We start from the raw sequence: 68,950 nt of genomic DNA on the forward strand, positions 1-68,950 counted from the left end.
TCATGATGATTTTCATTGCTAAAGTCAAACTAATGCCCTGGTGTTTACTTAACTACATAAAAATTGCCTCAAAGCCATTGAACGAACTCCCTTAATAGTTAGTGTCTCCTTTTGATATGTGACGGGATTGTTAATTGCCAATGCAAAATTTAAAGGTTCCTCCTAGTGTATGCTTAATAATTAAATGGGGTGCTATTATTTGACCAAATAGAATCAAAGTAGATTCATTATTGCTTCAACATCATTTCTGTAGTCATTTGAGCAATGGCATATATAGGCAACTACTCTATGCTGTTGCTCTCTGTAGTCCAGCACAGTTGCTCAGGGGCTAAGGAAGAGCTGAAAACTTTCCTCAAAATCCACAACAATAAGCAATAAATACAACAAATCAACAATCTGCCAACTCCAATCCTTGATCCATGGCTGATTCAAAATTTTTTTAGTAAAAACTCAAAGCGATCTGGAAAGAGATGAACATAAACAGCCAAGATCTTAAGTACACTGGGTATGTATAAAAGGCTCCCAAAAAAATTACTAGTGAATTTCATCTGATCTATAAAATCTAAGGAGGATCACAAAGGATGCAGCCAAGCATCCACTCATACAAAGATCAGGCTTCCTCCAAACTAGTTTTGCCTCATCTTATTTCCTATGTTTTCAAATGGTAGCCTTTGCAAATTGCAATATACCATTTGTTTTTGGGAACAAAAACAAAAGACTGCCAAAGTTCAAGGTTACCACCACACTATTCATCTCATTTTTTTAAAAAAATCAACATCCAAACATTCACACTTTTTATATCACATCATTCACTTTTTACTATTATTTAAATAAAAAAATCACTACAAAACAAAATTTTCTACTTTTCAATACCACTTTTTTACTTTTCTATTCCAATCATTATTTTATTTTTTAATTTTTTAAATGTGAACAGTGTATCGGGAAAGGCCTTGTTGTTTAACAAACAAGGCCCTTGTTATAATTCATAGTAGTTTTCAAGCAAAATAAGCAGTTTAAAAAAAAAAATTTCTTGAATTATGGCCAAGCAAAACTGATTTTCAAGCAAGTTTTGCATAAAAGTACCAGCTTAATTTCAAAGGAAAAGTCTGTATTAGATTCATCTTACAAATACACTATTCCCCCTTCCCTGATTAAAAAGTTCCTGACAAGAAAAGAAATACATAATAGTGATTGAATATCAAAATAAACACACAAAAGCAAAAGCAAAAAGAAAAAGGAGAAGGAATTTGGAAGGCAATTAATATTCAAGAAGCATGAGTTGTAATACCATTTGAGTTGCACCAATTTGATGCCAAACTATCCAGACGCTACAGGAATGTAAAGGATTTTTACATGAACATAACTTTTTAAACCTTGGATTCAACTGAACTTGTTTCTCAGAATAAGCTTCTGACATACCTGCAACTCTTTTTAGAATCAACAAAATGTGACCAGCAAGGAACTTTTCTGTCAGTCTGCCATTGTTGTTCCGACACTGTTTTGGTGTAAGCTGAAAAATTGAGATGTGCAAGTTTCCACAAGTTGTCAAAGTAGACCTCTACCTTCTTTGTAATTCTTGGACAACCACCAAGATAAATACCAAAACTTCCTTCACCTATAACCATTCAATAAAAAGGACACCTTGTAACATGTGGCAATGACAAACCAACATGCAGAAACAATTTGAAGCAAATTAACAGATATATATATATATATATATATATGATTTAATGATTGTTCTTAATCTGCTGCTTTGCCCATTCTTCTCTTTCCAGGTTCTCACTCTCACCTCTTTATCCAAATTACATGCTACTAATTGAATACCTCGTAATATGGGGAATGAGGGAAGATTTCTAGTCTCTATCATTTCTAGTTACAGAAACAACAATGGTTTTTCTGTTCTTTTTACAAAGTAATTGATATGGAACAGGAGAGAGATGAAGGCAGACTAAAGAAAGCACCAAGGATTTCTCATACTTTTCCATCACCATTGCCATATTAGGGAGGATCGTGCCTTCGGTACTGATGGATCACTTCAATCATTAGTCCTTTTCTTCAGAGACCTTCTCTCCATGGCCTGCATCATCTTTAGCAGTATCAGAATCGAAATAGTGAACCATGCTTCCATATTCTTCCATTACATTTGGCTCATCAACTAGTAGATGAATTCCACACTTCTTCACTTTAGCCGCTTTCCGAAGTTTGATAGACAATTCAATTTCATCTCCACTTTCCATCTCAATTTCATTGCTTATGAGTGGCGTCTGGTATAGAAAGACATGATCTTCACAAGTGACAGGACCGGGAAAGAGTGTTGGCCAAAGAGTGTGGTCGTAGCCTCTAGTTTTGTTATTGATTATCACATGAGGATCAAGACCACCCATCTTATTGTATTCTGAGTTGGCTGAATAAACAGCACAAACAAGCAACCGGAGGATTTGACCATTTGAAATTGAAGGTACATGGAAGGATATCGAAGACCCAATTCTCTGATGGCTGAACCAATTTGGAACCTCACTACCGGGGAGGCAAATGACACGATACTGATCATCACGCATGGATGATGAACACTATTCAAAAAAAAAATGCTCACATCATAAAATGAGAGAAGGGGGGGGAGGGGGAGAGGGAGAGAGAGAAAGAGAGAGCGAGAGAGAGAGAGAGAAAGGAACCTGGAGATGACTCCTAAAATCATATGCTAGCTTGTTACACCCCTCCGTGTGAATGATTGAAGTAAATTCCAAATTCTCCAAGCCTTGAATCTCAATCAATTTATGGCAATTACGAAGGTTAAAAAATTGTGAACTTTTATGGTTCGGCAAAATTGAGAGTCTTTCCACTGATGTGCAGCCACTTGCATCCAAGACACCTACACTTGGAGGGAGTCCTGAAATTGATTGAAGAGTTGTACACTCACCCAACCACAAAAAGTACAATTTAGGAAGGTTACTGATGCAATCAGGTAGGTTATGAAAATTGTTTCTTGATAAATCCAAATTCCGTAGTGAAGATAAACTCCCAAGATCAGCAGGAATTCCATCTTCAGACAAATTGCGATCAGGGAGATCTAGTGTTGTCAAAGAACGTAATCCAGAAATGGACGCTGGCAGCAAACTTATTGGGTTCAAGCTTTGTGGTGACATCCATGATGAGAGAAGTGAAAACCAAGATTTTGAGGACTGTTCTTTACATCCAGATAATAATAGAGTTTTAAGATTCTTCAAAAAAACAAAGGAGGATGGTAGTTGCTTAATAGCAGTTCCGTCTGCAAGCAGTTGCGTTAAAGCCATCATATTTCCTAATTCCTCTGGTAACTTGTCAAGTTTTAAACAACCAGACAAGTTAAGAGTTTCAAGGGATTTTAAATTCGAAATGCTTTTTGGAAGATTCCTGAGGTTCTTACATCCTTCTAAATTTAGCAAAACAAGTCTTTTCAAATTTCCAATAGACTCATGAACCTGAACCAAGCTTATGCAACCTTCAAATATTAATATCTCCAATTGTGGCACTTGAGAGAAGTCTGGTGATTTGGTGAGATATTTTGAATTGCTGAGATTAAGGACCTTCAACTTGTTGAGTATCTATGAAAAAAATAAAAACAAAAAGAAAGGAAAAGTTCTTGTTAATTTTAGCATTAAGAGAGAGAGAGAGTAAGGGAGGGGGGGACTTCACATACACCCTCAAAGTATAAGCAGTTTTGCAATCATAACCTTGAAATTTAAAAAATTTCAATGTCAGTATCTCATGTTTCTACCCCTTTTAATTTCACCCATTTTTTTGTTAAATGCCTAAAATGCCCCTTATTTGAAGAAAAAAAAACAAATAAAGTGAAAATTCTAGTGACCTACGATTGGTCGTGGGTCAATACAAGGTATTTTTGAATTTCACTTCTTATATATATATATATATATATGGGGCATTTTGGGCATTTTTAACAAAAAAATGGATGAAGTTAAAAGAGGATGAAACATGGGATACCAACATTGCAAATTTTTACACTTCAAGGGTAGGATTGCGAAACTACTTAAACTTCCGGGGACGTAAGTAAAGTTTCCCCCTAAAAAAAAAAATTGTAAGATTTGTTATACCTTCTTCTTCTCCCAAACTTGTTTGACATTACTATGTTGCATGTCAAGAATAACAAGGTTCTCTAGATGAAAATTTTGTGGTAGAAATTCCAAAGGACAGTTATGCCAACAAAGCCATCTTAACTCTTTAGAGAGATGCTCATAGGATCCTGTGAGATGTACAGCATTGATTTGGAGCAATCTCAAATTCTTCATATTTGTAAATGCTTCTGTTTTCAAATTTACATATTCAAGTACAGAGAGACTTAAGATGAGAGCCTCCACAGTTTCCGATCCCTAGCAAAATAGACAGTTGGATTAGCAATGCATAGCCTCATCTTGTGTACAGCTAGAACAACTTTGAACTAGAGTAGGCCTATATATCCTCATCATTATTTTATTTTATTTATAAAAAAATAATAATAATATTAAAAAAAAAAAAAACACTAAATTGATTCAAACATTATTATAATTGCTTAAAACATGATGCATACCTTTTAAATATTATTAAGCATCAGTTATTGGCTTGATTTAGAGAAGATTTGGATTTCAATTTATTCGATTACGAGTTATATTGATATATTATTCAACTATGATGCACAATTGGCAAAAAGGCAGAATGCTCATATATACCTATATAAGACATGTATCATGTGTTTGTGTATATGAATTTGTTTATATATAAAAAATGAACAAGCCTCTTACCGTATGTTTGAGTAATACATTTAAGACATCCTCGCGAAGCCACAACCTACTACGCTTTCCTGGCAAATTAGGTGACTTTTCACGAATAATCTCCCTTCTCATATCTCGAATAAGATCATGCATTCTCAACTTATTCTTGCAATCAATTGCCACAAGGGATCTCTGAGCGAGAATATTAATACCAATAACTGGAAAAGAACCACATCCATCAAGTATTTTGATGACATATTCTTTATCCATACCAACAAAGAAACATGCAATATCAAGAAATATGTCCTTTATACTATCATCTAGTGATTTCAAACTTATTCGAAGTATTTCTTGAATTTGGTGGTGAGGAATTTTTTGTAGTTTTTCCAATTCGCTTTTCCATTCATCAACGTTTCTTCCTAATAAAAAAGAACCCAAAACTTCAAGAGCTAATGGAAGTCCTCCGCAATATTTCACTGCACCAATTGAAAGCTCCAAGTAATCTTCTTTTGGATGGCTCATGTTGAAGGCATTCAAATTGAAAAGTTGAAGAGACTCCTCCTCTCCCAATTCTTCAACCTTATATTTTCCATGTACTCCAAGTTTAGTTAGTATATGTTCATCTCTAGTTGTTGCAATGACTCTACTTCCCGGACCAAACCATTCTGAGTTTCCAACTAATGCGTGTAATTGTTCCATGTCATCCACGTCATCAAGAACAACAAGAACTCTTTTTCCATGAATTCTTTTCTTAATCAAATTGATGCCTCGATCAACATTGTCAATCTTCAAATTTCTCATTTTTAATATATCATAAAGAAGTTGTTCTTGTAACCGAACTAAACCATTAGGCTGTTCTGAAATTTCTTTAATGTTTAAAAGACAACTACTTCCTTCAAATCCATAACATATTTGATTATAGACAGCTTTTGCTATGGTTGTTTTCCCTATTCCACCCATCCCGTAAAGGCCTACAATGCGAATGTCACTTATTCCAAGATTTAACAAATCTTTAACCCGATTAACACGATAATTTATTCCTGTTGGGTGTCTGGCAACATTCAAGCCAATGGGTTCCAATTCATAGGAAACATGTTCAACAATCTTCTCAATGAAGCTTGATTCATACCTGATCATTATATCAAAGGAAAATAAAACACTAAAATAAGCACAAAGAAAGAAAAAGAAGAAAGAAATTATGAGTCATTAGCATCAAAAGGATGTTGTCATCTCAATCATTTGAGACTAATATGTCATGGCAAGCAATTAAGTGCTATCAAATTTACTACGAATTTTTTCTTTTTAATATGTCAGGGCAACAATCTTCTCCATGAGACATTCTTTTTTTCCTTTTCGTGAACATAGCCATTAACTATTTCATGCAAAGTATGGTTAAAGTATCATCCTCTCATGTGTGCAACAATTTATTGAAAGGAAAAAAAATCATATTTAGTCCCTAGGTTTTCGTCTTATTTTGATCTTTCCAATTTTAACAATTAAGTTCTTAGGTTTTGTTCAAATTTTAAATAGGTATGTATGTCACTTAAGTGTTAAAGTTAACGGTTTGCCATATGCCATGTGTATCTCATTTGACATGTTAGTGTCCACGTCAAGATGCCAATATCAACGCCACATTAGTAGGTGCCACATCATCAATACAAAAACAAAACAAAACACCACGTGAAAGCTTAACCCTCTAAAACCATAGTCCTTTAGCATTTCCACCACTATTACGGCCGGTAGAGGGTTTGTTTCCCAGGTTTCTAGTTTACTTTCGTCTTCCTATTTAGGGTTCATCTTTGTATATTACCTGTGCACTAGGTTACGCCCCCTGCGCTTTATTAATGAAATGAAATTACTTATAAAAAAAAATAATAATAAATAAATAAAAAGGTTTCCAGTTAACTCCAATTCCACTCACAGAACCCATTGAAAGTACAACAAATAGCAACAAGAGAAGCCCAGCAAAACCCACACCTTTCAACAACCCAAATTCCCTTGATTCACCAATATACAACATAGATTTTTAATCAATTTTACACATCTAATTGCATATCCCTCGCTAGCAAGCCAACAAAAAAAAATGGTACTTAGATAGGTCCGAAGCAATGGCACATAAACTGAACCAAAGCCAATTTCTTTTTAAACTTCATAGCTGTCCAAACTAACATGTTTCCTCTCCCTACTCAATTACTTTCTGTATAACCCTGTCCTCTCTTACCCCCGGCCAGGGCCGTCACCGTCCTATGCTTTCCCTTTCATAATTTTCCAAGTTAACGAAATTATTGGCAACCAAAATTTGGTAGAGCAAGCTACAGAACAACAATCCTAAATAGGCTATATTGCTCTCTACCTCTCTCTCTGACAGTTGCTGAATAAAACCAACTCTGGTTTCCAACCCCGTGTTAAAGCCAACCCTTAGCTTCAAATTCACTATCTTATCATAAAACCCACATAGCTTTTTAGTTGTTTTTCAGCCTCCAAAAATCTACATTGTATATTGGTGAAGGGATTATGGGGTTGTTGAAAGTTGTGAATTTTGCTGGGATTTCTTGTTGCCATGTTGTTGCTATTTGTTGTACTTAGAAGGCCATCCTATACTTCATAATTCTAGAATCAAGATATCTCTATACTAGTAGAGTGGGCACGAAACAGAAAACGATACTAATTTTTTTTTTTTTTTATTCACTTTTCACATAAATTTAAAAGAAAAGAACAGGACAAAAACATATTAAAAAAATAAGCATGAAAAAGCAAAAGGGACCATAGCATAATACCCATTTTCAAGACTCTCAAGATTCCAGCCGGAACAATTTGCAGCTTCAGTAAGAGCTACTCTCCACCTCTGCACTCTCCCAATATCGGTCTGAAACCGCTCTTCATGCCCAGCAAATGCTTCGGCAAAAGTTCCTGCCTGTTTTCGGACATCGGAGGGGTCCACGTGATAAAATATGGGAAGAAGAGTGTGGCCTATGGTATTTCTACACTGCACGATCTCCACAAGTTCATCAAGGCACCACCGGGAAGAAGCATAGCCTTTGGAGAAAACCACAATGGAAATCCTCGATCCACGAATCGCATTGAGTAGTTCGGTAGAGATGGTCTTTCCTCTTCGAAGCTCCTCATCGTCTCGGAAGGTATGAATTCCGACTCGCAACAAGGCGGAGTAGAGGTGATCCGTAAAGTTCTTGCGGGTGTCTTCACCTCTGAAACTCAGGAAGACGTCGTAATTCCAATGGGGTCTGGAAAAGGAGGAGGTACTTGTGGAGGTCGAGTTTGATTGTACTGAGAAAAAAAAAAAGAGAGACAAATCCTGTGAGCTAACGGGCCAAAAGCTGAAAAATGAGAAAGTGAAAATGAAAATTTTCCATCTGTCTCTCAAATGGGTCTCTCTGTTTCTCTTTCTTCCTGAATCCAGAGAATTTGAAGATGAAGAAGACTCCAGTATATTATGGCTCACAATCGGAAAAAAACATTAAAAAAATCTCAATCCAAAAAATAATAATAATAAACGTATTAGAAAATATTTGAGAACAAATCTGCAGTAAAACAGAGTACCGTCTTTGTTTGGATCTTCGACGACGAGAATCTTGCGAGCCTGGTTTCGGTCTTGGGATTCTGGCTCCAGCTTCCGCTTCAAGCTTGGTCTCGCAATGGCGGTTTGGCTCTCGCGGCGATCCATGGGTGTTAGAGTGAGAAATGTGCGGAGAGAGAGATAGAGAGAATTTTCTTGCTTTCACAGCTTTTTTCCACTTTCTGTCCATCAATAGAAGATTATTAAGCAAGAAATCACAGAGAAAACTAAAGTTGAAAACAGGGTTGACCACCAATTTTAAAATAATTCAGAAAAAACGGTTGCAAATTGCAATTAACAAAAGACTGACTCCGCGTGGATTAGGATCTCTTCAGTGGAACTCATTTTCTCTAATCTCAGTTCTCAGATGAATCTAAGGTTCAAAATATTTCAATCTCAAAACTCAAACATAAATACAATTGTACAGGATTCTATACCAAATTTAAACTAAAAAATTAATTAATTAATTATTTATTTTAAAAATAAAATAAAAACAAAAACCAAGGGGCGGCTCTGCCCAAAGCTACCCATCTGAGGTGGCCGCACAACCAATCCCTCGGCGCGGCCACCCCCATGGCCTTCTGGGGGTGGGCGCGCCACCCCTAAATCTGCTGGGGGTGGTCGTGCATGGCCTTCGAGGGGTGGCACAAGGCCACTCCTTGGCCACCATGGGGTGGCCAGATAGCCACCCCCATAGCCTAGGGGTGGCCTCACGCCACACCAGCCACCCATGGGATGGCCGGCGACCGCGGCGAGCCGCCCCATGGGACAACTTGTAATAATAATCAGGTGTGTTAAGTTTGTTTTTGAGTTTTGTATTCCTAAATATTTTTAGACCTTTGGATAACTAGGATAGGATCTAAAAAAATGAGATTCTCCAATTTTCCATTATTTTATTGTGTTGCATGCATGTTAATTTGCTCGGCTACGCGTGCCTTTAAGAGCAATTAAAATAGATTATTATAAAGAAGAAAAAAAAGATTATTATTTTGATTTATGGGTAAGACGAGACAGAATCTAATATTTTAATTTTTATGGTCAACATTATATTTCATGTGTTTTTTTTTTCATTTAAATAATGGAAATGGGTTACATGGATGAATAACAATAAAAGGGTGAACACTCTAATCAACATAGCCCAAATAAGAAAGACAGTACAAACAAACACAAAGACAGTAAGCAATGGCTTCATACATGATTCCAAAATAACCCTAAATGAGCTGGGCTTCCTCTAAAGGCCCTACAATGTGATAATATTACAACAAAATGACTCAATAAAGAGCCACAAGTGATAAAAGCAACAATCACCATGAAATGGTTGTTGCAAGAGAGGTATTGTCGAAAACCATAATAGAGTCGTTAATGAAGAACAAACACCAACTACAAAAATATTCTCCATCGGATCAGACCAAATAAGAACAAGGAGATAGCAACCCACAAAAAACAAAGAGTGCAAAAAAAAAAAAAAAAAATACAACCACTCCTCAAAACAACAGCTCTAGTAGCAAGTAGGCGATTGGAGGAAAATAAGTGGCAAGTGAGATCTACTCGCCGACAAGTGGAGACCACGTGCTGGCGCATGGGGGGTAGATTTGAGAGCAGTTGGCGGCATCACGAAACTAGGGAGCTGGGAAGGCGGTGGGTGGGCATGTTGGTCGGCAAGGATCACTAAGGAAAGTAGATCTAGTTTTGAAAAAATAAATAAATAAATAACCGATCTAGAACCCAAGCGAAACCCCTAAGGGACGGAAGCTGAGAGACGAAGACTAGACAACACATCAGATTTGGAGAAGCGGTGAGCATGGACGGCAGAATGCGAGGAGGCTATTAAAAGAATATATATTGACCCGTATTGAATATATTGTCATATTAACTAAAACATGACATCATGTAACACTATTACATATTAAAAAAAAAACAAAAAACAAAAAACAAAATGTTAACCATGAAATGATTACCCTTTATGTCTCTCTATAAAAATAAGAAAAGATGCAAAATGAGTTACTGTGGTTACACCGAATTTACAATATGCTTTTTGTGGCATAAAAATGTTTGAGAGATCTTTGTAGTATGCAAAAATAATAATAGGTTGTTGATTTAAATATCCACCTTAGAGCACATGCATAATATGTATTACCCTTTGATATATGATCACGAAAATTAAAATATTTTGTTTTCATCCACCTTCGTGTTTATGGTTTTCTTTTTTAAATTGTAATGGGAGCTTGCGGTTATGGAAAACTATTCGAACAGAACATGGTCTTGAGACAACATCATTAAGCACGACTCTTTTCAACTATAAAACGAGGGTTATTCGATATACCTCACTTCCAGGTCCGATTTGTTGCTTGTCTTACAGCTTACATTCTGTGCATGATCTCACAAATTAGAGCTCTTCTTCATCACTTTAAAGAGTCTCTTTAAAATTTCCACACTTCAATTTCTGAGATTTTTTAATGGTAATCCTAGAGATTATAGATGTAGAGAGACATAAATTTTTTTTTTTTGTATTTCTGAGTGTGTTCATGAGACATACCTTTGTTCCTTTTCTACTAGAGCCGTAAAAAAGGGTGAAATCATAGTAGAAAGATAATTACCAATTCATGATAGTAGAGTGTATTACAGTCCTAGTAGATGCTCCAATATATAATTGTGATGGCAATTAATTGAATGCTTTCAAAGAGAAAGAAAAGTCACATTTTTGTTTTTAGAACCATTAATAAGGCTTGGTAGAAGGACTCCATGCTATTTGGAGTGTTACAATAGTAATTTGTGTACCCAAGAATAACCTTCAGGAAGTGGGCCTCCTCGGCTTACAGTTAGCCCAAGAAGGCCTATTTCAAACACGCCCTAAAGATCGACTAATTCTAGCCAAGCCCATATGGCCAGGCGCACCTGCTCCAAAAAATCAGCTTTAAGCTCTTCTTTAATCAATAGTGACTTGAACATCAAAGTAAACCACCCTCGGAACCCGAAAGGATCCTTCATGCTTGTTTTACTTCTTTCCTTGCAAGTACTCTCGATTTGGGATTCACTATGGCTCAAAAATTATAGATTTGTAGGAAGTTATTCATGCATTCACTTATTGTGGGGAAGAAAATTGCATGATTCTGAATTCCATCAGGCAGAGCATTCCATATGATTGCTGTTAATGCATCAGAGAGAGAGAGAGAGAGAGAAATAAGGTTATAGAGCACATCTTACCGCCATCACCGGCATCAACAGCACGTGGATACACCGATATGTAACCTTACCCAACTCTACCTTACTGGGATCAGGTTGACAAAAATTAATCATAATTTTGTTCATCAACAGGAGCAGAACATCTTGGATGAATTGAACTAACAATACACCAACAGAGCAGGGGAAAAATATAAAAATGGTTCAATCACTTTGAAATAGAGGAATCTGTCCCAACCACCACCAGCTGTGGTGGGGTTGAACTTCCAGATTTGTTTCCAGATGACGGCTGCTTCTCGGTATCAAGCCGCCGGACATTTTCAATCAATTTCACTACTTCTGGCATTTTTGGTCTCTGATCTGGCATCCTCACAACACATGACATTGCTATCTGTAACATCTCCACCATCTCTTCCTCAATATTTGGGTACCTCATCAGCTCTAGGTCAAACACTTCTGCAGTCCACTCTTCTCGGACGACTGAATGAACCCATCTGACCAAGTGGACAATCTCATCACCTGCAGTAGTATGGATGGGGGATTTTCCAGTGAGGAGCTCCAGTAAAACCACCCCAAAGCTGTAGACATCGGAAGGCTGCGCTGCTTTCCGGGTGTCTGTCACTTCTGGGGCTCGGTATCCGGCAGCTCGGGAGATAGGTGGGGCCAGTGAGCTCATTACAGTTGCCAGGCCAACATCAGAGACACATCCGTACTGTTTAGAGTTGAGAAAGATGTTTGAGGATTTGAGGTTGCCATGGACTAGCTTCCCAGCATTCTCTAAATGGATACGAGCAATGCCTCTTGCTGCACCTATAGCTATTCTTAGACGGGAATCCCAATCCAAAGGGGTCCTATCCTCTCCTCTTTTACCTGAAAAGTAATAAGCATTAGAAGATATATCAAGTTCCACACACCCACTGACCACTTTGGCACTCCAGGCAGACAGTAGAGATATACTACTTGTTTAAATTGATACAATTTTACCAGGGAAAAGCTTTGGGTAATGGTTCAATGATGATTATCATATCACATTAGCAAACAGTTCTTTAATGCTTGCAAGATGTATATGACCACAAGATTCTCAAATCCTAGCATGGAAGAAAACATCAGATGATATTCCAAAGTGTAGGCAACATTGTGCAGCCAGAATTGGCTTATTGGTCAGATCAAGCCAAGTCTAGCCACAACTTTCAAAAACTTGAACCTGTTGACCATTATTTTCTAAATAATTCTTGTTGCACTTAAAGCCCTCACAAATTACTAAATAATAACATTGAAGAAAGAATAAGTAGAGTTAGATTGATTTTGAAATCTAATTCTTATTATGGGGATTGTCAGAGTTGAACTTTTACTAGATTATGCTCCCATAGAGAACTTGAGCATGGATTCTCAAGGTATTCATTATGCATAGTCCTCTAACATTCAAAATACTAGGAACTAAACTCACGAAGTTACGTATTCATTATGCATAGTTCTTTTCCAAACCCAGACCCTCTTTCGAGTTCTTAATACTCTAACCAAAGCCGCTCCTTGGCACTGGCTACACAAGTCTGATTTTGACATTATGCTCCACCTGGGACGGCATGAGCTGTCAAATCATACGCTCGCTATATCCTTCCTCACTCACTCAATTCTTCGTACAATAAAAGACACTAAATATCTATCCCCTACCGAGATTGTAGGAAAACCTTTTTACAAGATGACCACAAAGGAATGCAGAACTACAGGAATGAAATTCATACAACAACGTTTCAAGTTTTATGCCTCAAATGAAAGGCATTCCTTTCTTTTTTTTTTTTTTTTTTGAGAGAGAGAAAGGTATTCCTTTTAACTGTTAGACATGGGAAGAATGATTCATGTAGTTGACTTCAAGTAGAGATGGATATCCATACCAAGTCAGTGTCCAACAACTGTCTAAGGGATATTTTAATTCTAAAGCCCTATTTCTGATGTCCAAATCTGTAAAAGCAAGCCATATTCAAAAGAAAAACTTAAGGAGTCGTACATAATTGTTTGCAAGACCACTTTGTTCAGATTATGTAAGTCATCCCTACTACAACATCTCACCTTCTCGGACAATGTAATTGTCTAAGCTTGGAAAATCCGTTACAAATGAAATTTATTTGCTTATATACGTGATACTTTCACATCTATGTGTGATTGTATGCATTTGCACTCTCACAGAGCCTCCTTTCATCCTATGGTGAAGCAGCAGAGAAGATGCAACACAAAACTCTATTTACTCTTGGTGCCTACCAGCATGGTTATGTCTATGTAGACGTAAACAACTAATAAGGAAGTTTCGACAGTAAAAATTTCCATGCTCCATTACTTCTGGCCTTAAAAGCAGCCACTACAGTTAGATTGCTCAGTAGCAAGGGTAGTTCCTCAGGTCAAATTCAAGGCATTGAAGTATAAACAATTCTAAACTGCACACATGTTAGCTCAACTACATGGGGAAAAGTTGAACAGATTATCCCAACATTAAGGTTAATAAATTTGAAAATACATAAACTTAACACCTTGTAATACTCCAACGGGTGATGGTGTTGTTGGCTAGTTGGAAAGGTCAGCTTTGCCACCGTATATAGAAGCCTGGAGGATGGTTCCCTTGTGATTAATGTAGTGTATCTAGCCAGAACGCAATGCAGAGAACTTTGAAGATTGTGAGAGCTTGTTCATGGTAGAGTTAAAAGCTTTCATGTTCAAATCCCTCTATGTTTGGATGGCTACTCACAACAATCTTCTATTTTCTAATTTCATAGAGTTTATGAATTTTGTGTTCTTCTTCTTCTCACTAGTTGGGTGTCTCTCACGTATTCGCCTGTGTAGTTGGGTTGCACTCCTTGGCGCTTTCTAATAAGGTTGAATTACTTATATAAAAGAAATAAATAGCACCTCATAATACATCCAACAAGTCAAGAGATACAATCAAGCTTAGTTGAACCCAAGACCAGGTCAAACAGAGACAGAAGGATGGTGACATTCCCTTTCACTAAAGCTTTAGAAATTATCAAACTAAAATATTTTGCTTGAACACTCTTAACAGCTAAGCCTTTTGTAGTATGCATCAGAAGGACTAGAGCTACACTGGGCATTAATTGGAAAGTACTAGCTTCCAATATGAAAATTGCAACTATCAACAGTTTATCTTCAGGACGTATAAAGACGATAAAACTACATAAATTTAAGCAACTGATCAAAACAGAAACATAGAGGATTAAGAAAGCTACATACCATGTAACAAAGCCGAGACACTCCCTTGGCTGTAATAATCATACACCATCAGCTTCTCATCTTTGGAATAGTAATATGCCTTCAGCTCCACCACATTCTCATGTCTAATACCTCCCACAAGCTCCATCTGCTGCTCAAAATCCCGCTTCCCAGCGCTCACCTCCTTCAACCTCTTCACCACCACAGTGGTTGCATCCTCTAGAATCGCCTTATAAGCCATACCAAAGGTCCCCTTTCCAAGTATCTCAGCAGAGGCCCTCAGTAAATCCTCCAAATCAAATGCATAGTTACAACCCTCAAAGAAAACCAATCTATTATTTGCATCTTGATTCCTCGAAATCACTTTCTCAGGTGACATCTCTCCCTTCTGCAACTTACCCGATAACAACTCATCTTCCCTTTTTCTTCTCAAGCAGCAAACAAGTATTAGAAAAACAAATGCCACAACTCCTAGAACACCCCCAGCAATTATAATTCCCAACAATGCCGTTTCACCAAGCCCTGCAGAATTCCTAGGCTTTGGGTAAGCTTCTGGAGAGGGTGGAAACACTGGAGGAAGATTAGGAGGCAAATTTTCGAAAGAAACGTTGTTACCACTAAACATCAACATCGGAAACCTCCGAAGTGACTTAGGTACAGTACCATTCAGATCATTGTTGGACAAATTTAGAAGTTGCAATTTGGGCAAATTGAGATCAGGGATTTCACCAGAAAGTAAATTGTTTGCAAGATTCAAACCCGCCAGCTGAGTCAGATTCGAGAGCGAGTAAGGAATGCTCCCATTGAAACGATTGTTAGACAAATTGATAATAGTCAAGTTCTTCCAAACTGAGAAATCCGATGGCAATGGACCGGAGAAGTTGTTGAATTGAAGGTACAGAAAGGATAAGTTTTTGAGCTCGGCAAGATCAGAAGGAAAATTCCCAGTAATGACATTGGATCTGAGGCTCAAAACTTGCAAATCTGAGAGGCGGCTTATAGTGTTGGGCGGAATCGGACCGTCAAACCCGACTCCGGGCAATCGGAGGGCTATTACGCGAGAGTTGTCCTCACTACAAGTCACTCCGGTCCAGTGGTTACATACAGGGGAGCTCTCGTTCCAGTTGAGAGAGCGAGAATGAGGGATATTGCTCACGAAATCGAGCAGAGCTCGCTTATCCTCAACTGGCTCCGCATTTCCCTGAAAAAAAACTAAACCCACCAAGAAAATAGAAGAGAAAATAACACCCAGAACTTCCATTTGCCTCACTCTTCTTCAAAAACTTTAACCCTTCAAGCAGATAACGAGCTGTTTCTGCAACAACAACAAAAATCCTTTCTTTTACATTTATGGCTTTAGCGGAATATAAACCCAAAAACACTACAAACGAAAATTCAAATAAAAGCAAAAGAGAAAGAGAAAAGCCCAAAAAAAAAAAAAAAAAAAGAAGGATTCAGATTCCGAGATCATTGTCGGTAAAAGTAGAAGCGAGTTCTGAGAAAATTCACGTAAAGAAATGAGCTTGCAGGCTTTGAATAATGCATTTTAGTCAAAAAGGGGCTTATTTTAATCTGAAAAAAAAGCAGTGTGTTTCACCAGAAGCGGTGTGCTTCTTTTCTTTTTGTTCTTTCTTCCCCAACTCTTTTCGTTGAATTTGCAAAATCGAGAATATATTGGATTTTGAAACAAATAAAGAAAACAAGAATCAAGTTCCTCGAGAGCCGCGCAGTAGAAACAAGAAACAGAAGCTACCAATCAGAGAGAGGCCACTGAGCGTTAGCTACATTTACATACCATTTCTTTTCAGATCTGAACCAAGGAGCCTCTCTTCTCGTGAATGCTCGCTAAACACCGTACAACTCTGCCTCTCAGAAAGAACATAAAACATAAAATTGCTATTAGGAACACAGTCTGAGGGTAGCACGTGCAACGCGTGTGTGTATGTAAAACACGTACGAGTTATGATAATGGATGCTCGCGAAAGTAATCATCCAGTGCAAAAAAGCATAGAAAGTTATAATTTTTCTCACACACACACACACACAGACACAGGTGAGTGCTGTAAAAAACGTACGAGCTATGATTTCTCTGTGATAATGGGTGCTCGCCAAAGTAGCATCCAATGCGAAAAGGCAGAGAAAAAAGCTATAATTTTTCACTTACAGAGAGAGTCAAAGAAGGCGGTTGAGATTAACAAACACTAAGACCGCCATTGACGCTTTTGAAAGAGCTCCCAACGGCTCTATTGCTTGGTCTCACACTGTAACTGAAAGAGAGCGAAGCGAGCCAAGTGACTGAGGGTTCTCTAAAAGATTTGGGTTCTATTAAGGTAACCGGCGGGTGCCGAGAGATAACGGTGAATGTGTGGACGGAAAACCGCCCTGTTTTACTCACGGGAGGGTGGGTTTTTGGGGATCTGTGACGTGGCGTGGGCCAGGGCCTCCCACGTGGGTCCGCTATTAATTGCGTGGGGCCAGGTAGGAAATTATAGCAATCATAGCCGTTTGACTTAGATGAAGTGTTTTTGTGTAGATGAAATCCAACCGTTGGATTGGATAAGGATTGAACTCTTGTCTTTACGTTGTCTCATATGGACGAAGATGGGGATCTCCTGGAATTCTTTTACCGTTCTTTAAACTGAATGGTCAAGATCTCCTGGGTTCATTTTTGGTAAAATTTAGAGGCTGACTTTGACTTTTTGGTTTTGATCGTGATATAAAAGTGAAAAATAATTTTGGGTTTTGCAAAAGTATTTTGTGTTTTAAATTTGTGAATCCTTTCACTTTTGAAATTATGATTTGAAAAAAAATAAAATATGTAATAAAATATCATTTAAAAATATATGTAATTATGAGTTTTGAAAAAAAAAAAAAAAAAAAAACTCACAAACGATACATTTTGTACAATTTAGTGTAAAAAATAATAATAATAATAATAAAAGTACTCTAAAAAGGCATTACCAAATGAGCCCTTTATTATCCCAACTATTTTGATGAAGAAAAAAAAAAAAAATTGACCTTATTCAATTAATCACCCGAAGAAGATGACCGAACCACACATAAAAAAATTTTGGATCGGCCACTCTCGTAAATTTTGAGAATGGTAGTATTAACGCATATGCTTGTTACTAACAAATACTTCAATTGGTTATGGATAACGTCTCATGAAGCGAAGGTCACTAGTTTGAATCTCTCTTCATCCGCTTGTGTGGACATGTCAAAAAATGAAATAAAATAATTCAAATGAAAGATATAATTGGCTAAAGGCTCTCTTGTATTCAATAACCATTACAATAATACATTAGACTTTATATCAGCCTTTTACATTGTGACTAGAATGGGAAGAATTGAAAGATGGATGGACATGCAAATTGCATAGTAGATTAGAGAGAGTGAGTGTAGTTTTTCCTAAATATTTTTTTTTCGGATTAAACAAATAATGTCATATTATCCGTTAGTTAATTTTTACAAATTTTAAATACATTTCCCTTTTAGTTAAGTAATTATAAAGTAAATAAAATGAAAATCCAAGTTGTATAAGTTTTCATGTTTCATGTGGTATTTTAAAATTGGTGATTTAAAACTATACATTTCACATTTTATTCAAACATTTCAAGTTTTCAATAGTTTAGAGAGTAGACACGCATTTTGTCTTTATACGTGAGCTTATCGTCATGTTATATATGTTTATATGATTTCTAGAGGTAGTTTGCCATCACATAAATCTCATGAAAATAATACGGATATTTACGATTATAGACCAAATGTCAATTTTAATTATTTTATTTATGACCAAACATTCGAGGACTTCATGTGTAACATTCCGGTCCTATATTGGAAAGATGAGAAGAAGGCCACATAGAATGGATGGTTTATAAAGATAATCATGGGTGCTAATAACGCAGATGTGACTAGAGGGAAATTACAAATGGTATCAGAGCCACCTAGTAAAGTGGCACACCAGCTCATGTGGTATTGGAGCACTGCATGACGTGACCCTAACGAGGACGTCAGGAATTTAAGAGGGGAAGTTTGTAACCCCTCGGTCCCATACAAATTGACTAGTCTTTTTGGGATAATAGCGAGCGCTTTTCCGTGAATTCGCTAGTACAACAATATACAACAATATACGGAATGTTCAAAAATAGTACACGAACATTCAATGAACTTGAAAAGCAAACTTAACTTATTAGTCACCCACTTCAGCCTTATCTATCTACCCGCTCCTATATAAATCCCCTTTCACGATCCTTCCGATCACACTCAACTCGCATGCAGTACTCCACCCATCCTAAATTTAGAGAGATAATGAGATTTTAGAGAAAGACGGTGGTGATGGTCATCAATTCTGTCTTACGACCACCGTGTGTGGCCACCAACTGCAACTGTCTAACGGCCACCACCACGGGCCAATATACCGTCAACGTGGTGGCCAACGTTGCCACATCAACTATGACACTAATTTGTGTATATATATATATAGTCAGTAGCCAATGCAGCCCTATCCAGGTCTCTTTCTACCAGAAACCTACTTTTAAACGACCTCCGACGACTCTCATGAAAAAGCATGGCCCAGCTTGTCGCTTTAGGTTGGTCGGAATTACCCACCCAAACCCAAACCCAAGAATGTGGACGGCGTTAGTCCAATGCCCACTGCCCGATGCACCAATCACAAACTTTGACAACTGTTTGAGTGAAGGAAAGACCAACTACTTCTCTTGGGAGCATCCAATCCTTCCATGGAATGTAGCCAATGGATTTTTCCCATAATCCTCCAATTTTCCAAACCCTGCATGTGTGCCTTGAAGAAAACTTTCCCTTTTAATGGTCACTTTAATTTGTTCGGCTGAACAAGGATGAATTTGGGTCATTGAAGGGGTGGACATGAAGATAGGATTCATATGCTTCTGTCTTGGATTTTTTCAGCATTTTGGTTTCTCATGTTTTGCATCTGTCCGAGGTTTTTTCATCATGTTGATTTGACAATTTTCGCCACGATTTGACTTAAAAGTCAAATTCTTGCTTGTCTCTTAGAATTACGGCCTTCCGGCCGTTTAATTTTTTTATTTTTTAAAAAGTTTACGCATCTTTTTAAACTATCATTTAATTGATAATATTTTTCTTGAACTTTCAATTATAACAATGTCATTGAAAGGATGACTTTATGATTGCATGAACCAAAATCAAAACAGATTAATTTGCAATGAATGGTAAGATGTTACAAAGAAATAGTAAATATGTCTCTTATGACTTTCTTTACGTTGTTTTTTTTTTTTTTTTCCATCGAAAAAATACAATCACCTCAATCTGTTTGGTAACTGAGACAGATAGAACACAGAGTCGGTGTTTTGAATAATTTTCGCTTTCGGTCTTGGAGCATACTTTTAAAGACGCATAAGAAGAGTCTAGAACCTTTTTTTCCCTCTCTCTTTTGGTCCAATGAGGTGACCAGAACCAAGTAATTAGACACTAGCTATTGATTCCCAAGCAAAAGATTCCAATCAAATAGCCAACATGTAACACCCGGACGAGGAGTAGACACATAAAATAAGTAGATTATAAAAATAGTTATAAATGTTAAGTCTTATATTGTTTAGTTGTTAGGTGAATATAGGTTTTATAAATAATTATTGGGAAGCTCCAAATTGACTAATCATTTCGGTGTAATAGTGTAGATGTGAGTGATGTGACTACAAAATATTGTCAATATCCTCCAATAAAGAAACTACTCTTAGTTTTTTTTTTTTTTTTTTAAAACAAAAAAAAACTTATAGAAATTTTTTTTTTTTTTAAAAAAAATAATAATAATAAATCCAAGGGGTGGCTAAATTTAAAAATAAAAATAAAATAAAAATTTTCGATTTTTTTTTTATATAAAAATTGAAAATTTTTGTTTTTTTTGTTTTTGTTTTATAATTTTTTAAAATATAAAATTTCGTTTTAAAAATTTTTTTAAAAAAATTAAACATTTTCCTTTTTTTTTTTTTTTTTCTCCAAATTTATGGTGCATTTTTGTCTTATTGAGAAATTTATAAGGGCATTTTATCTTTTTGCTACCTTTAGGAGTACGTTGACAATGTTTTGGTAGTTTATAGGGGACATTGTCACAATTAAAAATTTGGGGGAACATTGTCAATTGGATGGTAGTTTGAAGGGGTATATGGATTTTTTTTTTTTTTTTTTTTGATAACTTTACTTAGAATCTCTGAACTATTACCCGCTTTGAGAAGAACCTTTTAAATTTCAAAAACTCTCAATTTCACAAACTAAACTTTCAATTTGATGTAAATGACCCCCTCTGTCAATATTTGTTGTTAAACCCTAACAAAAACTACTAAAAAAATCAAATTACCCTTTAATTTTTTCTTTAAAAAAAAAAAAAATCAATTTGAAATTAATGGTAAATTTAAAATTTTATAAAAGTTTTAGGGATATAAAGGTCATTTTATCACTTTTAAGGTCCAAAAACTGATAGAGTGGGTAGATTGCATCAAATTAAAAGTTTGCGAGTGAAATTTAGAGGATTTGAAATTTTGAGGGTCTTTTCAAATCGCGTGGTAGTTCATAGGTTTTTTTTTTTGACATGTCCACACAAGAGAAGGGGGAGAGGTGATTTGAACTAGTGACCTTCACTTTATGAAACATGGTCTACAGCTGATTGAACTACCCCTGAAAACTGTTAGCCCTTTTTCTAAAAATGAACATTGTTACGTGAACTCATTGAATTTTCCTAAAGACTTATCTTACCAAATTTAAAAGTGGGAAGATGCACAAATGTTATTTATTGAAAAATAAAGGGTTTGCATTAAAGAAACAATAATAAAAGTAGCCTATTTTTAAATCATCGTGGACTTGTGTGTCTCATGACTATTGCTTTGGTGGTGGCACTTTTGGCGACGAGGGTCATGCTTTAGTGCGTTCACGTCATGGTCCACAATCGACATTAATATTTACTTTAAATATAAAATTACAGGTCTAATGAGTATCAAATCAGAGTGGCGCAGCGGAAGCGTGGTGGGCCCATAACCCACAGGTCCCAGGATCGAAACCTGGCTCTGATAAGGAGTTGCTTCCCTTCCCACTATCTTTTCTTTTTTCGTTTTTCCCTTCCATCCATTTTCCTGAGATCGATGCTTGCAAGATGCTTTCTGCCGTTGGTATCTTCTTTTTCTTTTTGTCTGCTACTTAAAATTCAAATCCCCAGAGAGAGAATTTCTTGCAAGATAATCAGGAATTATTCATACAACCTTTGTAGGTAAACATAATACATTCATTATATGCAATGAGTGGAGAACAACATTAAAACAAATCTCCACCTTCATTGCAGCAGATTATACAACCAAGCTCACCCAAGTTAGCAGGCGATGCTTTTATTCAGTTTCACACTGCAAATATAATATAAAGTTTCACAAAATCAGAGTCTTTTTTGGTTATCACTATTACTGTTTGTCCTTCCTTCCTTCCTTCCCGCTTGAAAATAATCTTATGGGGAATCAAGATGGCCACTGTTAAGTTGAAGGGACAACACAGATTTCCAGCCGGCCTCTCCATTCTTCACCTGGTTTTATGGTGATTGCTTTCTCCACTGCTGCTCCATCAATACAAAGCATCTTTTTGTACTCTTCATCTCCAAAATCTGTTATGGATTTGGACTTCTTCTCCCATGGATTCCAGACCCCTATATATGTATGGATGGCATATAGTTAGCCAGATTATATAGTACAAGAAATGCTATTTAGTAGACGTCTACCATACAACTATAATAACGTGACAAAGAAAATACAGTCTCTTGTGAAGGAAACTCTTGGTTCAATCTGATTTAAGAAAGAATTGTCTGGGGTTTAAGTGTTTCATACCATGATCTTAAAAATTACCATGGTTTTATTTTTACTTGTTGATTCTATGAGAGAAGACTCACCAACATCTGGAAGTCCTTCCTTTCGAATGGTAAATGTGCGCTTTTTTTCATGATCAAAAACAGCAATTGCGCCTGAAGAACTAAGATAAACTCGATCCACCTGCCAAGAAATGGCAAACAACTGTTTAACAGCTGATCTCTATTGATATCGAAAATATCATCTGATGCTCTTCATAATCTATTAGCACCCAAAAGGATTTTGTCAACAAAATGTTCAGAAAAAGAAAGTTCTGTCTTGAAGCTTTGGCTGGAGGGTAAGATTTCCACAACTCAACCACTTAAATGAACATTAAAAGTATTATTAATTACCTCAGATTCAAATGTTAAGGCATCTCCTTGTTCTGTGAAGCGCTCTTTCTCACATAGGTTGTCAAGGTAGTCGAGAGTCTCCAACCCCTCTATCCTCACTTCACTGTGAATACAGTTTATGTTTGGCAGAGTCCAGAAGTTAGGAACAAATAATGAAACTTTTAGAACCCCCTATAAAACTATGTGGCATGAGAAGTGTGAATTAGTAATCTTATTTGTCAAAATTAGAGGAAAAATGGAAGCAAAGAGAGAGAAAAGACAAAAAAATTTGGGAGGGTTCGGTATTAGACAGACACGTACATCCACATATATGCTAACATTATTCAAGGTTCATCCAAAATTATTGCACTAGTTCCTCCCAACTAGAGTGATCATGGTGTGACCTGCGAACATGTTGCTGATGTTCTTGACACGGGCATCAGGGTATTATAAAGCTAAGGCACATAGGTCACTCATAGACACAGTGACAACATATAAAAATGTCAATGAAAAGTTTCTAATATGAATATTCTTTACCTGATATCAGCGATGGAGAAATATGAACGATAGGCAAATGAGAAACTGAAAGGCTTGCAATTGATGTTTCTGACGCGTGATATCATTGTTAGATACCCATCCTCTGCCAAAGAGACTCTAAGACGAAACTCGAAACTGAAAAATAAGCCAAAATCATTATCTTACAAAGATAATAGGTATATTTTCAAGTCCATAAAGAATGTTGTGCTGTGGTAGAAATATTTAATTGAAATGAGAGGTGAATGACGGACGCTAAAATACACTTATTCCAAAAACTTAAACTAATAGGAAGGAGTGAATTGGATCGTTTAATTTATATTCTAAGAGAAACTTGGACATTGCATGCATCTGTTTCTTGGAAAGTTGTTGGTCTACAAATCTACTAAGCTGTCCTAATTTGATAAGATTCAGGTGGGTATACCACATTGGTTCATATGATGATCCTTTTTTCTTTCTTTCAAACTCAAAGAACTGGAATTTGATGCTACCATCATGGTTTCACTTTAAACTTGAAGGGATGATAAGCTACTTCAGCTCATACCTATGTGGCCAGTTCTTCAAATCTTCATCAGATGGTTTGAGTAGCAAGTCAACAAAGGCTTTGCCATTGGAATCATTGGGATGTAGTGGTGGAGGATTTTCATCAATGGCCCAAATCTTGTTCCTAGCAAACCCATGTTTTTCCAGCAATCCACGGGTTCCAAACTAAACATTCAAGCAAACTTTTCAGTCAGATTTAACCAAGATTATTGATACATGATCCAATATACTAAAGCAAGAATGTACCTGCGGGAAACAAATTGAAATTCCTCCTCTCACTGCACTTGGTGGCTTAAAGATTGCCTACAACAGATAAACAGACCAAAAGAAAGAAAAAGAGAGCAGGGGATCATGAGTTTCTGAGCACCAATATATATATTAAGACCAGATTTTCTCAGAAAAATATCATCAAAAAATTCATAATGAAGTTAAGAAGTTGTAGAGCAATATGAGAAGGAGATGGTCTAATTCAAAGTTTCTTCAACCATCCAGCAGAATTTCTCCATTATTGACCAGTTATTCATCATTATAATATGAATACTGGAAAAATTTGCCAATTACTGGGGAGTAATTCATGATATTTGGATAAGACATGAAATACAACATGGGGAAAAGAAATCATATATTGACAAGTTTTACCTTACTGCTTGTGAATAATAATTCTTCATCATGGTCGGTCTTCCATGAAAGAACTTGCCCTCCATGCAAGCTAACCTGGATGGATGTCACACAATAACATCAATGCATAGACAACAAGTTGTGGTTTCAAGCAAATATTGCAGTTCTGCACTTTATGCAGTAGAATCAAAGTCATCAATTGCCTATTGACTTGAAGAAAATAATATACATGGGAAAGGCTTAAAAGTTTCAAAGGGAGCCAATAAACAATGGAGAAAGGGAAAAAGGGATCAAACCAGTGCTGAAGCTCCTCGAGGGTTCCGAAGCAAGACCTGGTCAATTCCATTCTTGTCCTTTGAGACATGGACTGCTGCTCTCTGATCACTTTCTGCTCCAGAATGGTTCATTTTACAAACAGAACAAGGGCATCAATGGAAGAAATAACAGGACAGAAACTCTCCCCAAAACAAAACCTTAAAACTAGAGCCCCAAAAACTCTGAAAAAGCTACTTATTTGGAGTAGAAAAAGGCTCAAAGAAGCAGTTGAGAATCTGGAGCTTTCCCTCTACTACACCTTTCTTGTGACACATCTATATTCCCGTGAATTGAAACCAAAAATCCAACTACCAATTTAACTACCTTAATCTTTCCTCACCACTCAAACCCACCGACGAAATTATACAGAACAACAAAATCTGAAATACCCAACAAAACTCACTTTCACCAAACCAAATCTTGTGAAGAAACGACAGAACACGAACACGGCAGACAGAAACTCAATTACCCAGATGACCAAAACGTCTAGAATTCAAAACAGGACCAAAAAATAACGACCTTTCTCAATGCCAGTTTCAAAAATAAAAACACTGTAGCATGGAAACAAAACAGTTGTGTCTAATAAAGGGAAAGAAAAACTGAAACCCAATACAAAACATTTAATGGAAAGCACTATATAGTCAATAAAGTTCATCTATATCTTGGTTTGACCTTGTTTTATTCATAAAGAAATATTGAAGGGGTCAGAGACTGAAAATATCAGGAACTTCTCCATAGCCCCTCAGTCCACAGACATATCTAGGATGATTGCTGACTGGGTATAAAATCGTTCTAAATTGTGCATAGAAAATTCCAAAATATATATGTTATGTAGAAGTCTCCACAACCGTGAGTTTTTGCTGTGGTGGGATTCCACATCTGGTGTAGGATAAAATCTGACGTGTGACTAGGATTACCAGAATTAACGACCCAATTGAAAAATCATGTAATTGTTTTGAAATTCTAGTTTCGTGTTTGGAAAAGTGTTTTGATATTTCAAAAAATATTGTGTCTGAATTATTTATTAATATTTTAGAGAAAAAAAGAAAAAGGGAAGTGTTTTTGATGTAATATAAAGGCAATGAGTGATATTTGATGGATGTTGATGCACTGACCATCATCCAAAGTGACTTTATATCACCTTTCAAGGAGGAACTTTACCTGCAAAATAAGAAAAAGATCGTTACAAACCATGTCGCTCTAAAGATCAGAGCACTCCAACAAGTCAATAAAACTTTTGCGCAGAGGGAGTAAAGCTAGTTAAGCCAAGTATACTAGGGAAAAAGAGAGTATGTATGAATGTGGTAATGCGTTAGGTATATTAGAGAGTACCTTTAGTGTGAATGTGTGTTTCTCCTAAGCCTCCTGTTTTTCTTAGCAGTCAGGACCTTAAGGATCCGATGGTATGTACTATGTAGCATGGTCCTCCATTAACCTTCAATTTTTTTAAAGAGAAAACCTTGTTAGGATGAACCTTAAAAGGCTACTTTTAGCCCCCAATCACAAACTGCCATAGAAGTAAAAACAAAAAAAACTCCACAAAAATATCATACACTCCACACGCTATATTTGAGCTCATTTTAAGCTCAAAAGAGAAAGGTTGGTGGCTGGGTGGCGGGTCATGCCAGACCCGTGGGTCTGGTCGTGAGTCACCTTCTCCAGCGCTAGAGTTACCTTTTTGGGCTTTTAGGGTGATGAAATTTTTAAAGGCTTAACTTTCTACCTCTAAGTTTTAGTTTTAAATCAAAAAATGAGTTTTGAGGCATTGAAAACAAATTTTGAAGCATTAAAATTGGATTGTAAGGCATTAGAATCGGGTTGTAAGACGGGTCACGATAATTTCAGGCGGGTCACACCAGACCTATGTTGTTGTGGGTCCAGCGAGACCCACAGCGTGGGTCTGGCCAGACCCTATTTTTGTTCTTACTTTAATTTTTTACAATTTACTTAAAATGGTGATGTGTCAAATGAACATTGGAGACTACAAAATAACCCTTTTACAGATAGTCCGGACATAAGGGGCTCTCTTTTTTGAATAACTTCGATGAGTAGTTATCCATAAGAATTTGTCTTGTGGGTCTGTCAATGTCTTGGCCCTCGATCCTTTTTGTTGATGAGTGTGTTGATCAAACTACGAGAATCAGAATGTATCTCAAGCATGTCAATATCTAAGCCATTCAGTGGAATTTATATTTAAAAAGTGTATTGTGTTTTGAAAAACATTGTGTTCGAATTATTTATTAATATTTTTTCTTAAAAAAGAAAAGTGTGTATTTTTTATTATGCCCCAAAACGTCATGTCAATTTCTTTGGATATTGCAATTGCCTACATACCACCAATCAAAGAAATCTGTCTTATTCCCCGGTATGGCGTCTCAATTTTCAAAACTTGTTTTATTTTTTTTTTCTGTTGGCAGGTATTGAAAGACAAATCTTTGAGAGAATATTCAATTAGATTGAAAACTGAATAGGATATGATTAGGTATCCTCACACGCAATGGTGCTTTTCAACCTCTCGTTTTTTCATATTTATAGTTATAGGCCCACAACTTCATATACCAATTTTGATTGGATGAGATTCATTCTTGACATAGTCGTACCACTTCACCTTGTCAAATGGAAAATTTGAATGAAAAAAAAAAGACCAAGTTTTCTTTAAATTAGGTTTGAGGTTTTGATGTTTGATTTATTTTTTTTACATGGATGCATAAGGGAAGAGGAAAGAGTGATTCAAACTAGTAACCTCTACTTCATAAGACGTGATCCTAACTGATTGAGTTACCTCTTATCTCTTGAGGACTTAGGGTTTTGAATTTGATTTATTAAACTTACATGTATTTTGACCTCATCAATCTAATAAAGGCCCGGTTTGTTTTTGCGTAAAATATTTTTAAATAAACATTTTTCTTATTTTTAAGTGCTTGGTGCGGCGTAAAATATTGATTAACTAGACAATATTTTTAGTTCACCTTCAAAAATAACCTTGCATAGGCAATTGTGAGAGGGCCTCTTATGGAGCCTATCTGCTTAAGCAGTTCTCAGGTTTCCCAAACACCTGTTCGGGTAAGTGGGTTCCACAAAGGCCATCTGGCAATTGTTTGCCGAAATTGCAAACAATTGCACTAAATCTCAATCCCACCACCCGAAGGCATCACACACTCTCTTCTTTCGTAGATCATCTTCATCGTCTCTCTTCCTTACAGCTCTTTATATTATATAAAAATATAAAAAATATTTGTAAGTTTTTTTTTATAAATCAAGCATAACAAAATATTTTTCAAACTATTTTTAAGGTTGTAAACAAATAGCGAAAAATAACTACTTATTTTGTCCATAAAATATTTTACAATGAAACTAACAAACCTAAATTAGAGGAATTTTCTAGTCAAGTCCAATTTAAAAGAAGTAAAAAAAAAAGTTAAAGAGTAATGATTTTTCCCTCTAGAGAACATGGAGTTCAACCTTTTGATGTAAAATGTTAATGTAACCTAAGGACATAGAATTCAATTTAGCAACTCAACTTGGATAAAGCCAAGGAAAAGACTATGACCCAAATGGTCGTACCTAAAATTCAGCGAGATATTTTCAAAAGTGGACATTGTCCAAAAAAATACTAAGCCATGTATTTTTCTTCCACACTTTTTGACCTAATCTTTCATAAAAGAAAAAGATTGCTTTGAGATGGAATTTCATGTGAAAGACACTAAAAAAGAAAAGAAAAAGCTTTGAGAAGGAAGTTGCGTGAGCAATGTAACATGCCCCCGCCACTAAATAGTTAGGTGCACCGCCACTTCCTCCATGCCTTTTGCCATCAACTTGGCAGGGTTTGCTTAAATGTGCTTTTTTTTGACCAGAATTTGATTTTTTTTTTTTCTTACTCGGAGAAAAAACGCTAGTTTTATATGCATTATTACTTTAAACGAACTAATCAAATTACAAATAGAGTTTCTTAAAATTGTTTATAAAGTTCGGTCCCACCTAGTAAAAAACAAAATTAATGTGAGATTTATCACTCGTGAATATTTTTATAATCAACTCACTAAATGTTGGCAATTCATATTTCTAATGTATGGTTAATTTTTTAGGATGTCGCTGTTATGATATTTAATTATAAGGGGATATAATATGCAGTAGTTATCTAATCACATATGCTATGTGTTCTCCCATGGTCTTCTCCTATCCTACTTTTCAAAATCGTCATTGGATCTTTGGGGCATACGTGAAACTCAAATGGACTCACATATCCAGTGGTGATTTTGAAAAGTAGAATTATTAGAGAAGAACCATGGGAGGAAATGAATCATTCCTCTTATCTAATTGGAAAATGCTTTATTTCCTCCCATGGTCTTTCTCTCCTCCTCCCCTTATTAAAATTACCATTAAAGCTATCATATACGAGATCCATATAGGTCTCACACATGGTCTCACATATCCAATAGTGATTTTGAAAAGTGGGAGGATGAGAGAAGGATGAGGGGAGGATGTATAGAGTAAATATTGTAGTAGTTATCTTTGTTTAATTTCCAAGTCGTAGAGTTAGGCCCTGTTGAGTTTGGTAGGGACCTATTATTAGGAATTTTTATTCCCGTGGGAATAACAATTCCCTTAGAGCATTCCTAGCAGCCTCACCAAATTTTATTCACTAAAATAACCAAATTTTTGGTTATTTTGACAACTCACATTTTTAGAGCATTTATAGCAGCCTTATTATTTTAACAATCCACTTTTACTATTTCATGTATCATTTTTCAAAGATTTGTTTATTCTTAGGAAAAAAAAAAAAAAGAAAGAAGAGAAACTAAAAGCAAAAAAGAAGAGTGAGAAATGAATTGTTTAATCAATATGTGAGTGAACAGTACTTTTTATAGTTGTTTAATCAATGAGTTGTTTCAATTATCTTCATTTTAGCGAGAGTTTATCTCGAATGACATGGACTTCATGATTTTAGACAATTCATTTGTACAAATGACATGGACTTCAGTTTTAAGATAAGGCTAAGCCTTACTGATTAAAAGTTAGTTTGGCCATGCGATTGCCTAAGCTTAAAGTTTGATTTATTTTAAACAAAGTGTATTATTTTGACTCTTTAAAGTGTATTTTTAAAAACTTAAGATTTGAAAGAGTAAAAAATCTGTTTCAAATCATAAGCAAGGAGTGGGTGTATTTTTAAAAATGCCTAATTTTAAAGACTAAATTAAAATTTTAAAGGTTAAATCACGATTTAACCAAACACTTCAATTATTATTATTATTATTATTTTCAAATTTCACGTTTTGAAATTTTATTTTTTAATTCTCAGGTTCTAAAATCACAGATCTAAATACCATTCTCAGCTACTACCAAGGTACCATGGATAAGTCTTTGAGTTAAGATGGATAATCTACCATACGTCTCTATTAGGATAGAGTTTTTATCCAAATTGAATTGGGGAAATTTTTCAAACCTATTTTATAAAATTGACATGTGTCATCTACATGTGAGAAGCACATGCTTTTTTTTTAATTGGATTTACAAAGTTAAAAGAAATTTTACTCAAAAAACATGCACTTCTCATATGCTATTTAAAATAAATTGTTTCGAAGTAGCAAAGGGCATTACTAGGCCGGGACAGGTATTTTGTTGAATTAATATTTTTGAGGTTAATTATTAATAAATAAATAAATAAAAACAATAATTTTGAGGTTGAGAAAAACGGAAGAAATTATGTAGATTGTCCAGAAATTTAAGGGATAATTGAATATATTATTTTTATTTATGTAGATTGTTGCGGGGCAATTGCAATTTGCAATCTACAATTAAAAAAACAAAAAATATCGAGCCCATGATCAAGGCCCATCATAAATCGATTTCGCATAGCCCATTACACCTCGGATCCAATTCCAATTCCAATTCGGAGACCCATTACACCACGTTACCGCGGAAATTGAAAAGCACCCTATATATACACCCTCCAACCTTTCTTCTCTGTACTTCTATTTAATCTTCCTTTGAAATTCTTTTAAGACCCTGTTTGGATTGCGTTGCAAAAAGCGTTTTTGGAATAATTCTTTTCATGACGCAAAAGAAGTTGCAGCACCGTGTAGAAGAAGAAGAAGAAGATAACAGCGCGTATGGGTTCTATAAGCGGTTGGAGAGGCAGAGCCGAGTGATGAAGAGCAATCTGACTGACAACGTAAGAGCCATTCTGGTCGACTGGTTGACGGAAGTGCATGCCTCCCTCGGTTACGGGCCGGAAACTCTTTTTCTCGCCGTCAACGTCGTCGACCGCTTTGTCTCCCTCTCCCTGGAGGTGTTGTCCATGGCTGAGTTAAAGCTTCTGAGTATGGCGGCGCTCGTCATTGCGTGCAAGTATGGAGAGGAATGGTTCCCTGCTGCTATAGAGTTCAACAAAATCCCAGAAACTTACTTCACCAGATCTTTTCATGGCATCAGTTACAGTCAAGACGAAATCAATTCGATGGAAATCAAGATCCTGAAGAAGTTGGATTGGAAGCTGATGGTTCCCACAATCCACACTTTCTTGCTTGAATTGTTTAGCTCTTGTGGGGTCGGGGAAACCGATGGGGAGTTCAAGAATCTGGCCTTCTGTTTCGGGGAGATTGCGATGAATGATTATGATATGATTGTGAGGTACTCTGCATCTTCCATCGCCGCCTCTGCTGTTTGTGCAGCGCAGTGCTGCATGTGCAAACGACATGGCTGGAACAGAGCTCTTGAAACCGGTTACTCCAAACGACAAGTCGTCTCACGTGCCGGACGTCTTCTACGGTTGCTTAAGATGAAACCCGACAGAAAAGTTTTCAAGAAATACTCTAATTTGTAGTCGGAAGGGAGATGAAAAAATTACTATTTCTCTTTGTAATTAGTTGACCGAAGTATCATGGAAAAGTGATTTATTTATTTATTATTATTATTATTAGTTTTTATGTTCTGCTCGTTTGTTTATGGGTAGCTTTAATAGCCCCCAACATATTTTTTAGGATATAAATTTCCACCAAATCAGATCAATGAAATATTTTAAATGCGTTGAAGGATATTTCCTTCTTATTGATTTGGAGAAAATTTCTATCATATATTGTAGGACAGAAAATGTTGCTATGTGTTCTATTGTCATCAGCGACAGATAGACCGCTTCTAAGCTCGTGCTTCTCACTTATCAAGAATGAAAAAAAATTTCCACTTGTAACATTTTTTTTTATTGGCTTAAAAAAAAAAAATTGATTAAAATAGTCTTGAATTAGAATATTGACTTTGATTTTGAACTCAGGACTATACATTCTAAATCGTTGGTTGTTAAAACAAAACTTCCAAAAAAATTTGAACCAAAATCAGAATAGAAAGAAAACTTGTTTCGAAAGTCCAAACCGGCTTTATAAAAATGTTAAGAAGAAGACAATTCAAATTGCATTTTGCAAGAGACACTGAGCAAACAGAAATTAATCTCAAAATAGATATCAAAGATTGCCAACAACTAAAGGATTTCGTATAATAAACCCAACAAAATTTAATCGAATAACTTAGCAAAACCACAAAATCGGCAATAACCAATAAAGAATACCCACCCTTTATCCTATCCATGGAAAACTTTAATTTCCACTTAAGACACCTATAATCTAATAACTTAAAAGTACTTGTCAAATTCCTTGTAAACCAATCACACTTTAGAGTTAATTGGGGTTTCAATCTTTCGAAAAAAAACTACAAAATTAAGCATAATGTCTTGATCATCCGGCGGCAACAGCATCAGCCCTAAAGCTTGTTTTCAATTGATGATGCTTAGTTCTAGAGTCAGATTTCTCATGGTTTTCACTTTCCCAATGCACATTCCCGCTCGCAGAATCAGAGTTAAGACCATTCACATAAGTGTTTGATAGGGACAAAGCAGCTTGAATCTCAGCACCAACCATCCCTTCTTGCTTCCCTACCTGTGTACTTTTCAGCCTCTCCTGCAAAATTAAACTAATGTATGTAAGCTCCAGCTGGAAATGAGTGCAAATACAGCTTTGCTCAAGAGAGAATCTGAAACACACATCGTCAGCATAACAAGTTAACAACAGGCATAAATTCCCAAATTATCATTCTTAGACTGGCTTTGGGAGCTTCCCGGTCACCCAATTCAGCCCAACCCAACAGCTCTTGGAAACAAACCAATTTGAACAGATTAATTTCCAAAGAAACATTCATATCATAATTTGTAAAATTCCAAAAGCCATTAAATTTGATTATCCTCAATGTAAAATGACTAAAAAGCCACTTCACTCTTGACATGCTCGGTTAAACTCAGCTAATATGCCATTCCAGTTATACTATATTATCTCTGTCAGCAACAGAAAACCCTGACAGTGTACTATAAATCAAGGCCTTAAGTCCATATATGAAGAAAATGCTCAGTTTTGGGGAATATAACTACAGAGAATGCAAGTATCAAACAAAAATTAAACAATAAATACCGATTACCAAAACTTTAGCAAGTCAGTGCACAAAATATAAGATAAAACAAGTTTACTTTTGTTAAAAAAACAAATGCAAGTGCTGGAGAAACAAATTAACTGACTTTATAAGAAAGTACCGTTAATGCAGCATTTTCAAGCCTCAATTTGTCTGAATACGCTTTCAGATTAACTAATTCAGTTCTAAGGGCTTTATTCTCCACATCCAAGGATCCATATTTCCTCCTCAGTTCCTCCACTTCAGCCTGCTTCTTCAACCTAGATTTCCTAGCGGATTCTCTGTTAGCCTGTTTCCTTCTCTCTCGTATCAGCTGCTTTTCATTCTGAGGAAGTAAATATCCAAAATGAACAGTGAGAATGTACCAGAGCGATTCTATGCATTTTCTTTAAGTTGTCTTACTTTCCAATTCAGAAAAAAAGAAAAACTCAAAAGTCAGCTATAGAATAACGTTTCAAGCACAAACTGCCCCTCAGGGTCTTAAATTGACTGCCTCAACCTTGCTCACAAAATTTGGAAAAATCTGTCATCTTCCTATGAGTTCACAATTCAGACTAGTAACTGTGTCTAATCAAAATAGCATTTGTTTTATGCTCATCTTAAGGCACATATTGATAGACGTGTATTTTTTGAGCCCAAAGGTAAAGATACTTCCGTACCTGAACCAAACCTCTAAAAGTTGGCCCTGTCCCAGCAGAGGAACCAATAGACACAGCACCCGTTTCTATTTTCTCATTTGGGAATTCGATGGACATTCCTACAAGATTGGCAGGGGCAGGAGCACTCTCAGAAACTCCTGTAGTTCTTCCATTTGCTTTCCCTTCAATTAAGGGACTGACCCGAGTATGGACTTTCATGTTGTCATCTGTCGCCCAGATAATTAAGCAAACAAATAAAGTTAGCATTAAGTGATTCCAACCGTTTAACAATTATCTTGGATCAGCAACAAGGACCAATATTCAAGTTAACCCCAAAGGATGAAATATAATATCCCCCCTTTTTCAATCAAAATCGGTGGACAGGGGGCAAGAGAAAAAAGTTACAAATGCATTTCAAAACCTCGCCAAAGAGGCATTCATCCCTTTTAAATAAAGCTCACCTCCCCAGTAAAGGATACACATAAACTTTGAACAAAAGATATAACCATCACTTAAAAACTTTTTCGTACCAGTAGATAGCATTCTCTTAGACCCCTTTTTCCTCTGAGTATGGCCCATTATTCCTCAATTGTTTCGCATGCCTATTCCTCTGAGTTCATGCTTCGAAGTTATCTAGTAATCAACAGAAAGAATATAAAGGAGCAAGAGAGAGGTTAACAAAGAACCAGATCAAATAAAATGGAATTCTTACTCCAAATTTTCCAGCATTTTCATCTATCAAAACATTCTATTCAATAAAATGTGCTTTAATAATGTAAAACTTTTTTAAATCATCAGTTGTCCCAAAAGCTTAAGCTAATAGGAAGAGGTAAATTTAATCACTTAAATCGTTACTTTAACACTCCCCCTAATGTGTGGGCTCAACCTCCCTTTTAATAGGTGAGACCCAACACGTGAAATATTTAATTTAAATAGAGTAAATTGATGGAGTCAAGGTTCGATCCCAATACCTTTGGCTCTAATACTATTTTAAATCACTAGTTGTCTCAAAAGCTTAAGCTGATAGGAAGAGGTAAATTTAATCACTTAAATCATTACTTTAACAAACTTGATAACAGTCTCCACTATTACTGCACATGAACACACAATTGTCCGAAAACCATAAAACCACATATGCGACACGATCACATGAAAACACCCATTTTAGGCTATTGCTTGGTATTCATATGATTGAAATTTATTTGATCAAACACACGACATAATCTATAATTAATTATCATTATAAGCAAACTTGTCGATTAAGCACAACAAAGAGGCGTACTTTCAATAAATTAAGCAAAATTAAACCCCTTTCATTGCATCAATTTGTAAATCTCAATGATTCAAATATCCCCCAACATATTTCCACGCGAGATGATGAGATTTCCCTTAAAACAAGCTTCCATAGCATACATTTAGATACACTACATACTATCTACTACAACTTGATCGAAGAACACCAATTGATTAATTAATAAACTGACGAATTAAGAACATTTTCATTTGAAATTACACATATACACAGAAAATTTCCCTCTAATATCATATTGATGAATTAGAGGATAAAATATGAAATCTAAAGAGAAAAAGGGATATACATACTGATGAATTTATAAACCAAACCTACCTCGAAACTTTGAATCCCTGATAGCGCCTAATATTCAAAGAGATCTGAAAGGGACTATTTCGAAGAGGCAAGGAAAACCTAACCCTAGCTCTTCGGTTTCTCGTTGTTTTGTAATCGAACTCTCTGGAATTGGAGGGAAAGAAAAAGGATTTTGTTGGGGGAGAGAGAGAGAGAGAGAGAGAGAAAGAACTGCCACGTCAAGCGGCGCGTTGTGATTGACGGTTTAGAAAAGCAAGAGGTAGGTGGTGTCACGCTGTTATTGGCCAACGTGTTGTCGGTGTAGGACCGGGGTGCCGTAGATGTGTCAAAAAGTATTAGCATGACGTGGCGCCTTTTCGCTTTTGTTTTCTTTTTCTTTCTTTTGTTTTTTTTCTTTTTATTTTGGGTGGAGTCACTAGAGTGATGAGTCCTTTTAGAATCATTACTCAAAAAGTTATTCAATCAAACGTGTTATCTCAAAATCTCAATTATTATTTTGAAATTAAATAATTTTAAAAAACAGTATTTTACTTCGATATTTATCATAATTTAGTTAAGAAAATACTAGGTATTCTTCTAATATTTTCCTGCTATCCTCTCAATTATGATGTGGCTTTTAAAATTACCAATAAATTAAAAGTCAATAATGATAATCGTAAATTTAACGATCATTTTAAAAGTCACGTCACAGTTGGAAGAATACCAAGAGAACATTAGAAGAACACCTAGCATTTTTCTTTTAGTTTAGTGTTCAAAATAAGTATGTTTAAAAATATTGATAAGACAGAATCTGAATTATTTAATTTCAAAAAATTTTTGAGATTTGAAGAAATTTAATATACTATAAATTCTAGGAGATGTTGATCCTATAATATAGATTTTTTTTAATCTAACCATTGTTTTTAAACCAACTTCGTATTTATTATTTGAGTATTGAAAAATGATAAATGTTGAATTTTAAAAAATTTATATGGTAGAATACTCTAAAATTTTTAAAGGATTTTAATCCAACCCAACAACATTTGCCCAATGATTTTAAAAAAAAAAAAAAAAAAAAGTTCAACAAAACAAAATGAACACTCCTAAGCCATGAATAACTAGAAATAGAACCTCTTTGATCATCTAAATTCCTTAAAATGTTTCTATGGTAAATTTTCTAAATTTTAATTATTATTTATATTAAATAATTCAAATTTTACTGCTTTAATATTTATCACCTCTAAAGGTCTCAATTTGTTGTAGTTCATTGCATTTCAATCAGTTGTATTCTTAAATAACAAAGATATGAATTATTTAATTATAGAAATCAATTTAAATTTTAAAATCTAACCGTATTCGCATTAGTGTAGTTAGGGCGAGAGAGGGCAAATGACCTCTCTGACATGCTTTGTTTTATTAGAAAATAAGCTAAATTGAAGTACAATGTCAGTGAGGGGATCTACAATCATTAAGAAGATTGGCTTAGAAGCCTGTCAGGATGAGTCGACGAAAATGCTTTTCATGCCTAAGTCAATAAATGACTTGATAAAAAAACCCTTGTTTCCTGAGAGGAAGAAGTTCTAGAGTTAGTGTATGCTTCGAATGAATGGATGAAGTGCTTACCTTCCATTTTGAACCTTGTTTTTTTTATTTTTTTTATTTTTTTATGGATCGAAGGTCATTCTTTCATTAAACGACCTTGCCACAAGTCACCTTTCGACTGGATTGCGTGTAGTTGTCAAAGAGTTTGGGTCACCGACTCTGACAACAAGTGTCCTTGATAACTTTTCCTATGTCACGAGCCAAGTAACATTAAATGCCAACTGCCACTGTAATGGTGGAAAGTCAGAGTGGTGCTCCCATACCTTTTCTGCTATAGTTTGGGTCACCGACTCTAACGAGTTGTCCCGATAACCTTTCCTATGTCATGAGCCAAGTAACATCAAATGCCAACTGCTACTGTAATGGAGGACAGTGAAAGTGGTCCTCCCATACCTTTTCCGTTGTAGATTATCCAAAAACCTGCTAGCACATCGAGACTTAAACCTTTTTAGGTGGAGAGAGTGATGAGTATTTCGTAGTATGGTATGAGTATGATCATTTGTGGCTGCCCGAAATGACATTGCCAAACCAATGCGAGTCTAGGTTGGTCAGCGCCCGAAATGGGATGCCTGGCTGGAGCCCGGGAGGATAAAATCTAGATGCATCAATTTTCAATATTACATGCCACGGCAATTCTACAACATTGCATTTGTCACAGGTGGGGGAGATTCACGGTTTTCTTCTTCCAGAATAACTTTGTTTGCTTTGATGCCATTCTCCTGCCTTTCCATGGAGCTCGGTGCTCTCTTTTAGGGTTGGAGGTAGACCCTTTTCCTCTTGAAAGACGTCTATTTTCTATTATGGTTTGGTCTGTTCAAGCTTTTTAAGTCTAAGCTTTTTGGCCTAAATATTATTTTCCTACTTATTGGATTTTCTCTGTAACCAAACATGGTGTATGTAATCATTATCGAAAATTGAGTATTTATATAAAGAGTGCATGATCCCAGTGGAAACATGCGATCATATATACTCATGCATGTACCTTTTTTAGTTTTTCACCCTCAAGTTCCAATTGTCCTAATATATGAAATCCTCAGCTTGAGTGTACAATTTATTTCTAGACTTTTGACAAAAATATACAGAAAAACTCTTCAAAAAAAAAAAAAAAATCGAAAGAATGAGGGGGAAAATAGAGCTGATTACAATACATCATGCATAGGATTGCACTAGATCTTTCAAAGTCTTTTGAGGATGAGAACTACGTTCGATTCCTATATCCATTGCAGCCTCTTGAAAATTACTGATTAGCAGGTTAGGATCTGTACTCAAAATCTCTCAAAGCAAGAAATTCATGCTTCGAGACAGCCAGAAATCAACTTTTGGCAGAAAAAAAAAAAAAAAAAATCCTGTATCACTTCGCGAATTCGGTAAAAAACACACACCTGGTGTGATGGGAATAATGGTCTTCCCTTGCTATATATGTACCAATGTGGTTTCTTTAACTCATTATGGAGACAACTCAAGTCACACAGCTGCACAAATAGCCCCTGAGACATGCAGGAAAAATTATATAAACAAAGATGTCAGTATAAATAACCCTGTCCCTTTTGAGAGTAACAATATTTGGAAGTCAGAACCATAATTTAATAGAAAGTAAAAGCACCCAATCCAGAACGAAATCGAGCGAAAGCTCAACTATATTTATAATTTCTTCAATCTTCATTATGTAAATGTGCATGTGCATGTGCATTTCCACCTTCAAGTTTCAACGAAAGGTTGCAATGGAGTAAAACAAGACACCATGTATCTTATTGTAAATAGAAACTATCTAAACATTGCATCTAAAAAGCTTCCCTTCAGCAGGACACAAGAAAAAAATATCTTGTAAGACGCTATTCTGCGGCATGCAAGAACATATCAGGTATTCAAGTCTAAATAGAGACTAACTAGACATGGCATCTAAAACGCTTCCCTTCAGCAAAACTGTTGTATCACACCGGATCACCGGAACATGTGTAGCATCCAAGGGCGATGGGTGGGATTAGTGTTCAATTTTCCCCACAAACCCAAAATTTTTCCTTCATGCCAAAACTTTGGAGAAAGCCATATTCCCATGTGCTGGTATAAACTGAACAAATTCTTATTACCAGAAATGTGTATGAAAAATGAAACTTTTCTGATTTTGCAATAAAAAGGTTGAGTCCTTTAAGCAAGAACCAACAGATGAGAAACAAATCATAGCATAAAACTAAACCCCTTTCACCATGCGCACTTGGCACACATACAAATCACTTTGAGTACAATGCCACACCCTTTGTTGCTCAGTTGCTCTCAATTGTTTCTTTCTTTAGTGCAAAAATCATACTCTGTGGTAGGCTGGTAGCCCTGGTGGGTCACTCTGTGCATGCATACACAAGTTTGTGTGTGCGTGAGAGAGAGAGAGAGAGAGAGAGACCTGACGACCAGGAGCAGCAAAACTTCCCTTCATTAATGTGCTTCACATCAAGCCCAATAAACCATGATCCAGTGCTAACATCATCATGAGCATACATACGAAGACTAGATCTGGAGAACCAAAGAAAGACGTCAGTTCAATTCTGCGAAGTGTGTCTATATATATATTTTTTTGATAAGTAATATTGTATATCAAAAAAAGTGCAATGTGCCTCTAAGTATACAGATAGTATACATAGGAAAACCCGCAAAATCCCACAAAAAGAAGACCCTATACCAACCCTAAAAACCAAAGAGTCCTAAAGAATCTGATACCCCAAAACCCTCAAAAACCCTAACCTCAATAGGCAAACCTACATCACCTTGCCAATGACCCTATTCGAGCCGTGGCCTCTAGCCTCAAAATTAATGGAGCATTCCAAATTTTTGAGCTCTCTCTTCTCACGAAGTGTGTATATATTAATTAATCTTACTATAAAAGATAAAGAAAATACCTGTTTATTGAGATGAACTGAGCCAGTGTTTTTGAAATGACATATAACTCCCCAGAAGCATGTTGAAAGTATCTGCCCCATACAAGAAACAATTCTTTTGAGTAAATTGAAAAGGCAGGCATCAAAACATGGGAAATTAAGAGCGACCAGTTGCACTGCCTGAGTGAATGCATGCATATTAGGTTCTTGGGCATTACTTAGTTTTTTAAAACAAAGCATCCAGCATCTACAGGTTACTTTTTTTACACAAATTGATTTGTGGGAATCACAGTAGTACTTTGCAACAGAATGCAACAATCAATTCATTACATCATTAATAAATTATTCTCAAGGGGAGGACAAATTTTCTCCTTTTTTTTGTTCTTTTTAAATCTTTTGTGCACTTATACACCTTATAGAACAGTAAGAAAAGTTCTAGATACCAACCATTGCCTACTTCCACTCATCTTATCTCCACACAAATTTTAAGAGGGAATTGCAGGAAGGGGCTTGTTTCATAATAAAGAAGAAAAGTATTTTGAATATGCAGCCACAAAACAGATATCATAAAAGAGTTAAATATGTCTAGTTAAATCAAGTATACAATTGAGCTAGCCACTTTCTGGAAATTATAATATCAAACTTTACAGGCAAAAGGTAAAAACCAAACAATGCAATACTCACCCTTTTTTATCACCGAATTTCCACCAGTCTGGTTCATACCATATGTGGGTCCTACATTATTCAGGCAATATACGGAAGAAAAGATAAACTTAAAACCATAATAATACACCATTCTGCCATCAAATAAACATTTTAATTGAACTCACGGCTCAGAAAAAACTTCGCCTGATTTCATACACCCAATATAAAGACGAGGCTCATCCAGATGTGTAGTTAGCATTGCTCCCAGGGCATCTGTATAACAAAGGATAAGCCAAAAGGATCAGCATAGACTACTCCAACAATCTGTTTAGGCATAGAGACTTCAAGTTCTCTTAAATGAAGAAGGGCTAGCTCTTGCTTTTTTCTTATTGCTTATTACTTCTTTTTCTAACTCATCTTAATTTTTCATGCAACTATTCTCCCACAGCCTACAAGGTTTTCTCTCTTGCAAACCAGAAAAATTTTGTGCAGGTCTGACACAGTGCTAGAGGGAGACACTACTTTGTCGATTGCCAGAAAGATTAAGGACATACCAATGTTAACATACACATCATCATTGACCTTAGCATAAAACTCAGCATCCCAATTCTCTACTGCATGAATAAAAAATGATTTCGTATTTCTTGGAAGCTCCTCAGGTGGCTCCCCTTGACCTTCCTGTAGGGCAGATAGACAAAAGAAGTAACATACTAATATTGACTTCTAGTTTGAATTCCTACAAACAAACGGCTACCTACCAACTTCACCATTAACAAGTGATAATGAACTAACAACATAGCATGTGTTCAAATTTTGATCTGGGATCATGGTAGAAGAATAGGAAATACGAACAAACAAAGAGCACAGATATACACTTATAAGATAACAGGTCCCAATAACTGGTGTAGGATGTTAGCTGCAGATAAATATAAAACCAACTCTCTTAGAAAAGCTTAAAAATTTTAAAACTACTTTTCAGACCTGTTGAACTTTTAAAATTTTAGACCTCTGCATGGGAAAAACATATAAACTCTAAACCCAACTAAATATTGTTAAGATAAATTCAGCAAACACTTTAAACATACAAGAATGATGAAATCGTTGGTCTGCCTATTTTCGTCGTCAATTTGTTTGTCCAGACTGTCTCCACGATTTGCACTGCAAGATATATAAACTTGACTAAACTAAGAACCTTAGACAATTCTTTTAAAAATTGTTGAATTGTCAAAACAAAGACCTTCTTCCTATTACAAATCGCACAATGATGCCCTTTTCATCTGCCAATTTTTCTAGAGCTGCACCTGCATATATTGTACTTCCCAGTTAAGTACCATCCAGGTATAAAATTCTGAAATTAGCAGTACAAGATACTCATAGAAGTGATGGATTTTGAAAAGAGAGTCACAGAAACAGAATATATCTATATACCATTATAAAATCCTCATATATCCTAGTGAACCAGAAGAAGTCATTTATCTAAAAAGAACCAGCATAAATTTATTTTTAGGCCTCAATATGATTTGTGGCTGGCCACTTATGTATCGTGCGACTAAGGTAATCCATAACACCCTTGAAACAGGAAAAACATCGCAATAGGGGTAGTCAAATCCAAGTCAAACCAATCACAGTAAAATATCTTGTAACAGAGCCCCAACAACCTCATCAGCCAAAATAAAAAATAGGGGATTACAACAAGCCCAAAAGGCACCATCTTGACAGCCAATATAGTTTTTTGACATTTCATGGTTAGACATGCCAAAATAGCTAGGTGTATAACTGAGTATGGTCCCTTTGTGCAAAAGATTCATTCTGTGCATAGATTTGTAAGAAAATTGCTGTTCACGCTCAATCTTCAGGAACTAATTATAATTCATCTTGTAACTGTTGCTCCACCAGTCATGCAGATTTAATTCAAACATAAGAAATTAATGTTATTTCATCACCTACTTTTCCACCAACTTCATCCACCCCCCAAGTTGGTTTATCTCATCATATTCGAACCCATTTAGTTCACTAGGCTATTAGTGAAATGTTTTGAATTTACGGCATTGAATATGTTATTATTTATACTTCACTCATACTAAACGAGGGAAAGAATATACTAAAGAACAGTTACCAGTTGGCATCCATGCCTTGCGAATAGCATCTCTCTTTTTCTTTCCGCCAAATGTTGTAATAATTCCTATGACAGCCAAAATCTTTTTCTTAGATCGAGTCCCATCAATTTTTGACAACTGCTTTGGAACAAAACCCCCCTGTCTAGCTGCAGCCAGGTCCATCTCAAGGTTTGACAGCTTCTTCTGCTGTTCCCTAGAAAGTAAAAAGAATGGTACCATAAGCTTGAGATCATAGTTTGTCGAATTTGCTGGATAGCTAGAATCAAATTACCTGCAGCCTATACGTTTTAGTGTATCGTCAACAGATATGGCAGATTGACCCTGAAAATGCATGACAATTTGGTTCCTTAATATTTCTCATGGATACAACAACCAAACAAAACCTTGCAAATAGAGGAAACACAGTGCAGCATTATGAGAAACAACATTTTGGGCCAAGAATTAGTGACTTGGCAAACCAAAACAACCCTTTATACTCCTACCTACGGTCCATCAACTAAATATTGCATCATCAAAAACAACACCAGGCAATGCTGGCTGTGCATAAGGCCGCATGGGATCCGATCATTTGGTACTGTCAATTACTCGACTATTGCATCCTATTAGAACCGAATTACTCCATTGTGCTTTTTACAAATCATTTTTTCTCTATTTATTTTTTGAAAACATTAAACCCGTTTGAATGATGTGAAGAATAGATTACCAGAACACAATGGTGTATTAAATAATGCCCATAAACTCACCAATTAAGCAATTGAGAAACCATTCCTACCAAACAAATTTTACTTTCTTTAACCATAAATTCATCTATAATACATAACAATTAACAAAACTAAATTGGACACAAAGAATGAAAATAAAATTAATTACCTGCCCATTTCGTTTATCAAGCTCTTGAATCAAATACGCTCTGGTCTGCGCATCCTGCCATAGCCTATTCAAAAACACGTTCTCATCAAACACTCGTTGAACAAAAATTTCCCACAACAAAAATTAGAATAAGCAAAATTTACACAAAAAGAAAAAGAACCAAACCGGCCAGCGACGTAAACCGTGGCCATGGTGGCAAACATAGCGAGCAAGAGAACCGAAACCCGAGACTCGAAACTCGAAACGGACGACCGCTTCGGCGGTGCTCGGGGATGCATTTAGAGTATTTTCGTCAAGAGAGAATCCGAGAGAGAGAGAGTGACTGAGGGATCATCGACTTTGATTGTGATTGGATTGTTTTTGACCGTTCGATCTGGAGGGATTGGGAGCTCGATGAGATGACTGTTGAGTTTGAATCTGAAAGCAAAGAATTGACATGCAATTTTTGAAGAAGAATGCTGTGGATTGTTTTTTTTTAGTTCCCACCTCTTCTTTTTGGTCGTCATATGCATTGCTCGTAAATGATTCGTGGAGACGTCCTAACAGTTTTTAGTCTAGGGATGTGCAAACGGCTAATCAAGTAACCGTAAATCCCTAACCGTATAACCATTTTGGCGACTAATTTTAGGTGTGTTACTTGTATTCTATTAAAAATGATGTGGCTATTAAAATTATCATTGAGTTTGTAATTGATTATTATTGAATTTTGATCTAATGATATTTTAATAGCCACATCGTTCTTAGTAGGACATAAGTAAAATATAAGTAGGTCACCTAGAATTACTCTCATTTTGACAACTACCCTTATATATAATAATATAAATATATATTTTACATTTTATATTATAAATATAACATTAAAACAAAGTCGTTTTGGTGTTGAACACCAAAATAGTGTCATTTAAATACAAGATACGAACTAGTACGCCAAATTAAGTAGGTGCACGTCCCTCTTATGCGGGGCGGAGTATACGTAGCTCCTGTGATTTACTAAAAGTTGGATTGTTGTCGAGAGTGTGAAACGGGGCTCGGGTGTGGATTTGGAAGGACAAATGGATCCCCCGACATTCGACGTACATGATACAATCTCGACCGGTTTTACTACATCCCGACGCAACAGTTAGAGAGTTAATCGACGAAGATACAAAGTGGTGGAATTTACCATTACTGGACATTCTCTTTACAAGAGAGGAGGGCCAGCTAATTCAATCTTTGCCGATTAGTAGCTTTAACAGGGAGGATAAATGCATATGGAGAGGAACTAAAATAGGAAATTTTTCCGTTAAAAGTGCGTACTACTTGCAGTGGAGCTTGAAACTCAGAATGGGGCAACAAGCTCTTCCCAGTTGGAAATCAGCCGGGTGTGGAATGACTTGTGGAAGCTGAAAATCCCGAATGTAGAAAAAAAATTTATGTGGCGAGCTTGCCATGAAAGTTTGCCAACTCGGAGTAATTTGTTGGAGTGAAAAATTCCCTATGCCCATTATGTGATAACGAAACAGAGATAGCCTTACATATCGTATGGAAATGTCCGTCGGCTATGGATGTTTGGAGTATGGGTTGCAGAAAATTGCAGAAGATGAGCTCTACAGGCGCTACACCCTTTCTCCGGTTGGTTGAGGAGGTGTTTGCTTATTGTGATCTGGAGGAAATAAAGCAATTTGCTGGCATTGCTCGAAGACTTTGGTTAAGGAGAAACGACGTGGTGCATGGGAAGACGCTGGACCATCCTACCCTGATTGTTCAACGGACCATCACTGCAGTGGCAGATTTCTCTAAGGCCAATGATATGGGGGCCGGGACTCAGGATATGCACGCACTGGGAAATCCAGCAAAATGGGAAGCTTCGTGTGTTGGGTGGAAGAAAGTCAACTGGGACGCGTCAATAGACAAGGATACGGGCAGGATGGGTTTTGGGATTCTAGTTCGTGATGACCAAGGGTTGATCCTTGCGGCGTGTAGCAAAACTATCTTGGGACGTCTAGATCCTACGAATGCAGAGGCGAAGGCAGCTCTTTTGGCCGTTCTTTTGTGCAAACAATTGGGACTCAGTCATGTTCATTTGGAAGGCGATGCCCAGTTGGTGATTAATGCAATCTTGTCACCGAAGCAGAACTGGAGTAGTATGGGTATGCTGGTGGAGGACATTCGGCAGGAGGTACAAGCTCTACAACATTGGAACATTTCTTTTGTTCGTAGGAAGGGCAACAAGGCGGCTCATAACCTGTCTAGACTAGCTACAAGGAATGTTATGGATAGATTATGGATTCATAAGATACCAGAATGTATTACTGATATTGTGCAGGAGGAGCATTTTGCTCCCTCTGCTTTGATTATGAATTAATGAGAAATGACGAATCCTTTTATCAAAAAAACAAAAAAAAAAGTTTCATCATATTCATTATTTTTTTAGAAGACTTTGACCCAAAACTATTTAAAGTAAGCCTAAAAAATAGGCACAATAAAAGCAAAAAATACCTCAAAAAACCTATATAAAATAAGGGTTATAAAACCATTAGTTATTGGTTTGAATAACCACTAACGGTCAGTTATAAAATAACCGCATAAGCGGAGCATTTGCGGTTATTAATATGGTTAGCGGTTTTAACCAATAACTACTAACTGCAACCGCTTGTACACTCCTACTAACATATTTGAGATTACGATTAAGGCCATTTAAGATTTGAAAAAATAATGTCATTTTTAAAAAGTGTTGTTTCTTTCTTTCTTTTTTATATGTCCGCACCAAGGAGAAAAAGATGAAGAGAGAAATTCGAAATGTGAGACGTGATCTCCAGCTGATTGAACTATCATTGATGACTAAATGTATTATTTCTATTAATTGAGTGTTTAGTTCATTAGTATAAAAATGCAATTTCCTGCATAAATTACGATCAATGACAAAATAATACTGTTATATTTAAATTGTTATTTATCATTTTTATGTCTTCTCCCATTCAATTTTCTTTTTTAAAAAAAAATCAACTATTAAATATGGATCCTAAAATTTCAATACTTGATTTTTAGAAAAGTTAGACGGGAGAAGGACAAGATAATGACGTTTAGACTTTCTCATTGATTATTGATGAGAAATGTTTGAATGTTGCAAGAGAAAGTATGATATAGGGAGAAAATTGACCATAATGCAGTTCACCAAATTGACTTTTTACACTTTCACCTAGTTTACAAATATTTAAAACTATGAATAATTATCTTTTGGGTTAAATACTAAATACTTTTTTGGGGTCTCATAACTTTATTTTTTTCTCCTTAGGGTTTCATTTTTATCACAAGAGGTCCATGTGATTTTAATAATAGACCAAATTAATTATTTTGTCAGTTGACTTAACGGAATTTCACGTGAAGCAATCAAATGTTGACACGTGGCACCCATTTAATAAGCTCGGCTCGTATATTTTTTAATAAGTAACAAATAACAATATATAGCCAACATTACTCAATAATAACAAATATATTCCCCTCCCCTCTCTTGTGTGGACATGTCAAAAAAAAAAACAAATATATTATATACCTTTTTTTTTAATTTTTTTTTTTTTGTTATGTTATTTATGCATGTGTGTGTGTGTGTGTATATACATATAGTAAATAATAAGAAATATTTGATATTATCATTAATCATTTTATCATATATTCATATGGTACAAGTTATTGTGTCATTTAATAAAAATATTATTATTAGATACTTTATACTTTGGAAATTGGAATCATATATCACAAAATCATTAATCATTATATAATCATATAATATATATATGTATAAGTTATTGTGTTATTTAATCAATGTATTATAATTAGATACTTTATTCTTATAAAATTTATATCACATGATCTTAGATCGAAGATAATATTAATATGAATTGTGAGATAATATGATCAGATAATTTAAGTATGAGTGTATGTCCATTAGATCATGAGGAATTTAGGACTTAGTGTTTGAGCATGACCATTTGATTAAATGATTAATAATTAAATAACTAATATGTTTCTTATAATTTATATATTATAATCACAATTTGCTATAAGTAAAAAACTTAACAATTTGAATTTAAATCATATGTCGTGAATCGTGATCATGAGATCATATAATATAAGTATATAACATTGACCCATATAATGATATCATATAAGTATATAAATGTTTATATATAAGATACAATATATATTAATATTGACATTATATACTTGACCCGTGTTAAGCATTAACATTTGAACAATTGAACCTATTAACTAAATAATACTATATGTAATATGATAATAGTGATTAGTGTGTGTGACATAAAGTGTTTGACATTGTGATTTAAAAAACATTTAATCTTAAATAAGAAAAACATTGTGAGATAATATGATCATATAATTTAAGTATGAGTCACTCATAAGGAATTTAGGACTTAGAGTTTGAGCATTACCTTTAGATTAAATGATTAATAATGAAGTAACTAATGTGTTTCTTATAATTTATACATTATAAATTTATAATCACAATTTTGCGGTAAGTAAAAACTTAACAATTTGAATTTAAATCATATATCATGAATTATGATCATGAGATCATATAATATAAGTATATAACAATTAACAATGACCCGATACAATCATATAACAATTAAATTAACATTAAATTGAAATAACAATTTTGATTGAATTTAATTGTAGCCATCCAATTTTTGATTGAATTTAATATCGGTTGTTGGATTTGATTAATTCCAGGTAAGACTATAAATACATCTTTAACCAAAAAAAAATAATCCCTAACCCTAACCTAATTTGCCGCCCCTCTCTCTTAGACACTCTCCCCTTTCTGTGCCCCTCTCTCAGACGCTCTCCTCACCGCGCCTCTCAGGCTCTCACAGTATGTCTCGCCTCTCACTCTCAATGAAGCTCCCTTTGGTTTTCTTTTGTTTAGATTCAGAGGCTCTTTCTAAAAAAAAAATCCCTAACCCTAACCTAAACTACCTCCCCTCTCTTTGGATTTCTTTTGTTCTACACCTCTGCCTCTGTGGATCTATGCTCGGATTTAATCAATGGGCAGTGGTAATCTCATTCTCTATCAAGGCAAGCAAAGCAAGGTAAGTTACATTTGATTTTAGTTTTAAACTTAATTGGGTTGCAAGGCTGGTGATTTTGATTTTGGTGTATTATTGATGATTTTGGTATTCTGATTTTATAAATGGGTTCTTAGATTGATTTGTTTGGAGCTGCATTGATTGGGCTGCAATTTATACTGCTTATTAGTTTTAGTTAGCTACCTATTAGTATAGTTATGGACTGAAGTCTGATACCAATTTTCTGTTTGAAGTTTAACTTGCATACATGGTGGATGCTGACTCTGATGACTTGCAACTTGTTGATGAAAATACAGTTGAGGAGGAGTATGAGAATGAGGATGAGTTTAAAATTAGCCTAGGTGCTAATATAGATGACGAAACTGGTAATGGTGGGGTTTCTGATATTGCTACATTTACATTGGCTACGGTTTCAAATGCAGAAGGCAATTCAATCGATTCACATAAGAGAAAGGAGATGCAGAACACTTCTTTTGTTTGGAATCATTTTGTTGAAGTAGATGAGGGTGGTGGTGTGAAAAGAAAACCAATGCAAATGGTGTAAGACTAAATTCAAAAAAACAAAATCTAGTACTACAACTATATTGGTTAGGCATTTGAAGAGTTGTTTTAAGTTCATAGGATCCAAAAAGCAAAAAACTTTGTCAGTTGATGCTAGTGATAACGTTGCAAATTTCCATTTTGATGAGACTAAGGTGAGAGAACTTATTTTTCACATGATCCTTTATCATGAGTACCCTTCTATGCATATGGAGCATGTGTTATTTAACAATGTTATGAAAGCTTGCACACCACATTGGAGAAAAATCTTTCGGATTATTGCTAAGGCTTTGTGTTTTGCCACTTATGAAAAGGAGAAAAAAAAAATTGAAGTCTTTTTTGAGTAAGGTTAACAAAGTCAACATCACAACTGACATGTGGACTGCATGCCAAAAGGCCTCTTACATGGTTGTAACATGTCATTTTATAGATGCAACATGGTGTTTAAATAGGCGTGTGTTGAACTTTTGTAATCTTCCCCCTCCACACACCGGAGATACGATTGCTGAGACACTAATTAAATGTTTTAGAAATTGGGGTATTGAAAACAAAATTTGTTCAATCACTGTAGACAATGCAAAGGCTAATGATTTAGCAATGAAGCAATTACAAGATTTTTTTAACAAAAGGAAATTGTTGGTTGTTGGAGGGAAGTTGTTTCATGTTAGATGTTGTGAACATATAACTAATTTGATGGTTCAATATGGGCTGGCTGAAATTAAGGAAATTATTGATTGTGTTAAGGATGGTATTAAATACCTAGTTGCATCCGAATCGAGGTTACTGAAATTTGCTGAGCATGCAAAGAATTTGCAATTGTCTAAGAAAAAATTGTTCTTGGATGTGCCTACCCATTGGAATACTACCTATATGATAGCAACTGCACTTAAGTTTAGGGAGGTTTTCCCTATGTATAGTTATAATGATATTACATTTACTTGGGTGCTCTCATATGAGGATTGGGTTAAAGTTGAATATGTGTTTGAACTCTTGGACGTATTCAACCGGGTAACCAAGATTGTATCTGGGAGTGACTATCTGACATTTAACTTATTCCTTCCTGAAGTTTGGGAGATGAAGGAAGTCTTAACCAAGAAATCTGATGATGAGAATGAATACATTAGATCCATGGCACAAAGAATGAAAGATAAGTTTGATAAATATTGGGGTGAGTGCAATTTGTTGATGTCAATTGTTGCATTTTTGGATTCAAGGTGTAAGATGATGTTGATCAGATTTTGTTTTCCAAAAATCTACAAAGAGAGTGAAGCTAATGCAAATATTGAGCTTGTTGAAAAAAGTATGAAAGAAATTTATAAAGTATATGCCAATGAGTACAATTCAAACCTTCTGGAACAAATTCTTCAAAAAAAACTCTTGCTCTTCACATGGTGCTTCAAGTAGTGCTGGCTGTGCTGTAATTTGTGAAAAGGGTGAAGGTGGTAGGGATTTGCTTGAGTCATTCCTTAGAACTACTAATTCGGTGCAACAACCTATTAAATTAGACTTGGACATATACTTAGAAGAGAGTGTATTCATACCTAAGAAGGGTTTTGTATTTAATGCATTGGAATTGTGGAAAGCCAATACCTTGAAGTATTGTATTTGCCTAAAGTGGAGAAGATATCTTGTCAATCCCTATTTCTTTTTTTTGAAAGGGAATCCATATCAGTCTCATTCATAGAAATCATGAGCATAAAACTCTTACAAGCAACCATAGCCAAAGTTACGAGGTTACAAGTGTCACAAATGAGGTATTACATTTTAGACTCAAAACCAATCCACTAACTCATGACTAATTTACATATTAAAAAACAGATCTATGCCAAACAGACTCAAACTAATACATAGGTAGTGCTTATTCCTCGGAACTAAGGGTAGACAAACCCCTAACCGAAACTCTTCCTCCTCGATCTGAAAGTCAAGATAACGTTCACATCCATAACCCAAAGGTCTAGACCATAGCAAATAATCCAGAGGGCATCACGCATGCAAGTCGAGAGGGGATAGAGCCTTATTATGAGCAAAAAACAGGAAATAGATGCGTACAGGGAAATAAAGGGACTAAAACAGGAATACAAATAGAATAGAAAAAATTGGACAAACAACAATGGAAACCAACAGAATAGGGAAAAAACAGAAAAATCACACTAAGCGGTAAATAGCAACCGGAAGGAAGCCGATTGCGTGCTGGCCGAAAACCGACGCGGAAGATGGTGTTGGAGCTCATCACGGGGGGACACGAAGAAAGAGCCGACAGCAGACGATGGGCAGCAGAGTGGGTGCAGAGGAGATCGGCGTTGAACACAAAACAAACTGTGGGGGAGTTTGAGTGAATCCCCCAAGAGCATCACCCACAAAGTGTGACAAATAGGCAAGGCAACAAAAACAACATACCAAAATACACGGCAAAAGACAAACATAAAGGAAAGGAAATAAAACAACCAAAAACGGAATCAACAAAACAACCAGAGAGAACCGAAATCAAACCACTCCCGAAGAGACGGATCCGGTGCAAAAGGTGTGATGGGCACTGGCTGATCCGGGTAGCAAGGTGGTGGAGCACACGTCAAGGTGGACCAGGCGACAGGCAGTCAATCTGGTAAGACACGAACCGAAGCCAAACCCGACCCAGCAACAGGCGCAACAGATGGAGAAGGGTGGAAGATTGGCCTCTAAAAAACCTTAAAATCAGAAAAGAGGCGGAGAGGGAGGGAGAGGAAGAAAATGTCAAAAGAGCAAGGGACATCAAGTAAATAGGCTAGCTCTAGGGTGGGGGGAGAAGAGGATGAGGGGAGGAGGGGGGAGGGGGAGAATAAGGGTTCTCCCCCTCCAACGGCGTTCTCTGCTGTCAATCCCTTCTACTGTGACTTTAGAGTCTATTTTTAGTGCTGGGGGAAGGGTTATTGATTCCCATAAAGCTTTACTATCAACTGAGATAGTGGAAAAGTTATTATGTGGAGGCTGATTGGGTGAAATCAATGTATGGGCTAAAAATGGGTGGTGCTGTGAGTTTCAATTTTTCCTAAATTATTTTTATTATTTTAAGTTTCTTAATATCTTGTACTTGAACTAATTACTTTGCATTTGTTGTGTTAGGTGGAGGATACAGAGGATTGTGATGTGGAGATTAATCTGCTAGAGGGAAAATAATTGTTATTGTTCAATGTTGCATTTTAGTTGATTATGTTAGTTGATTCTCTATGGAATAGTGAGGTTGGGATTAATCTGTTATGTTTGTTCAATGTTCTTTATCATTTTAGTTGATTATATATGGATGATTGTAAGGTGGAGATTAATCTGCAAAAGGCCTAGAGTGACCATAATTATGTTTGTTAAATGTTCTTTAGCATTTTAGTTGATTCTATACTTCTGTCAGTTGATTACGTATGCTGTGAAAGAAGAAAAACCCACAATTGTAATATTTGGGGGATCAAAATTTTGGTCCAAGATCTTTGCATGTGTAACTGAACATAATGTGAGAGAAATGAGAAAAAGAGATTAATATTAGTTAGAAAATCTCTCTAATTTGTACTATTGGTATGAATAGTGATTGGTTAGGAAAAAAAAAGTCAAGCTTGAGCTCGAGCTTGAGGGCTCGAAAAAAATTGACGAGCTCGAACAGGGTTACACCCCTATCAAGCCGAGCTCCAACAACACTTCCAGGCTTGAGCCTGAGTCCGAAATAAACAAGCTGAGCTCGAGCAGCCCAAACTCGCTCAAGCTTGGCTCGTTTACACCTCTAGGTGTAGTACAATTTGTCTTATTTAGGCATGGCCTATCTAACTATCTTGATCATATGTCAGTTAAAACCATTGTATAATAATCATTCACATAATCACAGAAAAATATGAAAAATTGAGTTCAGTCAATATAAAAGACTTTCTGAGACAAGAGAAAATTTTCATAATGATTGAATATAAACATTAAAGATCAATTCTCACAGTTATACAACCATCATGCATATAGAAAATCCAAAATTAAAATACAATTAAACCATTGTTACTTGAAAATGGCTACATTAACACCTATTACAAATTTAGCCGCTCATGGTGGTGTTAAAATAGCCTCCTGCCATATTCTTCTTCTCTTCAACTCTTCAAACCTCAAAGATAATATAGAGGAACCTCTATTTTAGATAAAAGTTCAATAAAGTCTTTTAACAATTAATTCATAAAACAAAATCTTCACTTGGGTGATTTAGCAAGAGTATCTACGGTACGAATTGAAATTGAGGTGGGTAAAAATAAAGTCATTAAACTACACGAACAACGAGTATTTCACCTTAAAAAAAAAAATTGTAATTTAAGGAGTTAAAAGTCATAGATGGGAGTTTGAAGGATTATATGCAAATGTGCTGTCAATTCATGGGGCCAAATGCATTTTCCATATTTTTTTTTGACTTGTGAATATATTTATTAAAAAATATTTTTAGATTGATTTTTGAGATGCCTATGGCAATAACGCTATACTGATATTATTATAGGGAATGTTATGTGTTTTTTTAATGTTCTTTTCTGATGTTCTTATGATTTTAAGTAAATATTATTTTTTTAAAAATGGGGTGAGAGAAATAAGGGACATGTGGAGTCAATTTTTTTTTATAGAAAATAATATCTTTTTGAGACGAGAACACCCAAAAATATCTAGCATTTTTCCTATGATATTAATTACATCATATCATATTAACTGACGAAGAGAAATTTTGTTATTTCAAAAAAGGAAAAATCTTCGAGATGTGAATGTTTTACGCCAGACAAACTGTCGACGAACCCATATAAGCCTTTGCTCTCTCGTCGTCTAGTCCTTAAATCAAGATCAAGGAAGCTCCCCAGAAAACCGCTGCTCGGAACACTCTCGGATCCGAATCGAAGCGAAAATGAACGACGCCGATGTCTCCAAGCAGATCCAGCAGATGGTCAGGTTCATCCGCCAGGAAGCCGAAGAGAAGGCCAACGAGATCTCCGTCTCCGCTGAAGAAGTACGCCCAATTCCTCATCGCCGACGTATATGAACCGTATGTTTATGCTTCTACGTGATCTTGTTTCTTTCTCTTTGCAGGAATTCAATATAGAGAAGTTGCAACTGGTCGAGGCTGAGAAGAAGAAGATCAGGCAAGAGTATGAGCGGAAACAGAAGCAAGTTGAAGTTCGAAAGAAGATGTAAGTTGTTTTCCTGGAATTTCAATTCGATTTCTCGTTTTAGTTCGCGCGGTTGCTTGATTTCCTCGCCTTTTGTTTTTTGGATAGGTTAGAAGTTGAATTTCAAGTTCACAAGAGCTTGGATTTCGTTCGATTAGTGATATTATTGTGGTTATGTTTGGCTGCGTGTGGTGAATGAAACGAATATTTTTGTAGGTTGTTAACAACGTCACTTAGATTTTTGAATATCGGTGAGATTGAATGGGGCAAGTCGAAGTTCGGAAGATGTAAATTGTTTTCCTGGAGTTTGAATTCGATTTCCCGTTTCAATTCGTGCGGCTGATAATTTCCTCACTTTTTGTTGTTAGGATAGGTTAGAAGTTGAATTTGAACTTCCATGAGCTTGGATTTGGTTAATTTCATCCGGTTTTGTTGCTAGGATAGGTTAAAAGTTGAATTTCAACTTCACAAGAACTTGGATTTGGTTCAGTTAGTGATATTATTATGGTTCTGTTTGGCTGTGTGATGAATGATACAAATCGTTTAGCAGGGTATTGTAGATGTTAATTAGATGTTAGAATATCAGTGAGATTGAATGGAGCTAAATGTCCTAATAAATATAGGAATTCAATTAGTTTGGCTGAAATGTTTCTTTGGAATTGGAATAATATGGACATATAATGGATTGTTGTAATTGTGTGTTGCAGTGAGTACTCGATGCAGCTTAATGCTTCTCGGATAAAAGTTCTTCAAGCACAAGATGATGTGGTTAATTCCATGAAAGAGGCGGCATTGAAGGAGCTTTTGAATGTGAGCCGCGATCACCATGTGTACAAAAGGCTTCTAAAAGATCTGATTGTTCAGGTCAGCAAAACCCGACTTCCTGTTCCGTAGTTTAACACTTGTATTGATCAATCTGAAATCATATTTTGATACCTGTGACTAACTTGCTTCGGCTTTTAAGGAGGTGATGGAATTGTTTACATGTATAGATCTTGTAGTCTTGTTTATGTTCTTTGGTAGTTTAATTCAGATCACTTTCAAAGTAGAGAAATAGTTTATTAGAGTATAAGCAAGCATGTTTAGTATACACATATAATTATATTTGAAGAAAGACACTGAGTTCTGAAGAAGTACAATAAATACTTCCCTTATAAGCTCTAACTGCAGTTGAAAGTGTAAACCGACCTTGCCATCATCTGTGATGGTCACTTGAGTTTTCAGAGTCATTTTTGGTGATGGTTTTGTATTTCTTAATCAATCCATTGACAGATAGATTGTTGCTGTTAAATGATATAAGAGAAATGGATCCATGTGATCTTTAATGGATGCCAAAAAGATTTTTAATTACTTCGAGTTTGAGCACAATGTATGGGAAAAAGTTAGTAAATATCAGTAGCTTGGCTTTCTGATAGTACTAAGATTACAATCTGTGTTGCAGAGTTTGCTCAGACTGAAAGAGCCTGCTGTCTTATTACGTTGTCGGGAAGATGATCTAAAGTTGGTGCAGTCTGTGCTGGATTCAGCAGCACAGGAATATTCTGAGAAAGCAAATGTTCATTCACCTGAGATCATAGTCGACCAGAAAGTCTATCTTCCACCTGCTTCTACCCATCATAATGCCCATGGTCCTTTCTGGTAAGTTTTTTGTTTAAATTGATACACTAAGATACTGCCAGATTCCATTTACTTTGCAAATTGCCCATCATATGTGCTGTTTGGGGCTTCGCGAAGTGGTTTGGCTGAGTTGTATCAAGTTATTGCTGAACTAGTTATCAGGCTGCAAAAGCAGCTTTTAGACAGATCTTTCTGAAATTTCAGAATCATCCTCCCTTTTCCATTGTTAATTGTGTAGCAGCCAGCTAGTTAGGGAAGATTGAAATTGGCTTGCTAACATCTTATGTTCTTAACTGCCCTTTGTTATTGAAAATATATTGATGGAAATGCTTTCTGATAATCTTTATTGTTGTTCAGCTCTGGAGGTGTAGTGTTGGCTTCTCGAGATGGAAAGATTGTTTGCGAGAACACACTTGATGCACGGTTGGATGTCGTGTTCCGTAAAAAACTTCCAGAGGTACTTCACCTTGTATTACATAAGTTTATAGAGACAGCATACATAAACTGCCTTAGTTGTTTTATTAGTAGTCACTTGCCTCATGGATTGGGATATTATTTCCAGTCATTCTGCTTAGGTAATTATTATATTAGAAAAAAAGTATCAATTATTGGTGCTCCCCTATACACTATCATTTGCCAATGTTGATTATTTTCTTCAATGACCTAGTTTTTTTTAATAAGTAATTGGCCCCAAGTGAAAAAGGAAGATGAGATTCGAACTAGGGACTTATCTGCTTTATGAAGCATGTTTTCCAGCCAATTGAGTTAATCCTTCGGGCTTTTTAGTGACCAAGTTATTAGATATGATGTCATTAAAGTGGAAGATATCTCATGTGAGAAATTCTGTAGTACTTGTTATCTTATGGAGTTAGAATAATAGTCATATGGACTGAGACCGTCATTTGAACCAAGTTTATGTTTTTCTTATTGCAGATCCGCAAGTTGCTATGTGGTCAGATTGCTGCATGATGGGTTGGATTATATTGTTTAATTGCCCCTAAATTATTTGAGACCTGAGATCAGTCTTTGATGATAAGATTTGTTGTCCAATTGCTTTGTTTGTATGATCATTTTCTTGTTTGCTGGATAACTTTATATAGTGTAGATGTTCTTCAGTTTGGTTCTCTTATGGATTGGGGCATGAAAAAGTACTTATTCTTAGTTATAATAAATGTTTTCAGCTCGAGTGTTTCTGTTATTTGTTCGCTATCTTCTCAAGCAGAGTTTGAGCTGAATGGTTTATATCATAGGATTTGGCTTAGGTGTTGTAAGAAACTACAACATACGCTGTAGTTTTTTTAATGGTCTAGATTTATTTCACTCTCGCATAAAAAACTTAAAATTAAATTTGGACCATTGAAAAAACTACAGCACATCATATAACCGTTCAACAGACCCTTCTTTGCAAATTTGGCATGGTCCTTATATGGCATGAGGTGTGCTCGTATGAATCTGAGTTGTCTAATTCCCCCACTCCTTTCTTTCCTTCTAAAATTTAGGACAATTATGCCTATTAGATTTGTGAACTGGATTTTTAGCTGGAGAATGACTTTCCAAGATAGTGTGCATAACCATGCTTCACATATTTTACAGTGATGTTGAAGTAGGATTTAATCGGCCCTTTTTACCCTGTTTCTAACTTCATTGCACAATTTTAGCAGCTATCTTTATGAACTCTGTTTTTGCTCTACCTCCCACTCTGACTAAAAAAAAAAGGGAAGAAAAAATGCTCGAACTGCAAAATGATTTGGCTATGTTAGAAATTTTGTTTTTTTTGTCATTAGTTTTCTTTTCTCAAAACAAAAACATTAACAAACTCAAACATTAAACACTCTTAAAAACACAAAAACAGTTTTTACATTTATATCACACACACACACACAAAAAAAAAAAAAAAAAAAACCTTTATATCATGTTAAAATATTTTTTCAAACTAAAAATAAAAAATAGCATTCAAAAATACATTAACAATTGTTTACTTTTAAATGAGTAGTATTACATGCTATACTCTCCTCCTACTGGATTGACGTGAGTAAGCATGTACAAATGGTTCGGTTATAACTGTCCAATAATTGTTAATTGCATAACTGTTTTTGTAGATGGTTATAAAAAAGTGCTAACTAACTAGTGCAGGACGATTAGCTATTTTAGGGGTAGGGGTAGGTGTAGGTGGTTAATACCTGTTAACCGCCTATCTTTATATATAATAAATATATTTAGGCATAGGGATAGGCGGTTAAAATATGTTTTCAAGCAATAATTATATTAACCGAAAGACTCTAAGGGACTAATCTCCCTATCAAATGATATTAAAATTGACACTGAAGTGGTACAAATACAAACAGGGGTCTTTGGTCTAAGGATAAGCTATTTATGGTCTGTTTGAGTTTGCGATCATAAAAAGTGCAATTTAAAAATATCGATTTGAAAATGTGATTTTAAAAAACATAATAAAGCATTTGGCAAAATCTTTGCCAAAAAACACCTCATTACCTACGATTTGAAAACACAAATTTTCTGCGTTTTCAAATCACAATTTTTTTAAAATATAATCTGAAACAATCTATTTTCTCTAATTATGTTTAAAATTGTATTTTTTATTTATGAAATCGTAATGCCAAACACATCCTTAATAGGTTGAGACGTGAGAGGCCAATTAAGTCTTTGTAATATTTAATTATTTATGCTGGCATAGATTGAGGTTTAAAACCGTAGTTTTGAAGATAAATGCAAAATATCGAACCATGTCTGCAAAAGATATTAATCCCCCACACGTGATGATGCTCTTATAAATCTGCGGATTTTCTTGTTTCTGAAACTATGTCACGTGCGAAGAAAAGGAAAAACATTTACTTCTAATTTGTGCTATATATTGAAAGTTTTTTTATGATCAAAATCGTAGTTATAAATTTTGTAAGATTCCGGCTTATATATATATATATTTTTTTTTTTTCTCTATTTAAGCACTCTACTAGGACATATACAGGTGAATTATTTCCATTTTACAAACAAAAATGAATTTTGTGGTTGATGCAACTAAAATAGAAATTGGTTGGAAAATGAGATCCTTTTACGGGGAATATAATATATAGCCCAAAATACCATCAATTGGACCAAAACTTCATATATATAAAAAAGGGTAAAGTCCACGTACCCCCCTTAAACTGCCATCCAATTGACAATGTTCCTCCCAAACTTTCAATTGTGATAATGTCATCTCCAAACTATCACAATATTGTCAATGTTCCCCCAAGATTAGCAATAAGACAAAAATGCCCTTATAGATTTCTCAATAAGACAAAAATACTCCTATAAATTCAAAAAAATAAATAAATTAAAAAGCGAAAAATTTTAATTTAAAAATAATATTTTTTTAAAAAACAATTTTTTTAAACAAAAATTTTTATTTTTTTTTTAAAATGGAAATTTTTATTTTAAAAAAAAACTATTTTTTTATTTAGTTTTAAAAAACAAAAAATTTCATTTCATTAAACGAAAATTTTATTTTTTTAAACGTAAATTTTTATTTAAATAAAATTATAAAACAAAAATAAAAATAAAAAAACGAAAATTTTCAATTTTTATTAAAAAAAAAAATGGCCAATGTTTGGTTGTTTTTTTTTTTTTTTGTTAGTTTTAGGGTTTTTCTAGAAGTTTTGTTTTTTTTTTTGTTTTTAATTTTACTAAGGGTAATTTCGTCATTAGGGGGAACATTGACAATTTTTGGTAGTTTGGGGGGACATTGTCACAATTGAAAGTTTGGGGGGGACATTGTCAATTGAGTGATAGTTTGAGGGGGTTATGTGGATTTTTCCCTATAAAAAACGGTTATCAATCACCCGCTATAGATTTTAATAACCGCTAACTATCTATTATAAAAATAACTACTAGCTGCTTAAGTGGAGTAGTTGCGAAATCAAACAATTCATATTGGTGGTGCCGTTTAAAATTTTTTGAGGGCGTCGTGGTAACTTGCATAAGTAGGAGAAAAGATTTTTTATTTTTTTTTCCGAAGTGCCTTGTGAAACTTGTGTAGGAAAACAACAAAAAAAAAAATTAAGCAAATAGCGGTTAAAGTCACTAACTATAACTGTTGTACAGGTTTAGATATGACTGGCTTTATTAGGCTTTCAATTTCTTTTTTTTTTTAAAACAAGAATTGATGAGCATTATCACATCAACTCAGTAAAATGTGAATAAGAATCATAAGATGGATGAGTGTATTATTTTACAATATATTAGCTTTATTTTTTATATTATATCAATAAATTTTAATTACTAATTAAAAAAAAACAAATTATAAAACAAAACGTTTTTCACCTCTTTTTAACAAAAAAATTCAAATATTATATTTATTTTATATCACATTAATTATTTATTTATTTTCTCTGAATTAAAGTTGATTATTTATGTAAAGAAAAGTATAAAAATGAGTTTTATCAATAAATTAGAATATTTAGTTAAAGTAGAATTAAAATATTTAAAAAGTTCTGACGTGACTGAGAGGAACCTTCACGTCCGATCACCGTTCAGAGAACTTCTCTCCTTCCCTCCCACGCTATTTCACACGTTGGGAAACTCACAACTCTCTGAACACCATTAATGCATGTCTGCTTGCTTTTACAAATTCATCGCCTCCTTCTTCTTCTTCTTCCATGACATCTCGTCACTGCTGTGAAGTTTTGATTCTTGTGCCCTCACTTCTCCCCATACACGCTTCCACCGGCCCAATATACTTCGAGCCCACCTTTCCACTCTCCTTTCTACATTATTGGTGATTTTCAAGGTAACCCAGAAGAGTGTTCATTTACTCCTCTACTCGACGCGTCACTCAAAACCACCGCCGGCCACCGGCGGAATTCGGAGAGCACTTCGGAGCTAGGAGCTACCCCATTTAGGATAAGCACCCAGATAAAAATTAAGGTACTTTCTTAACTTTCTCAATCTAAACGCTTTGGTTCGTGTTTGTAGATAATGACATTGCCAATCTACCTTTAGATCCGCCAGTGTTTAAAGAAAAGAAAAATTCAATGGTAGATTGGCAATGTGGTGAGATACTGGTGCATCTGGTATTACTCTACTCGTAATTTTTTTTCACGTCCTCTTTACTTCATGCTCTTTTCTGTGTTGAATTTGGCTTTTGGAAAATATGTTTCAGTTCATTTGGTTTGATTTATTTCCGATATAATTTTTTTTTTTTTTTTAAAAAAAAAAATCCTGTGTGATTGTCAATCATGGTAAAATGATTGGAGGGAAATCTTGGATCTTGTAGGTTTTTTTATTTTTACTTTACTTTTATTTATTTTATTTATATTTATATATTTATATATTTTGTTTAATTTCTCTGAAGAAGGTTCCATCTCAATTTGTTGGTACATTATATTTGTGGTTATGGTTTATTAGAAGTGCTTATTTGGCTATACCTCTAGGCTGATGATTAAGTTGTGTTTCTTTTGTTCTACAGCTGATGAATACCTTGGAAAGGTATTACCAAAAAGGTTAGCTCTTTTGTATCAATATGTATCTTTTCGTTCATATCTTCTTAGAGTTATCTTAAGTTATAACACCAATTTGAACATGCCTTAGTGATTGCACTGCACCCTCTTAAATTAAGAGTCTTAATATCTTACAACCTTAGATTGTTATCCTGTTTGACGTATACAGACTCTAAGAAGAAGCGGAAGGTTTTGGCGGTTGATGTTAAGGAGTCCAATGGTGTGAGCACCATCTCGAATTTTACTTATGATCCAATGAATGCAAGAGAACTTTGTTCTCATATGATCCTTTATCATGAGTATCCCTTTACGTTTGTGGAGGATGTGTTATTTAACAAGCTTATAAGTGCCATCACACCGCACTGGGAAACAATTTCTTGGGTTACTGCAAAGAGTGATTGCTTTGCCACTTATGAATTAGAGAAGAAGAAGTTAAAAACTTTGTTGAGAGGGGTTCTCAAAGTTAACATCACAACTGACATGTGGACTTCGGGTGAAGAAGTTTCGTATATGGTTGTGACATGTCATTTCATAGATTCTGATTGGCATTTACATCGGCATGTATTGAACCTTTGTAATGTGTCGCCTCCACATACCGGGGTTCTTATTGCTGATGCACTTCAGAAGTGTTTTCAAGATTGGGAGATTGAGAATAAAATTTATTCGATCACGGTAGACAATGCAAGAGAGAATGACGTTGCCATGAGGATCTTGAAAAATGATTTTAATCTGAAAAAGTCTTTGTCTATTGGGGGAAATCTGTTTCACGTGCGCTGTTGTGCGCACATAACTAATTTGTTGGTTCAAGATAGCCTTGGTGAGATTGGTGATATTATTGATTGTATTAGGGAGGGTATTCAATATTTGGTGGCATCAGAGGGGAGGTTGAAGCAATTTATTGATATTGCAAAACAATTGCAATTGACTTCAAAGAAATTGGTTTTGGACGTACCCACCCGATGGAATAGCACCTATTTGATGTTAGTAGCTGCACTTGAGTTTAAAGAGGTCTTTTCGATGTATAAAGACATGGATACGAGTTTTCATTGGGCGCTGAGGGTTGATGATTGGGTTAAAGTGGAAAATGTGTGTCAACTCTTACAGGTCTTCAACAATGTAACGAACATCATATTAAGGAGTGACTATCCAACTGCCAATTTATTCCTTTTTGAAGTGTGGAGAATGAAACAGGTCTTGGCTGAGAAGTGTAGGGATCAGAATGAGAATATCAAATCCTTGGCACAAAAAATGAATGCTAAGTTTGAGAAATATTGGGGAGAGTGTAGCTTGTTGATGGCAATTGCAGCAGTGTTGGACCCAAGTGGTAAGATGAGGATAATACGTTTTTGTTTCCCTTTGATCTATCAAGAGCCGGAAGCTACTACAAATATTGAATTTGTCCTTACAGTTTTGCACGAGTTATATAATGAGTATGTTAAGGAACATAATTCAAGTGTTATGGAACAAAATGTGCAAGGCAATGCATGCGAAAGCTCTTCAAATAGTAATTCTATTAGTATGGTTGGGGGGAATGCCCAGAGTGGTAAGGCAAGGTTTCGGTCATTCCTTAGAACAGTGCAACCGATTAAATCAGAGTTGCAACTATATTTGGAGGAGGGTCTATATATATGTGATAGGGGTTCATATGAGAAATTTAACGCGTTGGATTGGTGGAAAGCGAATACCTCTAAGTTTCGCATCTTGTCTAAATTGGCCCGAGATATATTGTCAATACCAATTACCACTGTGAGTTCAGAGTCCACATTCAGTGCTGGTGGAAAGGTTCTTGATCCGTATCGAGCTTCGTTATCAGCAGAAACAGTGCAGATGTTAATATGTGGGGCTGATTGGGTTAGAGCATTATATGAGCTTGAAAACAAGTCTATTGTAAGTGTTACTTTTGTCTTGTGGTAATTGTTATTTTCCATCGCATTTAAAAAGTACTTTTTATTTATTTAACCTTAGGAGGACCCAACTGAGGAGGACCCAACTGAGGAAGACCCAACTGAGTTTCAGATTGTCATACCGTAGCAGTTTACCTTTATATTAAGTAAGTAAAAGTGTTGTAATATAACTGCATATTTTGTTTGGGGGATTTTGTTAAACAATATAATCTTGTTGAGGATCTGAGATATTGTATGATTTATATTTAATGATTAAGGCAAAATAATTTTTGTGTTATTATTAAACCTCCCTTGACATCTTTACCAAGTAAAGAAAACTTGAGTAAATAATGCAAGAAAGTAAAAACTAAGTTAATATTTTTAGTGTATATACCTGTTCGATTTCAGAATTTGAAGTTGTTGATTATAAAGGCCTTTGAAGTTGCTGTTTACATGATATGCCCATTTGATTGTAGAGTTTGCTCAGACTGAAAGAGCCTGCTGTCTTATTACGTTGTCGGGAAGATGATCTTCATTTGGTGCAGTCTGTACTGGATTCAGCAATGTAGCAGTATTCTGAGAAAACAAATGTTCATTCACCTGAGATCATAGTCGACAAGAATGTTTATCTTCACTTTGTATTGCATAAGTATATAAAGACAGCATATATAAACTGCCTTTATTTATATTCTGAGACCTGAGATTAGTAGTCGACAAGAATGTTTATCTTCACTTTGTGTTACATAAGTATGTAGAGACAGCATATATAAACTGCCTTTATTTATTATATTTTGAGACCTGAGATTAGTAGTCACTTTCCTCATGGATTGGGATATATTTCTAGTTATTCTGCTTGGTAATTATTATATTAGAAGTATCATATTAGAAGTATCAATTATTCGTGCTCCCCTGACACTGCATCATTTACCAATGTTGATTATTTTCTTCAGTGACCATGGTTTTTTTTTTTTTTTTTAAGTAATTGGGCCCAAGGGAAGATTTGAACTAATAATTTTTGCTTTATAAAGCCTAGTCCTTAGCAAATTGAGCTTTTCTTTGAGGTTTCAGTGTCCCAAGTTATTAGATATGGTTTTAGTGATCAAACTTATTAGATATGACGTCATTAAATTGGAAGATATCTCATGCGAGAAATTCTTTGGTGCTTGTTATCATATGGAGTTAGAATAATAGTCATATGCACTGAGATCACATTTGAACCAAGTTTCTGTGATCTGCAAGTTGCTATGTGGTCAGGTTGCTGCATGATGGGTTGGATTATATTGTTTTATTGCCCTTAAATTATTTGAGACCTGAGATTGGTCTTTGATGATAAGATTTGTTGTCCATTTGCTTTGTTTGTATGTTCATTTTCCTGTTTGCTGGATAACTTTATGTAGTGTAGATGTTCTTCTGTTTGGTGCTCATATGGATTGGGGCATGAAAAAGTACTTATTCTTAGCTTGAGTGTTTCTGTTATTCTCTCGCAATCTTCTCAATCACAATTTGAGCTTAATGGTTTATATCATATGATTTGGCTAAACCGTTGAAAAAACTACAGTATATATGCCGTCATTTTCTGACAAAACCTAAGCCAAAGCCTATATTCATAGAACTGATCAGCATACCCTTCTCTGCAAATATGGCATGAGTTGTGCTCCTTTCTTTCCTTTTAAAATCCAGGAAAATTATGCCTATTTGATTTGTGATCTGGATTTGCAGCAGGAGAATGACTTTCCAAGATACTTGTGCATAAGCATGCTTCACATTTTACAGTGATGTGGCCAATTATTTCTTGTATTTGCAACTCTAAGAAATAATGGCTTAGTAGCTGCTAAAGTAGGCTTTAATCAGCCATTTTTACCCTGTTTCTAATTTCATTGCACAATTTTAGCAGCTATCTTTATGAACTCTGTTTTTGCCTCGGTGTATTTTTTTATTTTATTTTAAAAAAACCCTATCAAAATGCTCAAACTGCAAAATGATTTGGCTCTGGCTCTGAGTTATTGTTTTGTCTATTGTTTTCTCTTCTCAAAACAGATCAAACATTAACAAACAAAACAAACACAAGCTCCTTAATAAATAAAAGCAATTTAAACCTTTTTATCACTAAAAAAAAAGAAAAAAAAAACCTTTGTATCACATTAAAATACTTTTTCAATCTAAAAACAAAAAACATTGTTCAAAACACGTTAACAAATAGAGGCTTTGATTTTTAACTTGTTTACTCTAAAATGAGTAATTCTATATACCATGTACACTAACATTTCACTAGCTTGATGTGATGGTATCCATCACTCTTTATATTGTTTTTTTGTGTTTTTTTTTTGTTCAAATAAGGGCTTTTAGTATGTTGAGACTGGATATGGTGTAGTATATATATATACTCCTTTAAAATAGAATGACCTTCACTATTTATTTGAATTTCTTATTAGTCTAATGGTGGTTTCCGTTTGTGAAAATAGTTGTAAAGTTACTAACTTAAAAAAAAAAAAAACAGAAAAAAGAAAAGAGGCTAAAATAAGAAGAGCAGCCAGCATTACTCGAAAAATGATCATGTGAACCTAGCCTTCCATAAGTCTCAAACGTCACCGTTTTACAGCAAGGTTTTAGAAAATTAATGGTTTGTGCCCCACGCCCACAGTGCATCATCCTCTCTTCACAGCTCTCTTTCTTCATTCCTCTCTCTGCTCGACGCCTTCACACTCAGACACACACAAACACACACACACACACAGGCCTGGGGTCATCCAATACCACCAGAATCCGTTACCGCCGGCCACTCTAACTCCCCCCCTCCGGCGGAGAAATTCGGAGAGCTCTTCGGAGCTAGGAGCTACCCCTTCTAGGCTAAGCACCCAGATAAAAATGAAGGTACTTTCTTAACTTTCTCAATCTAAATGCTTTGGTTCGTGTTTGGTAGATAATGGGTAATGAATAATCTAATGGAATGGAAGATGGTAATGCGCATTTGAAGGGGGTGGAACGGCTGGACTTTTGGGGGGGAGGTCTAGGGTGATAGAATTTTGGATTCTGGGGTTTGAGTTCTTTAGGTGTGATTGTTGGGAACTTGTGTGCTCAACTCTTGGAGGTATGGTGGCCTTGAAGGCTGAATCACGCACACACTCTAAATCCTCAAAGTGAAATTTGATTTGCTTCCATGTTTGTCGTCTATACTCGTATTTTTCTTCCTCTCCTCTTTACTTCATGTTCTTTCCTGTGTTCAATTTGGCTTTTGGAAAATATGTTTCAGTTCACTTTGTTTGATTTATTTCCGCTATACATATATTTTAAATTTCCTGTGAGACTCTGAATCATGGTAAAATGATTGGAGGGAAATCTTGGATCTTGTAGTTTTTTATTTTGTTTAATTTCTCTGAAAAAGGTGGCTGGTTGTGATTCTTGTGAACAATATATTGAATGTGGATATGATTTTTAACTACTTGACCTTGGGATGTCTGATTAAACATTGAGCTGTGATATTTTGACACGGATGTGAACAGACGGGTCTATACGCACATACATGAATGCACTCATACACCTATATGGAATGAAATAAAATGGGTTGCTTTCCATCTCAATTTGTTGGTACATTATATTTGTGGTTATGGTTCATTAGAAGTGCTTATTTGGCTATACCTCTACGTAGATGATTATTTTATGTGTTTCTTTTGTTCTACAGCTGTGCAGAGTTTAACATGCTTATGAATGGCTTGGAGAGGGCTTACCAAAAAGGTTAGTACTTATGTATCTGAATCTTTTTTTTTTTCACAAGCATGTTTTCTTAGAGTTATCTTAAGTTATACCACCAATTCAAACATGCCTTGGTGATTGCACTGCACCCTCTTAATAACTTACAACCTTAGATTGATTTCACTTTGATATTTAAAGAAAAAAAAAAAAATGAAAACATGGAAATGTATATATTTTTTTTTTTCTAATGGTAAAATACAATATTGAGTGCATAATCTCTGGAGTATCATGCTCTTTTTCTGATCACTGGTAGAGAAATATATTGTGTTAACTTTGTAAAAGATGTGTGTGGCCTGGTTGCTTAAATTTGATTCAGTCGATGGTAGTGCATTTGGCTGTTGAAATGATGATAGATTTGACATTTGCTTATGTTAGAGAAATATATTGTGTTAACTTTGTAAAAGATGTGTGTGGCCTGGTTGCTTAAATTTGATTCAGTCGATGGTAGTGCATTTGGCTGTTGAAATGATGATAGATTTGACATTTGCTTATGTTAAAGCTAGTTGAGGTTAACCCCAAGGGATTGGCCTATGTGCTAGAGGCCTTGGTTTTGGGGTTTGCTTTAAGGTCCAAGGTTCAACACCTCATGGGTGCAAACAATTCCTTGGGGCCACACCCCCTGGTGAAAAGCCAGCGATTTAACCAGTTCAGTGTATGGAAACTTCCGAGGGTGCTGTCCACGGGACCGGGGTTTACTTTGTAGGGGTGGGTCCTAAGGGCCCTGCCTTGTAGAGGTTCCCCGACATAAAAAAAAAAAAAAGAAGCTAGTTGAGATTAGGATCAATAGTCTTTATTGTCCCGTTATGTTCTTCATGTTTTGCTTGATTTGTATTGTTAGAAAATGATTAAATAGTTTAATTCATAATTTCCTATCACTTTAAGCTTTTAAGGCATTTGGCAGTTTTTCATGATCATAATCAGTGGTCTGAGTTTGAACTCTCTAGTTTATGCCTCCCAATTAAAGTTGAAAATTCTATATATTAGGCTCCACTCATGCGAGGGGTGTTTGGACTCGCTAGTGAAAGGGGTGTTAGAATAATGGTTAAATGATTGAGTGTCCTATTTTTCATCTGATACTAGTGCTATATATATAGATAGATGGATCTATGAATGGACTAACGAAGCCTTCTGAATTCACAGTGACCAATTTTTCATTGTGTTCTAGCCCATTAACGTTTATCCACTCTACTTATTTAGTGTGTGTCTGTATATATTATAGTGACCTGTTTTCCACTTGTTCCGGCCCATTATTTTTTTTCCTGCTTTATTTGCTTAATGAGAGGGTCCCATTTCCAAGTGGTTGGCTTGTTGTGACCCATTATGGTCCATTTGCACATTCCAGTTTTTCCCGGCGTATCAATTCAGATGATTCTATTTTTCAATCTTTTTTGTTGACAATTAATTCCTATATACTTTGACTTTTCCTTTTGGGATCTTAGGTATTGACTCACCCTCCATGGACGAACCTTGTGGAGGAACCCTTAGGTTTTTCGGGCAGTTTCCTCTTTAGTTTCACCATTATAACTTGTTTCTATGCAGGTTATACACACCAGTTTTGCAAGAGCTTTGAATTCTGTACCACCAAGGCCTGCAGTTTGGTCAAAATTTTCAGCTTCCCTTGAGGATGCAGTAAAAACATCAGTCCCTGCTCCATTGAGATGCATATACGGTACTCTTATTTTTTTTAACATTTTTTCCTAGCTTGTGTTGCTATCGTTGTTCAATCCAACTTGAGAACTT

At 35.5% G+C, this 68,950-nt stretch overlaps 10 protein-coding genes and 1 non-coding gene across 18 annotated transcripts in view; 6 read left to right on the top strand and 5 right to left on the bottom strand.

Annotated features, from left to right (window-relative positions):
• The window catches only part of LOC132174305 (cyclin-B1-2-like), a 7,934-nt gene extending 6,077 nt beyond the window's left edge, over positions 1 to 1,857 (top strand). Inside the window, exon 2 of the mRNA XM_059585982.1 lies at positions 1,776 to 1,857. Coding sequence (XP_059441965.1) covers positions 1,776 to 1,857 — 82 coding nt within the window. The remainder of the gene's footprint in view (positions 1 to 1,775) is intronic.
• LOC132173650 (disease resistance protein RPV1-like) lies at positions 1,263 to 8,485 on the bottom strand. Of its 2 annotated transcripts, XR_009439332.1 has the most exons (7): positions 8,301 to 8,485; positions 7,520 to 8,027; positions 4,773 to 5,871; positions 4,089 to 4,364; positions 2,673 to 3,581; positions 1,978 to 2,570; positions 1,263 to 1,615 (listed from the first exon to the last, which is right to left on the bottom strand). XR_009439332.1 is itself a non-coding variant. In XM_059585207.1 (6 exons), the coding sequence occupies exons 1-6, from the start codon at positions 8,422 to 8,424 to the stop codon at positions 2,043 to 2,045; spliced, it is 3,444 nt and encodes a 1,147-aa protein (XP_059441190.1). In that variant the 5' UTR covers positions 8,425 to 8,485; the 3' UTR covers positions 1,263 to 2,042. The 2 variants fall into 2 exon arrangements, 1 of the variants encoding a protein (XP_059441190.1); XM_059585207.1 differs by having other exon boundaries at positions 1,263 to 2,570.
• A 3,006-nt stretch (positions 8,486 to 11,491) lies between these two features.
• Positions 11,492 to 17,014, bottom strand: LOC132174907 (probable inactive receptor kinase At4g23740). Of its 3 annotated transcripts, none has more exons than XM_059586653.1 (4): positions 16,877 to 17,014; positions 16,508 to 16,574; positions 14,734 to 16,027; positions 11,492 to 12,366 (listed from the first exon to the last, which is right to left on the bottom strand). In XM_059586653.1, exons 3-4 carry the CDS (start codon positions 15,971 to 15,973, stop codon positions 11,705 to 11,707), a joined length of 1,902 nt encoding a protein of 633 aa, XP_059442636.1. In that variant the 5' UTR covers positions 15,974 to 16,027; positions 16,508 to 16,574; positions 16,877 to 17,014; the 3' UTR covers positions 11,492 to 11,704. The 3 variants fall into 3 exon arrangements, with proteins under 3 accessions (XP_059442636.1, XP_059442638.1, XP_059442639.1); XM_059586655.1 differs by having other exon boundaries at positions 16,508 to 16,578; XM_059586656.1 differs by lacking the exon at positions 16,877 to 17,014 and adding an exon at positions 16,788 to 16,870.
• Positions 17,015 to 21,701: 4,687 nt separating this feature from the next.
• On the top strand, positions 21,702 to 21,773 carry TRNAM-CAU (transfer RNA methionine (anticodon CAU)). The gene has a single exon. It is a non-coding gene; the product is annotated as a tRNA-Met (tRNA).
• A 163-nt stretch (positions 21,774 to 21,936) lies between these two features.
• Positions 21,937 to 25,680, bottom strand: LOC132174691 (putative glucose-6-phosphate 1-epimerase). Its single transcript, XM_059586333.1, has 8 exons — positions 24,910 to 25,680; positions 24,635 to 24,709; positions 24,242 to 24,298; positions 23,997 to 24,160; positions 23,456 to 23,590; positions 22,940 to 23,042; positions 22,631 to 22,730; positions 21,937 to 22,390 (listed from the first exon to the last, which is right to left on the bottom strand). Exons 1-8 carry the CDS (start codon positions 25,018 to 25,020, stop codon positions 22,221 to 22,223), a joined length of 915 nt encoding a protein of 304 aa, XP_059442316.1. The 5' UTR covers positions 25,021 to 25,680; the 3' UTR covers positions 21,937 to 22,220.
• A 5,300-nt stretch (positions 25,681 to 30,980) lies between these two features.
• On the top strand, positions 30,981 to 31,751 carry LOC132174307 (G2/mitotic-specific cyclin-1-like). Its single transcript, XM_059585983.1, has one exon. The coding sequence runs from the start codon at positions 30,981 to 30,983 to the stop codon at positions 31,749 to 31,751; it is 771 nt and encodes a 256-aa protein (XP_059441966.1).
• Positions 31,752 to 32,393: 642 nt separating this feature from the next.
• Positions 32,394 to 35,817, bottom strand: LOC132175830 (G-box-binding factor 3-like). Its single transcript, XM_059587892.1, has 5 exons — positions 35,642 to 35,817; positions 34,545 to 34,647; positions 34,036 to 34,241; positions 33,498 to 33,701; positions 32,394 to 32,874 (listed from the first exon to the last, which is right to left on the bottom strand). The coding sequence occupies exons 2-5, from the start codon at positions 34,591 to 34,593 to the stop codon at positions 32,653 to 32,655; spliced, it is 681 nt and encodes a 226-aa protein (XP_059443875.1). The 5' UTR covers positions 34,594 to 34,647; positions 35,642 to 35,817; the 3' UTR covers positions 32,394 to 32,652.
• A 2,302-nt stretch (positions 35,818 to 38,119) lies between these two features.
• LOC132175443 (hydroxyproline O-galactosyltransferase HPGT1-like) lies at positions 38,120 to 44,191 on the bottom strand. Of its 2 annotated transcripts, XR_009439427.1 has the most exons (13): positions 43,866 to 44,191; positions 43,701 to 43,764; positions 43,102 to 43,151; positions 42,830 to 43,023; positions 41,951 to 42,014; positions 41,799 to 41,871; positions 41,268 to 41,391; positions 40,899 to 40,986; positions 40,753 to 40,803; positions 40,090 to 40,161; positions 39,597 to 39,706; positions 38,584 to 38,688; positions 38,120 to 38,495 (listed from the first exon to the last, which is right to left on the bottom strand). XR_009439427.1 is itself a non-coding variant. In XM_059587394.1 (12 exons), exons 1-12 carry the CDS (start codon positions 43,976 to 43,978, stop codon positions 38,666 to 38,668), a joined length of 1,026 nt encoding a protein of 341 aa, XP_059443377.1. In that variant the 5' UTR covers positions 43,979 to 44,191; the 3' UTR covers positions 38,120 to 38,665. The 2 variants fall into 2 exon arrangements, 1 of the variants encoding a protein (XP_059443377.1); XM_059587394.1 differs by having other exon boundaries at positions 38,120 to 38,688.
• Positions 44,192 to 54,033: 9,842 nt separating this feature from the next.
• Positions 54,034 to 57,280, top strand: LOC132174848 (V-type proton ATPase subunit E). Its single transcript, XM_059586550.1, has 6 exons — positions 54,034 to 54,305; positions 54,386 to 54,486; positions 55,173 to 55,329; positions 55,907 to 56,103; positions 56,440 to 56,539; positions 57,016 to 57,280. Exons 1-6 carry the CDS (start codon positions 54,204 to 54,206, stop codon positions 57,049 to 57,051), a joined length of 693 nt encoding a protein of 230 aa, XP_059442533.1. The 5' UTR covers positions 54,034 to 54,203; the 3' UTR covers positions 57,052 to 57,280.
• Positions 57,281 to 60,576: 3,296 nt separating this feature from the next.
• LOC132175799 (zinc finger BED domain-containing protein RICESLEEPER 2-like) lies at positions 60,577 to 64,271 on the top strand. 4 transcript variants are annotated; one of them, XM_059587852.1, is made up of 5 exons: positions 60,577 to 61,005; positions 61,547 to 61,580; positions 61,747 to 63,464; positions 63,543 to 63,627; positions 63,937 to 64,271. In XM_059587852.1, exons 2-4 carry the CDS (start codon positions 61,550 to 61,552, stop codon positions 63,606 to 63,608), a joined length of 1,815 nt encoding a protein of 604 aa, XP_059443835.1. In that variant the 5' UTR covers positions 60,577 to 61,005; positions 61,547 to 61,549; the 3' UTR covers positions 63,609 to 63,627; positions 63,937 to 64,271. The 4 variants fall into 4 exon arrangements, with proteins under 4 accessions (XP_059443835.1, XP_059443837.1, XP_059443839.1 ...); XM_059587854.1 differs by having other exon boundaries at positions 63,948 to 64,271; XM_059587856.1 differs by having other exon boundaries at positions 63,546 to 63,627.
• Positions 64,272 to 66,081: 1,810 nt separating this feature from the next.
• LOC132174777 (uncharacterized) overlaps positions 66,082 to 68,950 on the top strand; it is an 11,007-nt gene continuing 8,138 nt past the window's right edge. The window contains exons 1-3 of the mRNA XM_059586453.1: positions 66,082 to 66,331; positions 67,140 to 67,192; positions 68,750 to 68,879. Of these exons, the coding sequence (XP_059442436.1) occupies positions 67,166 to 67,192; positions 68,750 to 68,879 (157 nt within the window). The 5' untranslated portion in view covers positions 66,082 to 66,331; positions 67,140 to 67,165. The remainder of the gene's footprint in view (positions 66,332 to 67,139; positions 67,193 to 68,749; positions 68,880 to 68,950) is intronic.

Source organism: Corylus avellana, chromosome ca3 (genome assembly GCF_901000735.1).
Source record: "Corylus avellana chromosome ca3, CavTom2PMs-1.0".
Classification (NCBI taxonomy): Eukaryota; Viridiplantae; Streptophyta; class Magnoliopsida; order Fagales; family Betulaceae; genus Corylus; species Corylus avellana.

Coding starts and splice junctions, on each gene's coding strand:
- LOC132173650 (XM_059585207.1), bottom strand. CDS start 8,424: ATGGATCGCCGCGAGAGCCAAACCGCCATTGCGAGACCAAGCTTGAAG. Junction 8,028..8,300: donor CGAAGATCCAAACAAAGACG/GTACTCTGTTTT, acceptor TTTTTTTCTCAG/TACAATCAAACTCGACCTCC. Junction 3,582..4,088: donor AAGTTTGGGAGAAGAAGAAG/GTATAACAAATC, acceptor TTTTTTTCATAG/ATACTCAACAAGTTGAAGGT.
- LOC132174907 (XM_059586653.1), bottom strand. CDS start 15,973: ATGGAAGTTCTGGGTGTTATTTTCTCTTCTATTTTCTTGGTGGGTTTA. Junction 12,367..14,733: donor TGTCTCGGCTTTGTTACATG/GTATGTAGCTTT, acceptor ATTACTTTTCAG/GTAAAAGAGGAGAGGATAGG.
- LOC132174691 (XM_059586333.1), bottom strand. CDS start 25,020: ATGAACCATTCTGGAGCAGAAAGTGATCAGAGAGCAGCAGTCCATGTC. Junction 23,043..23,455: donor TTCTCCATCGCTGATATCAG/GTAAAGAATATT, acceptor CTGTATTCACAG/TGAAGTGAGGATAGAGGGGT. Junction 22,391..22,630: donor GGAAGGACTTCCAGATGTTG/GTGAGTCTTCTC, acceptor ATACATATATAG/GGGTCTGGAATCCATGGGAG.
- LOC132174307 (XM_059585983.1), top strand. CDS start 30,981: ATGACGCAAAAGAAGTTGCAGCACCGTGTAGAAGAAGAAGAAGAAGAT.
- LOC132175830 (XM_059587892.1), bottom strand. CDS start 34,593: ATGGGCCATACTCAGAGGAAAAAGGGGTCTAAGAGAATGCTATCTACT. Junction 33,702..34,035: donor CTTTTAGAGGTTTGGTTCAG/GTACGGAAGTAT, acceptor TTACTTCCTCAG/AATGAAAAGCAGCTGATACG. Junction 32,875..33,497: donor TTGAAAATGCTGCATTAACG/GTACTTTCTTAT, acceptor TTAATTTTGCAG/GAGAGGCTGAAAAGTACACA.
- LOC132175443 (XM_059587394.1), bottom strand. CDS start 43,978: ATGCATCCCCGAGCACCGCCGAAGCGGTCGTCCGTTTCGAGTTTCGAG. Junction 43,152..43,700: donor TTGATAAACGAAATGGGCAG/GTAATTAATTTT, acceptor ATGCATTTTCAG/GGTCAATCTGCCATATCTGT. Junction 41,872..41,950: donor CGATTTGTAATAGGAAGAAG/GTCTTTGTTTTG, acceptor TATATCTTGCAG/TGCAAATCGTGGAGACAGTC.
- LOC132174848 (XM_059586550.1), top strand. CDS start 54,204: ATGAACGACGCCGATGTCTCCAAGCAGATCCAGCAGATGGTCAGGTTC. Junction 54,487..55,172: donor GTTGAAGTTCGAAAGAAGAT/GTAAGTTGTTTT, acceptor TGTGTGTTGCAG/TGAGTACTCGATGCAGCTTA. Junction 56,104..56,439: donor AATGCCCATGGTCCTTTCTG/GTAAGTTTTTTG, acceptor ATTGTTGTTCAG/CTCTGGAGGTGTAGTGTTGG.
- LOC132175799 (XM_059587852.1), top strand. CDS start 61,550: ATGAATACCTTGGAAAGGTATTACCAAAAAG. Junction 61,581..61,746: donor GGAAAGGTATTACCAAAAAG/GTTAGCTCTTTT, acceptor TGACGTATACAG/ACTCTAAGAAGAAGCGGAAG. Junction 63,465..63,542: donor AGCTTGAAAACAAGTCTATT/GTAAGTGTTACT, acceptor ATTTAACCTTAG/GAGGACCCAACTGAGGAGGA.